The sequence below is a fragment of the Oppia nitens genome, unplaced genomic scaffold (genome assembly GCF_028296485.1).
Source record: "Oppia nitens isolate AA-2021 unplaced genomic scaffold, nextdenovo-longstitch-racon4-pilon3 scaffold7_pilon_pilon_pilon, whole genome shotgun sequence".
Taxonomy (NCBI): domain Eukaryota; kingdom Metazoa; phylum Arthropoda; class Arachnida; order Sarcoptiformes; family Oppiidae; genus Oppia; species Oppia nitens.
Genome location: NW_026533251.1, coordinates 346431 through 412037, shown reverse-complemented (window position 1 = coordinate 412037; position 65607 = coordinate 346431). Strand labels below are relative to the sequence as shown.

General features: G+C 19.4%; 5 protein-coding genes across 9 annotated transcripts; 1 reads left to right on the top strand and 4 right to left on the bottom strand.

Moving 5' to 3' along the window:
- Positions 1 to 17715: 17715 nt before the first annotated feature.
- LOC128963764 (transcription factor IIIA-like) lies at positions 17716 to 18579 on the bottom strand (the record flags this gene model as incomplete). Its single annotated transcript, XM_054310285.1, has 1 exon — positions 17716 to 18579. A coding segment is annotated over exon 1 (768 nt), but the record flags the coding sequence as incomplete, so codon positions are not given.
- A 1621-nt stretch (positions 18580 to 20200) lies between these two features.
- LOC128963236 (zinc finger protein 143-like) lies at positions 20201 to 21975 on the top strand. Its single transcript, XM_054309737.1, has 3 exons — positions 20201 to 20224; positions 21213 to 21642; positions 21962 to 21975. Exons 1-3 carry the CDS (start codon positions 20201 to 20203, stop codon positions 21973 to 21975), a joined length of 468 nt encoding a protein of 155 aa, XP_054165712.1.
- A 580-nt stretch (positions 21976 to 22555) lies between these two features.
- On the bottom strand, positions 22556 to 52401 carry LOC128963762 (uncharacterized). Of its 5 annotated transcripts, none has more exons than XM_054310281.1 (5): positions 52208 to 52401; positions 27109 to 27473; positions 23111 to 23325; positions 22822 to 22991; positions 22556 to 22757 (listed from the first exon to the last, which is right to left on the bottom strand). In XM_054310281.1, the coding sequence occupies exons 1-5, from the start codon at positions 52216 to 52218 to the stop codon at positions 22568 to 22570; spliced, it is 951 nt and encodes a 316-aa protein (XP_054166256.1). In that variant the 5' UTR covers positions 52219 to 52401; the 3' UTR covers positions 22556 to 22567. The 5 variants fall into 5 exon arrangements, with proteins under 5 accessions (XP_054166256.1, XP_054166255.1, XP_054166254.1 ...); XM_054310280.1 differs by lacking the exon at positions 52208 to 52401 and adding an exon at positions 49484 to 49526; XM_054310279.1 differs by lacking the exon at positions 52208 to 52401 and adding an exon at positions 42398 to 42447.
- Positions 52402 to 60821: 8420 nt separating this feature from the next.
- Positions 60822 to 62000, bottom strand: LOC128963235 (zinc finger protein 501-like). The gene is made up of 2 exons (XM_054309736.1): positions 61986 to 62000; positions 60822 to 61646 (listed from the first exon to the last, which is right to left on the bottom strand). The coding sequence occupies exons 1-2, from the start codon at positions 61998 to 62000 to the stop codon at positions 60822 to 60824; spliced, it is 840 nt and encodes a 279-aa protein (XP_054165711.1).
- A 1256-nt stretch (positions 62001 to 63256) lies between these two features.
- LOC128963234 (zinc finger protein 501-like) lies at positions 63257 to 64126 on the bottom strand. The gene has a single exon (XM_054309734.1). It carries the CDS (start codon positions 64124 to 64126, stop codon positions 63257 to 63259), a length of 870 nt encoding a protein of 289 aa, XP_054165709.1.
- Positions 64127 to 65607: the final 1481 nt, after the last annotated feature.

The window sequence follows — 65607 nt, the reverse complement described above, 5'->3', positions numbered from 1 at the left end:
ATGTCAGCCATAATGACTATCCCATTAGCTACCAGTCCTATGGAGACAGTCGATGATTTATTTAATGCAGTAAAAAATGGACAAATTAAATTGTTATTTAAACAAAAAACAACATTATTACAACAATCTATTGAAAATATGGTAAATTAATATACAGTATATATATATTATAAATATAACATTATTTTGTTGAAAATTTAAGATATCATTGTATTAAATAATTTTAAATTAATATCTATGATATTATCATTTTTTTATTATATTATAGTTAGATTCCAATCAAAATAATAAATATTACATTCAATATGTTTATAATAGAAGTATAGCTTTTGAAGTTTTAAAAAACTACCATGGTCATTATACTATTGTTGGAAGTATAGATTTACTTGACTATGATATACGTACTAATGGTCTAAACTATATATTACCCCCCAATCATAAAGACTCGACATTTTTCATTGATTTGTTTGGTATCGCTTTAAATAATAATTTTGAACAATATGTTCATGTGTTTAATAAACTGTAAGTTATATTATTATTATTATATTTTATATATTTTGTAATTATTTTAATAAAAAAATTATACAAAATATGTATTTTATGTTTTTTATTCAATAGGCTATCCCAAATAAATTGTGGTGGATTATTTAATTATTGGAAAAATGATTTCTATATTAAACGCAAAAATATGACAAACAATTACTATTTTCATATTAAATTTCTTAATGAATATAATAATTTTCAATCATTAAATTTGTTTCATTTAGAGTATTCATACTATTTATGTTTATTTGGTTTATGTATTGCAATAGTTATAAACTTAATTGAATATTTGTTTAATAGACTTTTGTTATGTTTAGTTTACAAATTTAACCGAACTGTAAATACATTAATCAATATCTACAAAACTGTCTAAAAGTAAAAGTCTACAAATAATTAAACCTCACCCAACCCGACCCAAATCCAGTCTAAACTAATAAAACCGGAAACGACTCAAATTGAAACCTCATTTATTAGTATAATAAATGAGAAATCAAACTAAACAAGTTATACAACTAACTAAAACAAAACTAAATCTAATTAAACACATATAAACTATTTAATTAAATTAAATAAAATATTAATATAGATTACAGTATCTAAATGTTAATAATACCCTATCTTTTTAATAAACTATTGTATTTTATTATAAAATTATTTATATTATGATTATTATATTTTAAATATTTCACTTTATTAATCTCAATTTGTTTGTAATACATTATAAATTAATATAACTATAGTATACTATGAATTTCTTTATTTTTTAAAAAATAAAACAAAAATAATAATTTGATATAAAAATTAAATTATGCATTCTATAATAATATGATTTTTATTTAAGTTTATGTAAAATATATGAAAATCAATAAAATCTACAATAAATAAAAATAATAACAATTTTTATATATAGTATTTTAATATTACGTAATGCATTTTTATATAATTTTTTACAAAACAATAAATACATTTTAAACTACAAATATAATATTGAATTGAATTATATTAACATATATTTTAGGTTTTTATAACATTAACTTAAAAACATTTTCAATTAATCAATTACTATTGGATAACACATTATTTATAATTATTTAGTTTGTGAATAGTGTTGACAAAAAAGAGAAATTTACAAAATAATAGAGAAAAGAAATTTCAATTATTGGGATCCAAATGTTAATTTTGTTTTCTCTATATATGTTATTATGTAACAATACATTGTTTTTAAAAGTAATAATTAAATATTAGTATTAATATTTTAATTATTAATTATCTTAAATTCTTATATATATAATAAAATGATTATTAAACTTTTACAAAACTGATTATTATTAAATAATTATAATTATTTTACATATAGGTATCCCATTTTTTTATAGTAGTGTATAGTTTAATGTTATATGAATGTATGTCTCGTTATTTATATATTATTACAATATATTATATACAATATAATATGGTGATCCCATAGTATAACAATAAAGTTAAATTTCTATAGAAATTTATTACTGAGAAATTTTCTAGAAACTTTCTATTTGCCCATCTCTATTTGTGAAATATTTAATATTTATTAAAATACAGAGTATAGAAAAAAATGTTTAATTAATTTTATAAATAAATAATTTATAATAAATTATATTACTTTTTTCTTAAAAATATTATTATTAAATATTAAATTCATAAAAGTACAGTATTGCATATTTATGTTTAAATAAAGATTTATATTACTATACAGAAAATAATAACATCAATATAAATAATTTGATAAATAATTTATATATTTGAAGGGATAAAAAATGTAATCATAATAATTTTAATAATTTATTTTTAATATTTAAATATGTATTTCTTTCAAACTTTTTAAATTATTTTAATCACTTATTTAAAAGATTATATATAATTACAATATAACTACAATATAATTACAATATAATTAATATAATTAATATATTATAATAAATTATATAATATTACTGTACCTAATATACATTTAGTATAATGTAGTTTAGTGTAATTTATTGTGCAATCAAGATGTCGTTATTATTTTTTTAGCAAAATATAATTTAATTAAAAAAACATTTTTATAATTATTAGTAGTTTTATAGTAATAACGTAAAGTTTATATATTTTATTACGACAAAATTAACTGTAGTTACTTTATACGCAAAATTTCGAGTCGCGTTTAGCCTTAAACATACGTTAGACACTATTAATAAATTATAGATAAATATATTTCTATTAATGTATTAGATTATTATGTTTATAATAAATGTCAATAATAGTTATTTTTAAATTATTATTACAATTATATGTATTAAAATAACATAGACTGAGTTGCAAAATCTATAAAAATATATAAATAAATTTACATAAAATATATAATTATATTATTTAATGCTTATAGAGATTTACTTATTTTCTTCATTAAAATTACTACTAATAATTGATTTTATTGTTGCATTATTGAAACAACTATTGCAAAATATAGTTAGTAATAATTTAATATTTTCTATAAATATTTAAGTTTTCCACAACAAAAAATTGTACATAAATTTCAACATAAAAAATACAATTTAAATAAATTATTAAAAATATCAATAATCAATGTTTAGGTTTAAGTGAAACTTATTTATTTCATTTAACATAAAAATTTTTATGTTAATAAATGTTTTGTTAAAAGTTTTTATCATTATTATGTCATAACAATAGATTGTAATTTAATACTATTATTTGATTTGTAAAAAAGTGATATAAAATTTTTAACTAAAAATTTTCTATATGAATAGTAATAATTTTAATCTAACTAATTTGATTGTAGCAACTAACCAAGTAACTCTATTAATTAATTAAATTTTTAAAAATATTTAATTAAATATTTATATTTTATATTGAAAGTTGATCCCCTTTACACAATATGATAATCTAAATAAATTAAATGGTTTTGATGGAAAACTATTGGATACATTAAGTAGCAAGCTAAATTTTACATACAAACTACTTGATTGCAATTATGTTTGGGGTTCATTGAAAGCTAATAAAACATGGGATGGTATTATTGGTAAAATTATTTCAGAGGTATTATATTATATTAAAAATTAGATTAATTTTTATATAAATAGCTAATTAACATTATTAAATCAAGTATAATTGTTTTTTTTAAATACTAACTAAGCAAGCACACATTGGTATAGGTGTACTAAGTATAACCACTGAGCGTCAAAAATATGTCACGTTTACATATCCATATTATGTATCCTTATTTACATTTACAGCACCGGTATTTAATATTACAAAAACGGTTTCAACATTTTATGAACCGTTTGATCGCCAAATATGGCTATTAATATTGATATCTATTATAATAATATACTTAATTAATATGTTAATCAATAGACTAAATATAACAAACTATAACTACAATTTTATAGCAATCATATTGAGTCAACCAATTAATATGTTACATATAAACTGGGAATTAATGCCTCTATTGATAACATGGATCATATCGTGTATAGTATTGAGAATACTATATTCGACAATAATGTCCTCAATAATGACTGTCCCATTAGCTAACAGTCCAATAGAGACAGTCAATGATCTACTTAACGCACAGAAAACAAATAATATTAAATTAATGTTTAATCAAGGATCAGGGTTTATAAAAAAATTTATTAATATTATGGTAAACATTTCTTTTTAATATGTATTTCAAATGTAATTTTTGTTATATTTATATTTTTGTATTTGTAAAAAATTTAGTTAGAAAAAAGTTCAAATAAAAATCAACAAATAAATTATGTTTATAACATCAGTGTAGCGTTTGATATAATAAAAAATAATCATGGTCAATTTGTTTATATTACGCAACGTGATGTTATCGACTATGAAATACGTAGATCTAATATTAACTATATTTTACCGCCCATTCATAAACATTCAACATTTTTCAATGATATGCTATGTATAGCAATAAACAATAAGTATAAAATATATGTTAAAAGTTTGAATAAAATGTAAGTTAAATTAAATAGCTAAATTAAAATAGATTATTAAATATAATTTTTTTTATTGTTTGTATGTATAAAATAGATTATCTAATATAAATGGTGCCGGATTATATAATTATTGGAAAAATGAATTTTACATTAAGCATGCTAATTTAACAAACAAATTTAATCACAATTATATCCAAGATTTAATTAATTATTCAACATTTATATCATTGACTTTAAGTCAATTGGAATATATTTTTTATATTTTACTATTAGGCTTATGTATATCATTTGTTATGTATTTTTTTGAGTATATATCATATGTTATATTTAACGGATTTTAGTTAAATATTTATTAAATTATATAGAATTATAATTTTTTAAAACTATAAATAAAGGCTTATAATAATTAAACTAATAGTTAAATAAACTATTAGTAAAATGTCAATTCTATCATATTATATACAGACAAACAGTTTAATAAAATAGATAGTAAATATTTATAATAAGTAAAAATATTTATTTTGTATACATATATCTATGGATAGTATTGATTATATACAAATTTATAAATATATTCACTACATTACTCATATTTATTTGCATGTTTTTAAAAATTTAGTATAATTAAAAAATATATTTATATATTAAAATATATGAAAATATTTTATACAGATAATATACTGTTAAATTATTTTGGTTTATTGATTTAAAGAAATTATTATATATATTAATCAAAAAATAATATTATCGAAAACAATATTTTACTACAATAATATTTGTTTTTAACTAAATAAATATTCAAAATAATAATATCAATAATTTATATTATAATAGTATAAATAAAATATACAGTATCTAAATATTTTAAATATATTAGTACTATAAGATAATATTTTAGTTTAAATAATTTTTATTTTAGATACAGGATATAATAATTACAGTATTAAGTGATAAATTAAACTGTAATTTTGTCTTTAATTATAATTTATTAAAAATAAATAATAATAATTAAATTAAATATATAATACAAAAAACAATGAATATTGTTAATTTAACACATTTGATTGTAGCAACTAATCAAGTAATTTTTATGAAAATAAATTAAAAATTGTATATTAATATAATTTTATTTTCTTAAATATTATTAGTTTTATCCATTTACTTATTTTGAAAATCAATATAAACATAAATTAAATGGATTTGAAGGAAAAATTTTGCAAACATTAAGTAGCAAGCTAAATTTTACATATAAACTAATTGATTGTAATAATCAATGGGGTTTATTGGGTGCTAATAATACATGGAATGGTGTCATCGGTAAAGTTGTCAAAAATGTATAATTTTTATAATAATATAATATTTTAATAATATATTTAATAACAATTTAATTAATAAACATAATTAGCAAGCTCACATTGGTATTGGTACACTAAGTGTGACCGACAACCGTCAAAAATATGTTAGTTTTTCATATCCCTATTATGTGTCTCCCATAACATTTGCATCGCCAGTATTTTATAAACCGAAAACAGTTTCAATAATTTATCAACTATTTGACCGATATATTTGGCTATCAATAACAATATCTATTATAGCTATATATTTAATTAACAAGATTTTTAATAATCTATATAAAACTAGTTATAGTTTTAATTTTGTACAACTCATATTAAATCAATCAATTAATATCAAACATATTCACTATGAACTGAAACCAGTATTGATAACATGGATTATATTGTGTATAATTTTGAAAATATTATATTCAACTTTTATATTATCCATAATGACTGCCCCATTAGCTACCAGTCCAATTGAGACAATACATGATCTATCTAATGCACTAAAAAATAGACAAATTAAATTGGTGTTAGTAAAAGGTTCCGAGTTATCCAAACAAATTATGAAATTAATGGTAAAATAGTAATAATTTATAGCATTATATATTATTATATAGATTTTAATATTATTAATACATCATATAACTTTATAAATTTTTAATTATAGTTAAATGAAAATAAAAATGTTAATCATCAAATACTAAGTGTCTATAATAAAAGTATAGCTATCGATAGTATGAAAAACTACCATGGTCGTTATACTTATGCTGAAAACAGAGATACTGTCAACTATAAGATACGTAAAGCTTGTTTAGACTATATTTTACCCCCCATTCATATGGATTCAAATTTTTTCGTTGATTTGTTAAGCATTGCTATAAACAATGATTACAAACAATATGTTCAGTCATTTAATAAAATGTAAGTATTTATGTTTTACTTATAGAATATATTATTAAATTTTATATCAAAACTAAAAAACAAACAATATACTCTGATTTAATAATTTAAAATATTTATTTTATTGGATAGATTATCACAAATAAATTGTGCCGGATTATATGATTACTGGAAAACTAAATTCTATAATAAACATAATAATTTAACACATAATTATAACAATCACATTAAATCTATTGAAAAATCTGAATTTTCATCATTAAATTTGCATCAATTAGAGTATTCATATTATATTTGTTTATTAGGTTTATGTATAGGATTTGTCATATATTTATTAGAATATATATACAGTAGATTGAGAAACCATTTTTATAAAGCAACTCAAATTAAAATGAAATCAATAAAACCCAAACCAATCTAAAATAAAAACTAATACAAAAAATAATTAAACTATTGTTTGCTATTGTATTATGAAATATAGACTATAGAATCTATATTCTATCTCATAATAGAATAACAAACAATAGTGTAATTATTTTTGTATAGTATATTATCTATACTATAGATTATTGTTTATTTTAGAAGTTTTATAAAAAAATTATTTACATTATGAAAAACATATTTTTATTTATAAAATATAAAAAATTTATTTTTTTTATTTATCTTTTATTTATTGAATAATTAGAAAGTCAAAAAATAATTATAAAGTAAACTATAAATATTATACAGTATTACTACAATATCAGTGTAGCGTTTGATATAATAAAAAATAATCATGGTCAATTTGTTTATTTTACACAACATAATGTTCTCGACTATAACATACGTAGATCTAATAATACATAACTATATCTTATCGCACGTTCATAAAGATTACATATTTTTTCTATACTATATTTCCACACTATATTTATTTTATACGTATACGTCTAGAAGTAGTATTGATTAAATATGCAATTTAAAAATATTATTACTTTGCCTATATTTAATTACATTTTTAAAAATTAATATGTCAAAATTTTAATTTATCAATAAATTTTATACAGATTTAATTATTTCAACTATTATTATGTAATTTACAGTATATATTAAATAATAATTGTACTCTAAAATAGTATATAAATTTAAATAATTGTTATTTTTTTAGATAAAGGTAAGTTCTAATAATTATAAATAAATGTTTTAACTAAATTTGTAATTTTTTTTCTTAAAAGTTTATAAGTTAAATAAATATAATAACAAGAAATAATGAATATTGTTAATTTTACATATTTGATAGTTGCAACTAATCAAGTAATTTTATGAAATCTTTATAAACTACTTTATATTACTTTAATTTCGGAAGTCAATAAAATTTCATTTAAATTGTCTATAATTTGTTAAATTTTAAAATTGAATTATATATATTAATATAATCTATATATAAGTGTAGAATGTTATGATTTTTATTTACTAAAAAATAATGTAAAAACAATTATTACACAATATATTAAAAATATTTGAATCTAAGAATAAAAACTTATTTGTAAATTTTCATACATTTTGTAGAAATAATTTTGAAATTTATTAGTTTATAAAATGTAATAAATAAATGTATTATATAAATGTAATATAAATTAAATAGGAAATGTTTTTAATAAAGTAAAGTAATATTTACAATAATATGAAATTTATTAATAATTAATTTCAATAAAATTTTTCTTTTATTTTTTTTTATTTACCAAATAAATAATTATATAGTTTATTACTTTTTAATTATTTATTTTATTTTACTATTGAATATTTATTATTATTATTTGTTATATTTAAATAATATTTATTAAAACTTAATAAATTTATTTTTCAATAATATCTATAACATTATATTATTAATTATTTATAAGAATATAATTAAAATCGTATAAACTATTTATTCAAGGTTTAAAAATACTTTTCAAAAAATATATAATTAAATATTCAACATACTTATTAAAACAAATTTATATTACAATAATAATTATATTTTTATAATGTAAATTCTAATTTCAAAATTAAAAATTATTATTAATTAGAAATTTTAATATGTAGTTGTGATGTTGAAATGATTATATTTTTTGGTTTATATCAAACTATTGTATTTTATATTATTAATTTGAATTTAAATATTTCAATAATATAAACTAATATATTTACTTTGAAATGAATATTATCAATTTAACACATTTGATTGTAGCAACAAATCAAGTATTTTTCTAATCAATAAATAATTAACATATTTTTTAATTATTTATATAATTTTTAGCTTTCTCCATATACATATATTGAAAATGCAAATAAATTGAATGGTTTTGATGGTAAACTATTGGAAACATTGAGTAGCAAGCTCAATTTTACATATAAATTAATTGATTGTAATAATCAATGGGGATCATTGATATCTAATAATACATGGGATGGTGTCATCGGTAAAGTAGTCAATCAAGTATTTATTATTTTAATGAATCAATTGTTTTGAATTATATATTTGTTAATTATTTTTATTAATAAACATAATTAGCAAGCTCACATTGGTATTGGTACATTAAGTGTGACCGACAATCGTCAAAAATATGTTAGTTTTACATATCCCTATCACTTGTCTTGTATAACATTTGCATCGCCAGTATTTTATAAACCAAAAACTATATCAATAATTTATCAACTATTTGACCGATATATTTGGCTATCAATAACAATATCTATTATAGCTATATATTTAATTAACAAGATTTTTAATAATCTACATAAAACTAGTTATAGTTTTAATTTTGTACAACTCATATTAAATCAATCAATTAATATCAAACATATTCACTTTGAACTGAAACCAGTATTGATAACTTGGATTATATTGTGTATAATTTTGAAAATATTATATTCAACTTTTATTTTAGCCATAATGACAGCCCCATTTAGAGATGGGTAAATAGAAAGTTTCTAATAAATTTCCGTGAGAAAGTTTCTAGAAACTTTCTCATGAATAAATTTCTATAGAAATTTAACTTTACTGTTATTCTATGGGATCCCCATATCTATAGTTATTGTAATACCAGTATTTTAATAACATATAATACTATACATATAATATCATACAGTATAGTACAGTACTATAGAAAATGGGATACCTATATATAAAATAATTATAATTATTTAATAATAATCAGTTTTGTAAAATTTTATTCATTTTATTATATAAATCATAGTTTAATTAATTAATTTTTTTATTTTAATTAATAATTAAAATAATAATAATATTTAATGTATTCTTATATGATAGCAAATATCGAGATAACAAAATTAACCATGGGGATCCCATAGATAGAAATTTCTTTTAGAAACTTTCTAGAAATTTCTCTATTATTTTATAAATTTCTCCTTTTTGCCAACACTAGCCCCATTAGCTACCAGTCCAATTGAGACAATACATGATCTATCTAATGCAATAAAAAATAGACAAATTAGTTTGGTGTTAATAAAAGGGTCCGAATTATCCAAACAAATTATGAACCTAATGGTAAAATAGTAATAATTTAGAGTATTATATATTTTTGATACAATATTTAACATAAATATTTTAATTATAGTTAAATGAGAATCAAATTGTTGACAATCAAATACGCAATGTTTATAATGAAAGTAAAGCTTTTAATTTGATGAAAACTAATCATGGTCATTATACTTATGTTGAATACATTGATGTACTTGATTATCAAATACATAAAACTGGTTTAAATTATATCCTACCGTCCATTAATACGGATATTATTTTTTTCATTGATTTATTAAGTATTGCCATAAACAATGACTACAAACAATATATTCATGTGTTTAATAAAATGTAAGTATTTTATTAAATACTATTTACAGTTATTCTACTATAATATTAATAATATTATAGTTTTAAATATATATAATTTTTTAAATCTAATAATAAAAGACTGTATAATACAATATAATTTTTGTATTAATTTATAATTATTGTATCTGAATAAATTATTAAATTTTATATCAAAACTAAAAAGCATAGACTCTGATTTAATAATTTAACATATTTATTTAATTGTCTAGATTATCACAAATAAATTGTGCTGGATTATATAATTATTGGAAAACTGAATTCTATAATAAAACTAACAAATTAACACATTATTATAACAATCATATGATATCTATTGAAAAATCTGAATTTTCATCATTAAATTTGTGTCAATTGAAATATGTATTTTATATTTATCTGTTTGGTTTATTTTTAGCATTTGTTATATATTTATTAGAATTTATATATTTTATTATTAGTTATAGACTATAAATTATTCATGTATTGTATGTTTAAGTATTTTATTTATTTATTATTCGAATATTTTATTTTCCACAAAGTGTTTAGAAATTATTATAATTCATAATTATAAATGTTTGTTAATTATCTCCTAATATAAATGGATATAACTATTATTGTAAATCATAATTTTGTTTTAATTTTTATTTGATTTATATTTGTTATATGTTGATAATTAAATATTGTATATATTTGTTTCTTTAATTAGTTTAAAAAATACATTTATTTTAAAATAAAATATTTATAAAATTTATTCCATAAACTGATTCTATCATATACTGCATATTAATAAAATATGTTAATAAAAAACTATTATATTTATAATAATACATTGTAATAATAAATATAATAATATTACATTAAATAATAAAATGTAAATAATTACATGTAAAATTTAATATAAAAATGTAATATAAATTAAATAGCAAATGTTTTTAATAAAGAAAAAGTAATATTTACTATAATATAAAATTTATTAATAATTAATTTCAATAAAATTTTTTTCATGTTTTTTTATTTACCAAATAATTTAATTATTTATTTTATTTTACTATTGAATATTTTTTTATTCTTATTTGTATAAAACATAATAAATTTATTTTTCAATAATATCCATAACATTATATTATAAATTATTCATAAGAATATAATTAAAATTGTATACACTATTTATTCATGGTTTATAAATACTTTTCAAAAAAATATAATTAAATATTCAAAATACTTTAAATTAATTTATATTACAATAATAATAATATTTTTATAATGTAACTAATAATTTCAAAATTAAAAATTATTATTAATAAGAAATTTTAACATTTAGTTGTGATGTTGAAATGATTATATTTTTTGGTTTTAATCAAACTATTAAATTTTTATAACATTTATTTTAATTGAAATATTTGAATAATATAAACTAAAAATTTATTTTGAAATGAATATTATCAATTTAACACATTTGATTATAGCAACAAATCAAGTATTTTTTCTAATCATTAAATAATTAATATTAAATAATTAACATATTTTTTAATTATTTATTTAATTGTTAGGTTCCCCCATATACACTTATTGAAAATACAAATAAATTGAATGGTTTTGATGGTAAACTATTGGAAACATTGAGTAGCAAGCTCAATTTTACATACAAACTAATTGACTGCAATTATCAATGGTTTTCTATGGGAACTAACAATACAATTAATGGTCTTATTGGAAAAGTTTTTAATAAAGTATAGTTTATATGTTTTTTTATAAAACTTATAATATAACTAAAAAATTATGAGTTTTAAAAGTTTTATTTAAATTTTAGTGCTATTAAGTAAATAATAATAAAATATATTGCAAAATACAATATAATATTAATAGTATAATAAAAGCAATATTAATTATTAAATTTTATATAAATTTATGATAAATTTTACAATAAAAAGTATATTTAATTAAAATATATAACAATTATTTATTTATTTAAACTAAAAATCATTTTAAATAAACAATATCAATGCGTAAAGGTATAACAAAAAATGAAATTTAAAAAATTTAATTAAAAATTAAAAGCAATACAAAAAATAAATATATATTTTGATTAATCTCATTTGTTTTTATCAAATAATCATGTAATTTAAATTATAAATTATTTATAATTTAAATTACTTTTATTAATGATTTTTAAATATTTTGTAATAGGATACCCCCATTTACTAATATTAAAAATAAAACTCACTTAAATGGTTTTGATTCAAAAATATCAATGATTTATTAATTATCGCTATAAATATAAACTGAGATTATATTGTCCAAAACTTTAATAAAATGTATATATTAAATATTATTTGTTAAGTAAATTTTTATTTATTTGTCAAATTTATTTTAAAATAACAATTATAAATAGCTTTATATGCATATGTACATTATAATATAATATACGGTATATTACTTATATTTAACATAATAAAATATAAAGTATATATATATAGTATATATTATATAATTAATTATGTTTACTATTTTTAATATAATACATTATCACAAATAAATTGTACCGGATTATATATTTATTTGTTAAAATGAATTCTAAATAAAAAATTACAATTTAACAAATAAATGTCATTTATTAAACTTCAAAAGTTAATGAATTACTTGTAAATTCTAGATATATGTCATTAAAGTTATTGTATATCAACTGGAATACTGTTATTATTATATTTATATATTTGAATTATTCCTATCAGTTATAAGGTTTATTTTGGGTACATTTTAGGTAATTAATTTTATTTTAGTTATATTGTTTATTAAATGTAATTTAATATAAATGATAGGTTAAATATTAAATTAATAACGAATAAAACTATTGTATTATAAATGTAATTTTTTAATAAATCTATCATTTCCATACTTAATGATTATTAGAGTGAACTTATTTTTATTAATAAATAACAGTATGTTTCAATAGTAAAATTAATAATATATAAAACAGAATTATTAATTTTTTAAATAAAAGTCAAGTTTTATAATAAATAAAATTAATTATTTTTGCTTTTATAGTTAGACAATGTTTTAAATTCATTAATAGTTAATATGACTTTTTATATAATAAAATGTCAGTTTAATAAAAATAATAAAATCAATAATATTTAATTATATAAGAAAAAGTTCTTGTATAAAAAATAAAAAAATATTTATTTGATTAAATAAATATTGTTATTTTGTTAGAATTTTTTTTAATGAATAAATTCTACAAAATTATTGTATATTTTATTAAGTTGTTTTTATTTAACAATATTAAATACATTAAATATGTTTACATATTAATTATTAAAGTAGATAAATTTATTACTTTACTATTTTTTTTAAATTGAAATTAAAAACTAAGAACTACTATTTTTAAAAACAAATGATTAATTTCAATGAAACTTATTTAAAAATTGCAACAAATCAAGTAATATAATCTTACTTTAATTTAATATATTCAATAAAATTATATTTATTTATATATTTAATTTTAAATAACCTAGCTAAAACCGTTTGCCCATTATGTTAATAAATATACGTTAAACGGTTTAGATGGGAAATTATTACAAACTTTAAGCAGTTTACTAAATATATCATATGAATTGATTGATTGTCATTATAAATGGGGCTCAAAAAGTCATAATAATACATGGAATGGCATTATTGGTAAATTAGTAGATCAGGTAAATACAGATATTAAATAATTATTTTGTATTTAAAAATAAATAACATAATATTTTAATTATAATTTTTTTAGCAAGCTCAAATTGGTATTGGTGTATTAACTATAACCTACGAGCGCTCTCAAGTGGTCAGCTATACCTATCCATATTATGTGTCTCCGCTAACATTTACGGCACCGGTATTCAGCACACGACAGTCAATATCAACATTTTATCAGCCATTTGATAGCTATATATGGATATTATTAGCATTATCTATAATAATGTTGTTTTCAATTACCGCAATAATTAACAATTTATACAAAATAATTTTTTATCTAAACAACTTAATAGCCGTTATATTGAATCAACCAATCAAATTAGCAAACAATACCCCATTGCCAGTGATGTTTATTTTGATAACCTGGATCCTATCGTGCATAATATTGCGTATATCATATTCTACACTCATGGCAGCCCTGATGACTGTCCCATTAGAGGCCAGTCCTATTGAAACAGTATATGATTTACTTGATTGGCATCAATTGGGCAAAATTAAATTGTTATTTAAACAAGGTTCCGGTTTGTTAAAACCATTTTTAAATATTATGGTAAATATTAAAGTATACATAATATAACAAATATAAATATATAATATTAATAATTAACTAAATATACCTAGATAAAATTATATTTTATAAATATAATAATTTTTAGTTGAATTAGTTTCATTTACTTATTATAAATATTTAGAAAGAGCATTATCCAAATAAACATAATATTAGCCAGGTGCTTTATTATACTATCGATAACGTTGAAGCATTTAAACTACTAAAATCTGACCATGGTCAATTTGTTTATATTACACAACGCGATGTACTCGACTATGAAATACGTAAATCTGGTGTAAATTATTTATTACCCCCACTTAGTGCTGATTCAAACTTTTTTAATAATTTGATTGGTATTGCCTTTAATAATAAGTATAAACAATATATTAAACATTTTGATAAAATGTAAGTAATAGACATTGCAAATGTCACATTGGTATCAATATTTAAATATAAATCTTTAAAAAAAAACTATACTATATTTTATAAGTTGATATGATATTTCTATCTAAAATAAATCAATAACATAATAATATAGAAATAATTAGTGAACAATTTATAACATATAATATTATAATAGTCATTAATTCAATTTAATATAATACTATTAATGTTAATAAGATTATAATATTTTTTTTGTTTAATTTAATTTATAGTATATTCAGAATAAACAGTGCTGGTTTAATTAGTTATTGGAAAAATGAATTCTACATTAAGCATGGTAAATTTGTTAAAATTGATAGCTACGAACATATTACTATATTTGAACAACAATTTAGTCCATTGAATCTTGATGAATTAGAATATACTTATTATATTTGTATTCTAGGTGCATGTTTGGCATCTATTATATGTGTCCTAGAACATTTATATAAATCTCAATATTATCGATTTAGATAATAATAATACATACAACTAAATTGTTAATATTATTATAAAAATTAATAATGTATTGTATTGTATTGAAGCAACATTTTTTGTTTGTTTCACTCATAATGTATTTATAAAAAAAAATAATATAACAAAACTAATGCATTAAAATACCTGCATTTTATTATTAAAAACAGACATTTTAAATATAGTAGACATAATTATTTTGGTATGAATACTGGTATATATAAATAATACACTGTTATAAGCACTTTATACAGTATTAATACTGCAATTAATAATTTTCAATCGATATTTTGTTGTATTTTTAAAAAGACAATAACTCTAAATAATCAATAAAATTTATATATTATCAAATGTAATAATAATAATTGACACAATTTTTAAATTTTAACTTTATTTTATTAAAATATATATTTTTTTATATGTATATACTGATTGAGGAGCTAGATTATATTTTACATGTTTTTATTAAATTAAATTTGATGACATTATTTTTATTATCGTTAGAAAATATATTGGTATTTTAGTTACCTTGATAATTTTTTTAATAGATAATTACACAGTAATTATTAAATTTTAAATTAATTTAATGATTGATCGAGACAATGATAATAATAAACTCATAGAAAATAATGTAAACTTACAATAAATTACAAATATATAATAATATTATATAATTGGATAAAGTGTTTGGTGTAAAATAGTTGACAAAAAAATAACATTGATAGTATTATGATTATTGTATAAAGAAAATGTGTAAATTAAATTAATGAAAAGTAATTATAAAAAATAAAATTATTGACAAAAAATATGACTATTTTTTCATTCATCCATTCAATCAATCAATTAGTTAATCAATATATTAATAGACAAACAAAACAATAAACTTAATATGTATGTGTGTGTATATATATATATTATGTATATACTGTATAATAATAATAATATGTTTATGATAATTTTAAAAATACAATACATTTGATTTTGTACTCAACAATAATTTTTTATATATATATATATATACAGTATATGAAAACAAACATATTATTATTATTAATATACAAAAAAAAAATTAAAAGTAAACATTTTTTATCATCAAATAATATACATAATTATATCAATTTATATCTCAATAATATTATCATTGATTTGATTTCATTGTAATTTTGTTTCTCGACAATTATAATATAAGTAAAATGTTTTTACTGTATAATAATCATAATAATATTATTAACATATATATGATATATAACACATCATCAATTTGGTGTCGACACACACACATACATATATACATTAATACAGACATACACACACGTATACACAGAAACTTAGGTATGTCCTCATCCGTCGTCATCTTCAATGTCTAAACCAAATAAACAATATCTATGTCCACTATAAACATCATGCGATCAGATTGTGTTCAGTTTTCTTATGATAGTATAGATTGAAGAATGTCTTAAAACTTTTATTACAATTCAATTCGTGGCACGTATTCAGTGACTTGTCGTCCATAGAGGACTTGTTGTTGGATGAGGTGGTGGACGAGGATGAGGACGGGTGGCAGTGGTCGGACATAACGTGCCGTTTGAGGTCATAGATACTGTCGTACGACTTGTGACAGTACTTGTAGTAGCATTTGAACCGTTTTTCGTCACCAACTTTACACAAAACACTAGTGTCCGGGCTATTCATGTTTTGATTACCCAAACAATTAATTACCGATTTATGATTATTATTTTTATTACTATTATTATAAATAATATGATTATTATTACTAATATTGTTACTAATAATAATATTATTATTACTATTATTACTAGCAGTGCTGACATTAAAAACATTAATACTATTAGCAAATGCTAAACTATTATTAAAACTATTATTATTATTAATTAAGATATTATTATTATTATTGTTATTATTAAGACTAATAATATTAAAATTATTGGCAACAATCACATCATTGCTACAACTGTTACTACTGTCGACAACAATCATATTATTAGTATTATTATTATTATTACTATTGCTGACCACACTATCATTAAAAATATTATTATTATTATTATTATTATTACTATTATTATTGATTTTACTCTTGATTTTGGCCGCTCTCTTGTGATTACCGTTTTTGGCTGTCGTTGTTGTCGTGGCTATTGTTTTGACAGTTGGTTTGATATCCATTTGCATGTGTTGTCGGCGCTTATGCTGTATTAGGTGTGTCTTCTGCGTAAACCGTTTGCCGCAGTCGTCATAATCACAGGTAAACGGTTTAAGACCTAAATGTACGGTATTTTTATGGCGTTTGAGATTCACTTTCTTGTTAAACATTTGGTCACAGTTGTCGTAATCGCATGTATAGAGTGTCTGTTTTAGGTGAACGATATACCTGTGCCTCATATACTCTGTCCGCATCGGGAAAGTCTTGTTGCAGCCGAAGTACTCGCAGGTAAATCGGGCGCCCTTTTTGTTGACACCACTGCCGCCGCCAACAACACCAACACCACTACTACTACTACTACTAACTACTCCTCCGCCGCCACTACTACTGCTGGCGTCACCAACGATGCTATCGGTGCCGCCATTTGTCTTGATAGGTGTGGCCGCAATCGGTGCCGATTTGGCCCCAATGGTGGCCCGTGACTTGTGGGCCGTAATCATTGTGAACATTGATATATTTAATGGTGTTTTTATTGTGTGGTCTTATTGTTTACTATTATATTCATACTGTATGTACAGTATAGCCGTTATTGTGTATTATATACAGTAGACTACACTTACTGTACACTCTATATACAGAGTCTACTGTATTATAATACTATAGTAAATATTGTATAACATGTGATCATTTTATATCAATAACGTCTAATATATAGTGTAACCCTTATATATGTGTTATAATTCAATTGAATGAGCTAGCTAAATAAAAATTAATAATTTTGATTGTTAATAATAATATTTTATTTTTTATATATATAAATTTACTATCAAAATGTGATTTTAATATGTTGTACTAATACAAATGTAGAAAATTTTATTTTAAAAACACCAAATTATTTTAATTTATTTTTAAAAGTTATTTTTATAACTAATGTTTATATTATACTAATACCCTTATCTATAATTCATTGACGTATTTTATACAAATTTTTGTACTAAATTGACAAATCAAACAATAAAATGTATGTTCACAAAAAGTAATGTTCCTATAAAAATAAAGCACATAATCTACCATGTTAATTATTTTATTATTATTTTAATTAATATTACCTGTCTAATTATTTAATGTGCAAATAATCAATTGTATGTTATATAGTATAGGAAAAAAAATCAATTATCTAATAGTTTTTTTAACTTAAAGTTTTGTTATAAAATAAGTTTTTTGTACTAAAAATAAATAACAACGATATTTGTGTTTTTAGGTATAAAATTGAATGCCTTTAACTATTTTTTACTTAGTTTTTTTCAAAAATTAATTAATTAGTTAATATAATGCTATTATATCGTATATCATTTTAAAATTAATAATCATTTAAAACTTATTACTGTATATTATACTGTATTTATAATCTACTTTATATACTGTACTTAATAGAAATTTATATGAATATCTAGTAAATTGCATACAAAAAGTTTTTTAAAAAAAACTTATAGACATATTTATTTATTAATGGGGTTTATTCTGTAAACTGTTATATTAAATATAATATTACAAAATTGCCATTTTAATTATATTATTGATTAAACTATTTTAAATATTGTATGCTAAATTATTTAATTAAAATATAATAAATTTTGCTTATAAAATGAAATTGTTTTTGTTTAATGAAATTGAAGTTTTTATATCTAAATTATATAAATATAACATTTAATTAATATAAAACATAACTATAGTTTATTAGATAAATGTGCCAAATTATATTTTTTTAATTTTTATAATAAAACTATAAAGTTTATAAATAAAATATTATTCTTAATTAAAATTCTATTTGTTCAGAAAAGTTTTTAAAATCAAAATAAATCAAAATAGTTTTGCATTAAATTATTTAAATAATTTTAAATGATGTCATTTCATGGAAAAATGATAATATTAATGTTGAAATATTATATAAATTACTTTAGAATAAGTTATAATAAAAAAATTATATATCATATATATATATTAACACTATAGTAAAATCTTATTTATTGTAAAATTTGAAATAATATAGGCATATATTTTGTGCAATCAAATTGCACACATAATTGTAATAAATATCTTAAAGAAATTTGATATTTTTTCTCTTTCAGTAAACTACTATTATATTTTATTACTGTAGGTTTACAATAATTTTTCAAACATATAAATTAATGAAAAATTTGTTGTTTATATTAAGTAATTTAAATTATGGGTTCAAAAATCACTTTTACCGTAAGTGTTATTCATCCGTATCACTGCTTTCTGTTAAAAATATTATATATAGAAACCTAAATAATATGTAACCGTAATATGTTATTGCAAAACATTAACCAATGGTTTGGCCATTATATTAAATAGTTGTTATTTGACACTTATTTTTAAATGTCTATAACCAGGGAGTGTCTGTGGAGATAGTACTGGAGTAAGAGAGAGAGAGAGAGAGAGAGAGAGATAGAGAGAGAGAGAGAGAAAGAAAGAGAGAGAGAGACAGAGAGACAGAAAGAGAGAGAGAGAGAAGAGAGAGAGAGAGAGAGAGAGAGAGAGTGATAATTAAAAAGATCTGTTAATTTATTGTCTACTAATTTAAACAGTTTTTTAACTATTACTTTATATACAATAAATTACTAGTTTAGGCAATAAAATTAAGCCAACAAAGTTTGTCTTAAATATCTTATACTATATAATAGTGTAAAGTATTGAAACATTACATTCAATAACAGCAACAGTAGACCAAATAAATATCATTTAAATATATTAACTCAACTGAGTTTGAAATTTGTCTTCAGTTTTCTTATTTGTGTTGTCATAGTATTTGTGTTGAAATAAATATAATAATAATAACAGAAATTATATTATTTTTGTATATATTTTTATTTTTAAAAATTATTATTTAAGTAATATTATGGAAAAATTAAATTTGTTAATTTCTAAGTTGAAGAAATTATCTTATTTGCAAAATATAACAAATAATTTGAAAACAATTACTGATAAATTTAATGAATTTAATAAAGTTTTATATAATGAAACTAATGATTGCAATGATGAAAAAAATGTTAACGAAACAGTAAATTGCGAAACAATTAAAAACATCATTAAATCAGTAAAAATTACTGAAAAATATAATGACTTTATTGACATCAATAGACAAAGTAATAATAAAAATAAAAATAATAAAAGTGTTAAACAATTCAAAGTTATTAAATATAAATGTGATGTCAAGGGTTGCCATAAAAGTTTTCAAACGAAACTGAATCTCAAAAGACATCAATCAGTTGATCACAATTCGCCTGAACGACAATTTCGATGCGATTATAAAAAATGTAAAAAAAAGTTTTCCGATATTCATGTATTCAATCGACACCGACTGGACCTGCATTTCCCGAAACTCAGGCCATATAAATGTAATGTCCGACACTGTGGCAAAAGGTTTAGTTATAAAAGTTTACTAAACTATCATAAATGCCAATCGCATGATATCGGCGAAAGACCCTACAAGTGTGATGTCGACGGTTGTCATCAATCGTTTGTACGACGATTCAGGCTAACAGTTCACAAACGGTTCATACATTCGGGACATAAACCGTTCAAATGTGGTGTCAAGGGTTGCGACAAAATGTTTGCCGACATAACACATCTGAATAGACATCAAAGTACTGTTCATTCAATGAACAGACCATTCAAATGTGATGCCAATGATTGTAATAAATCATATAAACTTAAAACACACTTAATTCGACATAAATTAAAACATTTATAAACATTAAAAAATAATTAAATGAAATAGTATTACTAAATGCTTTAAGTATTATATATGTTATATATGTTGAAACTTATATAAAACACTATTAATAAATTTGTAATACAAATAACATTAATTTTTATACAGATATTATTAATTCATAGATTAATACACAATAATTTTTTTACATTAATTATATTGTGTTTATGATTTACAATGTAATTGTTCAGAATATAAAATATAATGAATTTTGTATTATAACAATTTATATCTTTAATTTTTAGTTTATAGTTTATTTTGATAAAAATTTTATAAATATATGTATATTAATCAATACAAACAATGATATATTATATCGATAAGAAAATTTATAATTAAAAAAATGATTTATTATATTATATATATATATATATTACTCAATATAAATGCAACATTTAATTTTAAAATATAATATTGTGCCCACATTTTATGTAAATTTTAATAACATTAGTATATAATCATAATAATTAAAATCTATAATTTAAATACAAATAATTGAGATGCATTAAAGTCCCAGCAAATTATTTTAAATTTGATTAATCAAAAATTTATTTACATTTATAATATTAAATTTATGTTATTATAGTTTCAAAAAAAAATTTTAGCATCAATTGTAATATCATATAAATTTTAACTGAATATTTTAATAACACATTTTGTGTGTAAATTATGTGTTTGTGTTTCTGTGTGTACTTATGTTTAAGTGTATTGTTAAATAAATTGTAAAATCATTTAATAAAATCATTCAAAACGACAATTAAAAAAATACACCACAAATAATATAATATATATATAATTTAGTTGACACTAAAAGAGGCAACATTTCGACGTTGAGTAAAATTACGAATAATATAAGGCATTATAATGGCCAGTGCTATGAGACAGGCGCCCACCATATTGATGACCATAGAGGGGTTCAGGAAGGGGTTCATTGGGTTCATAATGCTCTTGTAGTCGTGTTTCTCCGGTTCCAATGGTGCCGGTCCACTACAATAAGATAAAATTTTTTTAGTAATTTATTTTTTAAAAGAGAGAGAAAAAATACAATTACCTCAATCTATTTAATGCCGTTTGTAATAGTCCAGTGAGACAGCCGGCAATTGCCAACATGTAGATAGTGATGCCCATTGTCTGATGGGTGGGCAGTACAGTGGCCCGGTATCCGGCGGTAGCCCTTTCACAGCACAACAGTACCAGAAACGAGACGAAACCAAACAAAAACTAAATAATAAATAAATAAATTAGTTTTAAACATAAAATATAAGTAAATATATTTTATTTAGTTTTTAAATTTATGTATAAACTTTGATATGATTGATATAATATTAATTGCTATTAACCTGTAGAGCAAAGAGACCAACAGTGGCCAAACCGATCCACGAGTGAATCGAGTAGAAGTGTTGGGTCGGTAGGTCCAGTTGGCCCATATGCTGGGCTTGAATACCAACAATCAAACCAAATGTAATCAATGAGATGGACAACAGGAAAAAGATGGTATGAGTGATCTTATTGTAGATTTTTTTGCAGCACAAAAATGTCTTATAGATGAGCATTGCTATTGAAATGAAATTAAATTAATTATTATTTATTCAAATAAAATAAAAATAAAATAAATAATTTGATAAATTGTTTGGTAAACTTTTTAAAAAAAACTAATTTGATAATTAAATATTTAATAAATATTAATCTATTTGAAATAAACCTGTTTACATTGATATGCAATTTATTAATTAAAAATATATAATTTATTAACTAATAAAAAATATATAAATATTATTGAAATATTCATATATAGAATTTTAAAGCATTTAATAAACTTTTTTATTGATTTAAGCAACAAATTTAATTAATGGTGCATTTAATTTATAATAGATATAAATTTATATAACAGTGCAACGATATCGTTACAAATAAAACTTTGAATTGATATATGGCACACATATTTGGGATTAAGTTATTTCACAAATCAATATATTAATCAATCAGCAACTGATTTATCTATTATATAATACTGTCAAAGTAAATAAATAAATATATATATATATATATATATATAACTAAATTAAATTATTATTTAAATATCACATAATTTTTAATATATTATTCAACTATTGAAATTTTTAAATACTATTATTTTAATAAAATATTATATATAATTTGTCTTTACGATTTTTTAAGAAAATTAATTTTTAAAAATAATAATAAAAATTTAAAATATCATTTAAATATTTAGGCCGCCAAAAAATTGTTGGACATATTGATGGAAAACATTTGCATATTTAATATGACAGAAATGGCCACCAAATTTAAAGTTAAGAACCGTTAGCCATGAATTAGTTTTTCTATCTACCAGTGCTGCTGCTTCATCTCCATCAATGGGACAACCGTTTTCATCAATATTAATATAATTAGTTTGATTTTCAACACAACAATCGCCACAACCACTAATCACTTCCAGTGTCTTCACTAGTTTATACTTTGACAAAAGCGCATCCTTTTCGCCCATCACATACATAGTGGGCACCCGGAGCTCACTCAGTCGTCTATATTGACCCATCAGTTGGTCCTCATAGCCGGATAGTATGGCAAAGAATGAAGCGGTAAAGAACTCGTCTTTTGTACACATTTTTAAGTATTTTTCGTTGAGTCCAAACCAAATCAATACCCGATCGGTAATCATGAAGAGAAATAGCCACCGCCGCCACCGATTGCATACCAATCGACACATACGGAGCCAATGGTTGAACTGTATCGGAGACAGCCATTGAACGCCAGGCGGTGTTATCATAATCAGCGAACCGACAGTGAGTTGGCCGTCAAACTCGCCACAGATCATAGCAGCGGCCACTGGATTGCCACCCGAATGACACACAAGTGAGTCCACATGAGTGATGTCCAATTGATTGAGAAAACTAACTACCAGTTCAACCCTTTCCTCGTTTGAGTGCCAAAAGTATCCTAATTTTCGGCTCAACTTAAAGTCCGGGAGTTTCGGTATTATTAACCGATATTTGTGGCCAAACTCGTGACAAAACTCTTGAAAATCGGTGATATAACCGGGAACTCCATGCAAAAGAACCATAACCGGCTTTTTACGACTACTGTCCTCACTGTCGACAGCACCGGTATCTATGTATCGGACACAGTAGTCGATACCTTTGGCCGGTGCATTGTCCCACAGGTCGGGTATCAGTTGCTGTAGTCTATGGTCCGGTTGTTTTAACTTTTCATAAAGTTTTGCGCCAAATGTAATATTCAATTTATTAAGTTTATAGCCCATACGATCCTCAATGACCTGGCCATTAGGTCTAACTTGATCTGGCCACAGGTGCCGTCTAACAATATAATATATACGGCTAATAGCGCACAACGATAGCAGCAATAAATACATTATTTAAAAAAATTAATACTATTGTCACAAAGTATCACAAAATTTAAAAATATTAATGAAATTGAAATTAATTAATAAAATATAAAATGTCTGACTAGATATATATTGTAGATGTAATTAAATTTAAAATAACAAATAAAATAAAATAACTATTAATATTATAAGTAAAAAATATTCAAATATATTATATTTGACATTACCTGCAAGCAAGGTAGGCAATGTTTGTTAGTTATCATCAATAATAATATAATATAATAAATTGGGTTACTTAGCAATTAAAATATTGCACAGTATATACAACATGTACTCAATAATAATTGTATATCAATTGTATTAGGCATGTTCAGTGCAATAAAATACATATAATAATAATAATAGTATATATAAAAATAATAGAGTACTAATAATTTTCTTATACCTACACTAAAATGTAGGTAAATTGAACCTTGAACATTTATAATAAGATATATATATAAATTATATATTATTGTATTAGTAAATCTTTGACATTAGCTTACTTGATAAATTAATTATTCTAGTATATATATATATATATAATAAATTTATATTATATTATATATATATTTAATGTACTAATAATTATTAATATATAAATTTACTGAACTTACTGTAGTTATTGAAAACCATTAAAAGTTATCATAAAATAATTTTTTCAAGTTTATACTAATTATTATTATTTTGTTTTTGTAAATATAATTATACTAACATTAAGATGTGTTTAAATATTCAAGATATTTATTATAAAACTAATTATTTTATTTATAGATTAATATTTAATATCTAAAAAATATATCTATATATTAAATAGTTTTATATTACCTGTCAAACATGTTTTTAATTTATTTAATCAAATAAACATATTATCTAATTAGTGCATAAAATTATATTTTGAAATATTATTCTTGATATAAATATATTTTTATATTATTTTTTGTTTTTATTTTTGTTTTTCATATTATTTAACATAAATTCAAAAATATATTATTTTTATAAACTTTCTATTAATAATGTTTAATCAATTATGATTTAGCGATAAAACACACTAAATAAAATAAAATATTTTTTTAATTGATAGCATAAATAAAATAATAAATATTTTTTGATTTAATTTAGAGTATCGGTATGCAGTATATTATTGTATTATAAAAATATAAATTATAAATATATATTTATTTTGTTTGTATTGAATATTTTATTAATAGATATTTTACATAATCTATTTAATTATCTATTGTTAAGATAAACATCTAAACTATTAATAAATATTTAAATATATAAGATTATGACAGATGTTGTTGTTATTATATCTAAAATGTTTATTTTAATAAAAATCAGATTTATTTATTTTATCAATACTATATAGTTTAATAAAATAAATTTAGTTAATAACTATTAGCAATCTAATGGATTTTTCAAAATTTATATTTATAATATAAAATAATCATAATAAGAGCAACATATAAAATATATAAATATTTATGTTTAAAATCATTAAGTAAATTAAATTTTTATATTTACAATTACTAATAGTATATAAATATACATATATTGATTTATTAGATAAATGATAAGATATAATATTTTAGATAACCAATTAAAACATTTTAATAATGATGCCTAAAAAATTTTAGTTATTTATTAATAAATAATTATATTGATAAATTATAAAATATTTAGAAAAAATAATTATTTTATAAAATATAATTTAATGATTACAGTTTTCATGCAAATAAAATGCATTACTGTATATCAATTAATTAATTGCACATTAATTTATATTATACTATAAATTATATGATAGACAACGCTAGCTTGTAAAGTCAGTCACCAAACAAAATATCAACAATAAATTTAATAGTATATAAATTATTAAATTATATCAGAGCACAGGTAGTCACCCCACTGTTGACAATAATAAACACATACCCTGTCCATTCATGAATATAAAGCCAGTTAGCATTAGAAATGCGTGCAGATTAAACATTTTTCGGCGATCGTGTTGCCAGGCAAACCCTTTATCAAACTTGAGCATCCAATAAAGTAGCAATAGTACGGCACCCCACATGCCTACCTGTGCAAAACACCACATAAGCCCGAAACAGAAACGGGCAAAACCGGACATTTCCTGTAGTTCGACGTCGCTATCGCTGCCGCTGTTCTGGTGTTTTACGTAATCCTTGGGCCGTACGCTATGGTTGGTGTGATGGGGACCGCCAACAGCTGAAGCAGCCGATTGATGGTGAGCCATGTGCTGGTGATGTTGATCCCGGTGCTGATCGTGTGATCTACGACTGTACACAAAAAAATTAATTCATTATTAACATTATATACTTTATATAATTAAATATAAAATTAAAATTAGATGTTTTAATATTTAAAAAATAATAATTTATAATATTGATATAATATACAAATAATAATACTGTTATGTATTTAGTATATTTTATATTTATAAAAATTTTCATTTATAAAAAAACAATTTTTGTTATTTATTTTAAGTTATACTGTTATGTAATATAAATCTAAAATAATATGACAAATTTTATAAAATATTTTGTATAGAAAATATTAGCAATCTTTTGAAATTTGCATTTAAAATTAAAAACATTTTTAAATAAATACAAACATAAAATAAAATATTAATATTTTAATAGTTTATTTAAATAATTTAAAAATAAATATAATAATTAAAATTAGATAAAATTTAATTTAAGTAAATAATAATTATACAACAATAAGATTATTACCTTTATAATTATTATTAATTGATATAAATTTCTTATCCAATTTATTGAAATAAAGATATAAAGTATGTATATATTAAAAAAATTCCAAATATTAGCAATTTATTAATAATAACATCTTTATTGAGAATATTGCAAAAATATACTGTATTTTAGTAAATTTTTAGAAAATATATTTTATATTTTCTGTTACATAAAATTGAAAAAATATTTTTCTAATACAAGTTTTCAATAACAAAACATTAATTATTTCACAGTTAAAAAAGTTTCACAAAAGATATTTATCACATTCTTGTTAAATATATATATATATATTCATAGAGTGAGAGATGCTATACATACTAACAACAAAAAATCTGATATCAAATCAATTATATTATTATAACATTTTCAGTCAATGTGTTATTTTTGAAAAGCAACACTATTAATAAATTTTGAAATAATTTTAAGTATTATAAATATGATGTATGTCTGTGTATGTGTGTGTGTGTGTGCGCTCAGGGATCTGGTCTTGAATTACCAGTTATCCCATGTTTTTCTTTCTCTTGAAAGATAACGACACCAAAATATAAAAAAAATAAATATATATTTAAAAAATGCTAACTGTTTTTTTTCTCTCTTTCTAGTCTAATGTCAAATATAATTAACATGATATTTGACATTCAAATGGTCATTAAATTAATAGATGCCATTTATTAATATAAATTAAATAAATACATGTAAACCACTTACACACACACACACACACACACACACACAGTTAATAGTTAGATCCTATAGATTGGGTATTATCCCTTAAAATACATTGTATATAATTAATTATACAAAATGTCTGAAATGGTTATAAATAATATTTATTAATACAGTATTTTTTTAGATTTTCTAAAAAACAGTGTTTAATATGATAATGTTATATTATTTATGTATATTTTATTTGGTATGTGTGTGTGTGTCTATGTATAACTTACTAATTAATGAGTAAATAATTAAAGTTAGTTTGATTTTACTAAATAGCATCAGATTTATGTAATATAAAAATATAAATAAAGTATACATTATTTAATCAATCCAATAGTTCAAAATAAAAATTTATGCATATTTGAACAGTAAATTAACTAAATAATTACATAGTTTATTAGCAACTTATACAGTATAAATGAAACATTTTTTTTATATATGCTATTGAATGGATAGTTGTAACATGTATTTTTATTATTATTTGAAATTGCTTATATTAGAAAAAATAAAATAAAATAAATTGTTTTGATATACTGGCGTAACCAACCACTACCTGTAGGGATTGCCCTAATCGACAGATACCTGTAAATTATTGATGAGATTCATACAGTATTTAATAATATGTATAAACATTCAAAAATATTTTCGTATTTTTTTGTGTGTGTTAGGCCATCACCACTGTTGTTGTTAATACTGTATAATAGATTATATGTTTTAGATATATAGTATATACTCAACTCTGGATACTGTAATATATATAATATATCTATCTAACAATTTATAATTGTTTCAATTTTTGGGTTCAGTGTTTTGTTTAATAAAATCACTCAAAGATTTTTTTAATACTATATTTAATATTATGAAAATATTTACTACTAATAGTTAAATGTTATATAAAAATATATGAGTAAAATATATAAATTTTGAAAATACCAAAACAGTTTTTTTTGTCAATTGAATTATTTATTTAAATAATATAAATTATTATTATTTTCAAATATGTGTAAATTTATTTGTATATGATTTTCATTTTAATTATAATTACAATATAAACAGCTTATGCTTATTATAGGTTATCTTAGTTTAACTATTCAATTTAGCCTACAGTATATTTATATTATAATATACACTATATTATAATTTATAAACAATATATTTATGTCAATAAATAGGTTTACATTAACAGAAAAAAAATTTAGATCAATAATATGTGGATTAAAACAAACTGTAATTTAAGTTTTTGTTTTATAATATTTGTTTAGTTTTGACTAAAACTGTCTAATAAGTTATATAAACTATATAAACATCATTGGCTACTATCTATACAAACAAATATTTATATAGTATTTGAATTTGAATTTTAAATTTATTGTAAATCAATTTGAATATCTAATCAACTATACTATCATATTATTTATTTTATTTAGTTTAGCATAATATATGTGGAAATATTATAAATTATATTGTATTATACAATAGTAATTCATTTGAATGCACAGTATTTTTTAATATTAGTGTCATTTTATAAATTCAAATTTTTTTAGCTAAAATAACTTTAGTATTATTTATATGTATAGTGTGTACTGTCTATGACATGTGTTTACACAATCCATCAGTGAAATGGCAATGAACTTCAAAAATAAAATTGTAATTTTGTTTTTACTTATATTACATATAGTTTTATAGTCTATTAATGGTGTTATTATAGCTGTTGTATTTAGGATAGTATAACAATTTATAACATCTAAACTTAAACATAAAATTTTTGATTTATATGTGAGTTAATGAATAATATGTTTAAGTTTTTTTTCTAATGATTTTTTTTAATATTATCCGACAAACTATAACATCAATAAATCATTTGATTGGATAAATATTATTTTTTTTATAAACAAACAAATGTTAATTTTTTTCATTATCATATTTTTAACTATTTTTATAATTTAACAATTAATGGTTAGTAGAATTAATTAATTAATTATTAAAATGTTTATTTATAGTAACAATTAAAATTATTATTTGTATTATAATAATCGGCTTATAGTATTAATATGTATTATATAGCTATATATGAATATTTATTAATTAACTATTTAAGCTGATAATATGATATTAAGATACAGTATATTATTTACTGAATAAATCTATAGATTTAAAATTAATTTATTATATAAATTGTATATTTTAAGTTTAAAATGATTTTTTTTACAATAAGCCACAAAATGTTTTGATACTAAATTATTGATGTGTGAAATATATGGCATAATATAATACAGTAATTTTAATAATAATAATAATACAAAAAATGAATCTTATAAAAACTTGTTTTTTATAATATTGTTTAAAAAATAATTAAAAAAAAAATTTTTTTGGTGAAAATCTAACTTTCAATTTGCTGTTAAACTGACTTATTTTAAAACAACATTTAAAAAATAATGTTACCTAAAATTACATTTTAAAAAAAATCACATTTAAGTAATAATATGCTTTATTATTAACTATTTAACTTTAATTTTAAACTATAAAATTTCTTATTGACTGACTAGTCATTTAGGTTTTATATATATATACAGTATTTAAAACCGGTCAATACATAGTTTATATATAACATTTTTTATATATATTAAAGTACTTTATTTTAATCTTAAATTGTCTTAATTATATAATCAATTATTAGTAATTATGGTCTAACGTTAAAAAATAACAAATCATATATTTTATATGTATTTTTTAATAAAACTTGAAAAATTTTAGCTATAATTTTCAGTGTCATATAGAGATTAACACTATATTATATATATATAATTTATGTTACAATCTTTAATGAAATTAATTTTGGTTATTAAATTAGAAAATAAAAAATATGATATAAATATGTTTATTTATTAGCATTTACTATTAATATGTTTTGAATGTATTTTATGATTTATTATAAATAAATAAATAATATTTTGATTTAATTTGAAAAATTTACTTATATTTTACATTGTTCTATATATAAATTTAATTAATTAAATCATAAAATTTAATTAAAATTCAGTGAATTATTTGTAGATAATTCATAAAGATAATAAATAGAAACAAAAATAAATATAATGATTAATATTGTAACTTAAGTCAAAAATATTTTATTTATTAGTGTATGAATAATATTATAAACATTCAATTAAATAAAATATTTTTGTATTTTATTATTTGTTATTAATTTCTATAGCATTTTAAATAACATGTGATACAAAAATGTTTTTGTTGTTGTTTTGCTTTTAAAAATAATTTCATGTTTAAATCATCATTTAAATGAGAAATCTTATAAATATTATATTGTAATTATCATTAAATTATTTTATTCCTTATATATTTATATTTAGTTTATATTATAGACTAAATAAATATATATATCTAAGAATTTATTAATATAAATATTTTTCATATGAAGGAAATATTTTAATATTTATTTTATGAGTAATACATTAAAATGCAAATATAATGCATAGAGTATACCTCATTTATAACATTAATAAATATTAATTATAATTTAAATCTATTGTTTATGGCTAAGATACCTGTATATACAATATAAAAGTATAGAAATTAAGGTTAAATAGTTTTAGCCGATAGCTTATGTATGTGAAGGACAGTAATGTCCAGCCATATAATTGTGTATTAGTGATAGTTATTTTCTGGTCTAAAAATTGCAAACAAAAAAAATATGTAAATATTTTTATTATTATTATTATTTTGTTAATTTCATTACACATTGTTGTATCAGTGCTATCAATGAAAACACCCGTTAATATTTAAACTTTATTAACAACAACAATAAAAGCATTTTTACATATAAAACATTTGCAGATATTATTGTTCAACAAAAAAAACATTTACATAAAACTCTCGTCTCAATTATCGCTAACTTTTGTTTATTATTATTATTATTACTTTCATATAATATCTAAAAGCATTTTATTTGATGGCTAAAGGATAGGGAGTTTTACTGGTAAAACATCACAAATATCTTGCTTTAAGCTCAAGGTCTTCCAGTTTTTCATATATTTATTATTATTATATTTATATGAAAATATATTTCAATATAATTTGAAAAAGACAGTGAAAAAAAGTTTTTATTTAATGCAAAAATGTTTTTCTAATATGTGTTCCGTACTTACAGTGAATTCCGTATATATTTTCACTGAATATTTAATTATATATTAAATTAAATAAAAATATTTATATATAAATAAAAGTTGTTTGCTATTGGCGTTTATTTTGTTGTTATTAGATGTCTGTCTATTATTATTATTATATTACGACATATCAAACGTTAATTTATTTCAATTTAAATCATTTTTATATAATTAAAATAAAAAACTATGTAATAGTAGTTTTAGCATTTATACTGTATTATTATTATATAAAATATTTGCAAAGAATTTAATAAAAATTAATAAAACTATAAATTCAATAAAAATAACAATATTAACCACAAAAAACAATACTTACAATAATTCAGTAGATTTTGTTTAAAAATATGTAATATATATATATTATATTATTACAGTATAATGTAATTGTATTATCAAACAATTAGCAATCAATCATAAATTGAATACACTTATGTAAGAGTGTGTACAAAATTGATACTGTTCAGTTTATTTAAAGATATTTTAGCATAAAATAAATTTATTATAAAAACATAAGCATGCACCTACACACCATCATATCAAGCACATGTAGTTATCATCAAACACACTCTATTGTTGCACTTGTATTAATGATATCTGCAATTATCATCACTTTGTAAAAATCACTTTTTTAAAGTAAAAAAACTTGTTTAAAAAATATATATATTAAATATAATGATAATGTGTTTATGAGAGTGATGTATGAGAGACCCAACTAATACATAGGCATCCCTTAATGAAAACGTTACAATTTTTTTTCTCTCTCTCTCTCTTTTACAACATAAGCACTGGTACTACTATGAGCACTGGTATCTGTCCCACCCAACAGTGTGTATATACACTAAAACCAATTGCTTGAAGACCTTGGCAATTCATTGAATATATTTAAAATAATATTTATTCAAAATTAATATATAAATGTATATACAGACAACAGTACACATTAGTTATACAATATGTTTGTATACACTGTATATACTATACAATATAATAAGCAGACATCAAGATTAAAAAGTCACTAAACATTTAACGATATATTTATAAATATAAATATTATTAACTTATATATACAGTATATATATATTTTTATTTAAACAAGTTCACTTTAATAAGCTAGGCTAATATTCAAGGTTAGAAAAAAATATTACATTATTTGCACAGTTGTGTCAAAATTATATACTGTATATATAAAAATATAATAACCACCATAAATTATATTATACAATATTTAAAGAGATAGACTACCAGTTTTTTAATATAATATAATAATAATATGACACTAAATATCTGCATGACTTTCCTTATATAGCTTTCTAAACATATTGTTTGATCAATTTATTTTTAGAAATATTATTATTACATAATATCATTAATTTTAATGTTAGTACTCTGTATCAGTACAGTCAGTAAACTTGTTGACTATTATAATTGTAAATTATTTGAACAATAAGTAATAGTAATTTAACAGTATATATAAAATATTTTTTATTTTAAATTGAAAAATTTAGTATTTTATATGTATATGTAGTTGAAGAAAATTGTTGTTAGAAAAATAATAATAATACATAAAATAGAGTTAATAATAATAATAATATGATATAACTATAATGTAGTTTTAAATACTTTCTACTTTCACAATTGAGGAATTTTAATATCAGTTTTATTATTATCTATAAAATAATGTATATATTTTTGAAGGTATTTTTAAATTACAAAATCAAACTAATGTTTATTATTATTGTTGATGTTTTTAGTTATCAAAAATAACATCTAAACTATAATAATATGTTTGAATTTTGATAGCTTAGACATTAAACATAACATTATATATACTATAAATTTGTTTTGATTTTTTTTTATCAAATAGCAAATATAAATAAATATAATTTTTTAAAAATATTTTCATCTGTTTATAACTAAGTATATAACGCTTTTATTTGAAAATTTTCATGAGAAACTCATTTTCTAAAAAAACTTGATTTAATTTTTAATTATATTTAAAGGACAATTATATATAATATATTTTTGTTGTACTGACAAACAAATAAAAAACAACAAAAAATATTAAAACGATTTACTTTTAGATATTTTGTTATTGTTGTTTAGCTTAAAAATCATTGGCTTTCAAAGTTATCATAGATATACTTATTATTTTTTATTTATTTATCCCAATCTTATAATATCTTATATAAATGATAATTATATATATATGTATCATAAGTATATGAAATAGAAAGGTTTATATCATAGATAATACAGTATTATTTATTATGTTTTATTTGTTTCATTTAATATTATATTGGTCTGTAATTTTATAAATACTATATAAAATACTATATAATTTACAATAAAAAATATAATGATAAGCAATGTTTTATTGATTATTTTTTTTTATAAAACTCAGTTTGTCATTGAATTTTAAATAAATTTCTAAATTATTTATATATAAGTACTGTATATAATATGCTTCAAAAGGACAATATTTATTTTGTTAGTTTTTTATTAACATCAATACGTTTTTACAATCTATTTAAAGTTTGATAAACTTTTAAACATTAATAATAGATTATATTGATAAGTTTTGATATAATATTTGATTAATTTATTATATCTTGCATTTTATTTTAAATATATTTTTTATTGGTTGCATTTAATCTTTATGCATATATATATAATTATTATATTGTAATTCTAATATATGAAATGTAATTAATATTTTTAAAACTAGTATATTAAATATTAATAGTTATAATAATTTTTATATAAAATTTCTATATTGCAATATATTATGCCAAAAATATTTTTTTTAAGAAACACTATTATCATCATGATTTATGACGTAATGTAAACAATAAAAATATATTTTTCAAAAAATTTAATTTTATTAATTTTAAAATTATAATTATAATTTGTTTCGAAAATTTAAATTGATAATACAAACAATATAACAATAATTATTTTCAAACAAAAAAACTTGTACACTTTCCAAAATATATTAACTAATTTATAATAATAAGAAATTTTTATAATTAACTTTTACATCATTTTCTTTTTTTTAAATATAATTAGTTTTCATACCCTATGTCTATGTATTGTTAATTACAAATAAATCATTTTATTAACTAATTTAAGTTTTTTAAAAACTACAAATGTAATCATAATAATTTAGTTTAGTATGTTTTTCCAATAAAATATAATAATAATTTCACTTAAAAATATATATATGTTGTTTAGTCTTTATATTTTTAAAAACAAATAAACGCTTTTCTAACTGAAAAAAATTAATTAGTTTTTACAACATTTAAATGATGGGAAATAGTAGAGAGAAAGTGATTAAAATTGAATGAATGAATGATAAAAATGATAGTCATATCATGATATATGTCGATAACTAAAGTAAATTAATTTTAATTGACGAGGAAATAGTCAATTATTTCTAATTGTGTGAATAAGTTATCTTTAAAAATATATATATATATATATCTACATAAATATGATCTACTAATTGAAGTCATATTTATTTAATAAAAATAATCAATTTTTTATAATTTCTATTAGATTATAAGTTAATTTTAATAAATAATATCCAAGGACTAACTAATTAATCGTGTGTTTTATAATTTTGTATTATTTGTTAAATAATATTTTATTTAATAACAAATATAATAAAAATATGTCACTTACTATATGCATTAATATGTTTGCTTTTTAAATAAATAAACATTTATAATAATTATAATAATAATAATTATTATTATTATTTTCTATGATGTAAATATAAATGAGATATTAATATTATTTATTTATCTAACATATAGTTTATATTTGATTTACTCCATTAATATTATATAAAGTTAACTAATTATTTAGTGAAAATCTAAATATATGAATATAACAGCAATTTATTTATTCAAATAAATTGTGAATTAATTTTATTTGACATCTCATACAAAATTGTAATAATAAATAATATTTTTTTACTAATAATAATATTAAAAACATTGCCAACAAATATCTATAATAATAATAATATGATTTTCTTAAATCAAGGAAATGATTTTAATAGACATAAATATAACCAAAAGTAATGCCAAAAGTAATACTAAAAATAATAAACATTATTTTAACACAACCTTATATTAAATTATTAATACAAAAATTATATATTATTATTTGTGAAGATATTTGTGAAAACAATAAATAAAATGTATGCATATTATTATTATTATTATTTACTGTATATAAAATCATAACATATTTATGATTTTTGTAAATGTATCGTACAATTAGTTAAATACAATCATCATATTATCATTATAGGAACCGTTAGACATACTATATAACTCATCCATTTCCCATAAATATAACCAAATAATAATAATAATAATAACCATTAATATTATGTTATTTCAGAAACAACCAGTTTATTATAGATCCAATAATGTACCAAAATTTTAGTATATTATTAGTATATATGTGTGTTTAAATGTCGATCCTTTAGCCTGGAGCCATTTTTAACTATAACATGCATGTTATACAGTATGAAAATAAATATTAGTTAAAAATATAAAAATTTTATCATTATTAAAATCCTAATAATATTAATGGGAAATGTTATGACAAGATTTGTTGTATTTTTATTTACTGAGTATATGACATGCAAAACATGTATTAAATTCATTTTAGTTATATATTTTAAAAAAAAACTAATAATCTAATGTTAAAAATTTAATAAAAATAATGTTATACCACTTTGTAAGTATGTTATAAAAAAAGCATAATTCTAATTTTATTTAAATTATATAAATTAACTGAAAAATATGTTATAATTGCATGTGAAATGTTTATAAATTGGTTAATATTTATATATCATTAATACAGTAATATTCATAATATAATATTTGTTTTTAATATCTCTATTTTAATTCTAAACTACAAAAAATCAAATCAAAATATAATTAGTATACAGATTAGTAGATTGATTAAGCCATAAATGTTCAAATATTAATATTCAATGACTAATATGTTATATCAACAAAAATAAAAATTAATTTCCAACAAAATGTTGATTTTTATTTTTTTTATTACAATTATGCCAATAAACTGAAACTAATAAAATTAATTATAGTGTTTATAAAACAATCAATAATTGGCTAACAATTATCTGAACCAATAAAAAATATAATGAAAACAACAATAAGGACTCTTAGAAACATAATTTTCATTTGTCTTGTAGTTTTGGAAAAAAATTAATCGTTAAAATAATAATTTTGATTTTATTGTTATAGTTATTAAGTATTAAAATTATAATAATTATTTTATTATAGATTTTTAATTTTACTTTAAGACAAAATGAAAATTGCAAATTTAATTAACAATTTAACGATCAATAGGATTGCAATACATTAGACCTATTAATCCGTGACTTAATAATTATGTTTTTTTTGTATTGGAAACAAACATTTCTGGTTTACATATTATATAAATTATAAATTATATTATAACTTATATATTTATATATATATACTTGTCTGAGAAATTTATTTTAATGAATTTTGATTATAATATCATAATTTAATAATTTAATTTTTTATGACATAAAAAAGAAGCCTATAGCAAATAATAATAATAATAATAAAATAATACTATTTTCTCCAATTTATTATCTTAAAAGTTATTATAAACCTCTCAACATATACACTGTATAACCAAAAATAACCACTTATTAATATTTTATAATTAGTTAATTTTGTCGTGAAAAATATTAATATTAAGTAAAGTTAGAAATTAATTATTTTTGCAAACTAATCTCTTAGTTTTAAAATTAATTATATTTATAGCAAATTTTGATTAAATAAATTATGAAAAAATGAATTAAATAAAATATCATAAAATGCATGAAATGACTACAACTGAAATACTAAATAAATTGGAGCTAAAAATAGATTACTTTTTTTATTGAATTACAAAAATGTATATTCTTTTAATATTACATTACTTTAAGCAAATATTTTTGTAAAACAACTATATTTATAAAAATATTTTTACATTAAACTTTACATTAAATATATTATTTAAAGGCACTTAACACCACTTTATAATACTAACATTATTTTATTGAAATAAAAAATTATTATTTTTTCAAAATGCATTAATTTTGTACACTGTTTACTGTTGACACGTTATGTGATAAAACACATTTTTAAATAACATATTAGATATAGTATTATTAATATATTATTATATTTAAAAACTGTATTATCCTTATTATATTGAATAGTTATATGTAATTTATGTAGTTTTAATAATAAATATTATACAGTATATACTGTATATATATATATATATATATATATATATTGTGTAAACTATCAATTAGGTATCATTTATCCCAATAGTAATTCTCTATAGTTTACAATTTTCTAAAACATATTAAAAATAATATATTTTTAACTAACTATTAGTATCATAAAAGAAACAAATCATTTATATGATATAAAATATATAGTTTAGTAAAGTATTTAACATTTTTATTTTAAGTATATACTGTTATCATTTGCTTGTTATTATCATCATTATTATTTAGTTTACATTTTGTGGCTTTTTATTTAGGTTAAACATTAAATATAAAAGCTATCCCCAAAAAATAGCAAAATTTCAAGTGTAGGCACACAACAGGTAGTAGTTATATAACTGAAAAGCATAAATACATACATAGAGTACATTAAAAAATTATAGTTCAATATATATATATATTATACAATATAATTGTAAACTATTATATAAAGATATATAGTGAGAGAGAGAGAGAGAGAGAGAGAGAGACACCAATAAAATGTTTAAAAACGTTTCTCTCAAAACAAATATAAGTCAAATATACAATATTTGTGATATTATTATTACTATTTAGGTTTACAACCAGTTTTTTAGCACATCATAGACAAGTTAGGACTGTGCCATCAAATGTAATAAAAAAGACTTTTTTTATTACATATATTGTATATCATATATGTTTTTTGGGGGAAATGTTTTCAAAGTGATTATATCAACACAAATACAGAAATATCACAAATTAAAAATAAAATTAACGCCAAATATTTCATTTGTATGTTTGTGGCGATATATTAATAAAAACTGATAATAAATATTTGTACAAAAACTTAAATTAATATTTAATTTTTTATATATAATATAATACATGAAATAAGAATAAAATAAATGTATTTATTATTTACATTTGAAAAATATTTCGTTGAACTCATAAATAGTTAATACGAGAATTGAATGTCAAATAAATCTTTTAAAACAAACATAACCTATAGGTATATATAAATTTAGTATTCATAGATGTGTACTGTTTTGTATATAAATAAAAACAAAATAAAAAATTATTATGTCACAAATAAAAATAGAAAATTATTATAAAAAATAATGATAAAATTTACATTAAACAGTTATTGTTAAACTTTATTGTTTGAAACAATTCAAATGATATATTTAAAAAAAATTGATGATTGATTCAGTCATGCATTTCTAATACAATAAAATTAAAAAAAAAATATTGTTAACAATAAAACGCTATTTATTTTTGATAACGTTTTATATTGTTTTTAAATATATATATAAAGTCATAGATAAATTAAGACAATTGCAAGATAATTAATAAATTATTTTTATTATACAAATTTATATAATTTAATATTATTATTTATTAAAAAATAAAAATTTAATAAAAAAATAATTTAACCACAATTTTATGATTAAATCAGTATCAATTGATTAAGTAGTTTAGTATTAATAATATTGTTTAGTACTATAAAATTGATAACGTGTTAGTTATACATTATATAGCATAACAATAATAAATATATAATAAATATTAGTAATTAACAATTTTAACTTAAGTTTTCTCGTTTATTGAATATAATTGAATTAAATAACACAACTCTTACCCAAAATCGTGAGGAAATATATACTTTTTGGTCATAAGTTTTTTGTAAAAATTGATTTTTATATATCAAATAAATACAATAAATACTTTTTCTTATATACTAAAAAATTAATAACTTATAACACAGTGTTGTAATAAAACACATATAATTTTTTTCAATTAAATTATAGGTGTATTTCACAATTTAATTATTATAATGTATTATTTTTGATGAATTTACTTAGAAATTGTTAGGGAAAAATATTTGTTTATTATTTTTTGACATTTATAAAAGGATATTTTAAATCATTAATCCAATGACATATAAAACACAACACAAAAAAACTTTAAAAACAATAAATAAAAATTAATATTAAAGAATTGGTATTATTTAATAATAAAATTTTGAAGATTAACAATATATATATATATAATTAAAATATAGACTTAATTTCAATAAAATCATTAACAAAAAATATAATATTTCATAATATCTACATTAGAAAACTTTATAATTTTAAATTTTATAAAAGTTATTTATAACTTATATTTACTGTGATTACATTTTATAAAATATTTTTCATATTTTAGATATTATTGAAAATCATAATAACTGAGTCGTCAAATGTTTAAATTCAAAATGATTTTTGTCATCAAATAATAATAATAATTTCAATTTAATCGTGAAACTCCTAACAACACACAATAATAATAATAATAATACAATTTTTTCAAAACAAAATAATATACAGTTTTTTGTTTTTTGTTTGTTTGCTTACCCCTCATATCTACCCATATATACTGTATATGAAATATGTTAATATATTTAATTATATAATATGTGATTTATATAATAAGTGCATTAATAATACTGTATTAAGAGGAAAGGCGTCCACTCAATATATATATATATACAGTTTAACAGTGCCATTGAAGAGGAGGCAACAAATGTTTACCCATAAAGTACTTTTGAATTGTATTTTATAATATATTATATTTTTTATATATATATATATTATAATCAATTGAAACAGTGATTTTTAAATGATTTTATTTGCTTTGATGTTTTTTTGTGCACATTTTATTTTTTGATAATACATTCATTCATTTAATTGAATTAAATTTTCATTTCCTTTTCATTACGCCAACTGTGTGTTCAATAGCCGTGAACTGATGGATGGATGGATGGATGGATTGTTGGTTATATATATACATACATACATACATACATAGAGAGAGAGAGAGAGAGAGAGAGAGAGAGAGAGAGAGAGAGAGAGAGAGAGAGAGAGAGAGAGAGAGAGAGAGAGAGAATATCCCTCTAACTCTCTAAAGAGAGATAAGATGGTTGAGCTCATGGAGTATATTATCCTCTAAATGGCATTTGAATATACATTGAAACCCTCAACTTATTATATATTAATATTTTAATAATATTAAATTAATAAGTTTAATTTTTTGTATAATATTCGCTAATCTAATACACTCAATAACTTTGAAAAATAGTTTAAGTTGTATACTTTCAATATTATTATTAATGATTAATGGATATTAATTTTTTTTAAATATTTTTTTTGTTAATATCAATATAAATAAATGTGTGGGCTGACTCTGCAATGTAAACTTACCCTATTTTCTCAAATTTTACCACTGATAACATATTTTAATAATTTATGATGTTTGTGAATATTGTTTAAGTGCAATGATGATTTAATTTTATTATTATTATTAAATTTATGTTACAATTTTCACTAAATTAATTATTCCATACAATATTATAATTATTATTAATTTGTTATTTGTTTCACTTATACACAAAAACACAATTAACTAAGCTATCGATAAATTTATTTTGAAAAAATTTATATCATATTAATATATGTAACTACAATATTAATATATACATTTTTTAAATGAAACAATTTGTGTGGGTTTAAGCAATTTATATGATTTAACATTTATTATTTCTCATAAAATATTAAATAATTTTTTAAGTATATTTGTTTACACATATGTATTCACAATAGATAGAAATAATTATTTAGTTAATAAAAAATGAAACATTTAACTAATAATTACTGTATTAATTATTGGTGTTATTCATGATAAATATTGAATTATTTGTTTAATTAACTTATTGTCAATTTTGATTATATTTAAGAAAACTATACTTTACTATAAATTTATATACAAATTAAAATAATGTGAAAATTTAATATTAATTCAATTTAATAATTGAAAAAAAAACAATATTAATCATATTTTTGAGAATAACATTAACAAAAATTTTAAAAACTTAATAACAAAAAAAACAAAAATATTTATTTGATTACTCATTATAATCATTTGGTAGTAACAAATAATTTGTTTTTATTTAATATATATTTAAAATGTAAAAAACATCAAACCTACACACAAAAACACACTTTACAATAGATTATAGACTTGTATGGTTAGGCTATCATACAAGTGCTAAATCTGTCAATACATTTATGAGAAATGTGAGATATATAGCACATTAAAATATTTAGCTAAAAAAATAACCGATTGTTAATAAAGTCAAATGAAATGAAAACTGTTTTATATCACACAAATGTGTTGATTGTTTGCATTCATACTTAAAAGTCATAAAGTTTATATACGGTATAATATATAATATATCATCGTTTATATTATTAAAACCTATTTAACTTTTTGTTTATTTATTTTGAATGACATAAATTGAGTAAGCATAATTATCCTAATTATTGTGTATATAATATATTACTATTTTAAAGATTACAGTAGATAAAAAAATTATAATAAAATAATTAATATATTTTAATATTGTTTTGTTTCATTTAATTTTTTACCATCATCATATTTTATTATATAATATTAGATTAAAATATTATTTATTTAAACTGTAAAATATTTAAGCATATAATAAAATTAATTAGAAATTATTATTATAGATAAATTTATCATTTATAATAATTATTATTATAACTATATTAACCTATTAATTAGTAAATTGCGTTCACAAATAGTATTAACTATAATATTCACACATATTATTAAATTTATTAAACAGTATATGTTTTTAATATAGTTTAAAAAAAACAATTACACGCTATATTGGCTATTGTTTTGCATGATAAAGTGTACGTATATATACAATATATAATTTTATTTTGTTGATTCAGTGATTAAATGTAAATATAAATATACATTAAATATAATATTAAACAAAAGTCACGTGAATATTACAGTTTAAAAAAATATTGTACAATACATATATAATTTGTTCATATTTTATGCTCCATTTAATATGCATGTAATCTTGATTTTTTTAAAAATAAAATAAATAAATAATAATAACAATAATAATACAAATAATTCAATACAATAGTTGACTAATTATTGTCATTAATTTAAATTTATTTTTTAAAAATACTAATAAATAAAAATTGTAAACAACTAAATTTAATACTGTATTTATTAATATAATGAACAAATAAATTTGCAAGGTTTAATAGGTTAAAATAAATAAAAATATAGATTAATTTATCAAAATTTTTTTTTAATTATTTATTTTATAAAATTTGTTATTTATAATATTGTTAAAAATATACAATTTTGTATCCTAATTATTCATTTTAATATAAATAATAAATGTAAACAATTTTATTTATTAAATTGTTTTTTTTCAATAATATAAAATCGCTATATATTAATAATACCAAAAATAGCTTCAATTATTGTTTAATGGGTTAATCATATTAATTAAAAGTAATGAGTATTTATCGATATTTTGATGCAAAATTTAGATAAACTTTAATAAATATAATTATTTTTTGGACACATTTTACAACTTTATTTTGGACACTAACATAAAGGTTAACCACATTTAATGTATAGTTTAGACACTATTTTTGGAAATACTAAATCAAATAATATAATACTCAAATAAAACAAACAATAAATTTACTAAAATAAATTTTTGGCAATAATTAACAATTAAAGATATTAGTAATTTTGTTCACAAATTTTTTAATTATATATATTTGACTTAAAAATAGTAAACAACAATAAACTGATTGTAAGGATCTTAAAAAATAGTTAACAAACATATATATACAGTACTAAACAATAAAAGATTTTTATTTACAATAGATATTGAATACAATAAAAAAAGGTTTATTGATTTTAGTTAAAATTATAAAAATATAAAATTATATTATATTAATATTGAATTTTTCAATAATAATAATATAATAAAACTATAATATTGTTATTGAAAATAGATTTTTAACACTAATAACAAAATTGATATTAAATTATAGTTATAATGAAATATAAAAAAGTAATAATTTTAAATATATATAAATATACACAACTGATGAATGAATAATGTATTTTTAAAAAATCAATTATTAGTTTTTAAGTTTGTTATTATGCAGATATTACAATACAGTATCTTTAAGTTAAACATTTTCAATGTTGACCTCAAAACCCTAATTTATATTTATAATGGGAGGGATATTATAGGGGTTTGATATTCAGTAATAGATGGTTAACTGTTATTGAAATGTCTCTCATGCTGTCATAACAATTATATACTCTATATATGTGTTATATTTATATATATATATATATATATATATATATATATATATATATATATAGTGATAACATAGAGAGGGCTGTATAGTTTAAAAACTAACTGTCCATTGATTATCAATTATCTTATTTTAAAATTAAAAAATAAATAAATAAAAGGCATTGCTTTTTTACTTATAATCCTTTATGTATTTTAATAATTTTATGTACGTTAATAAATAATTATTATAAAAATATTGTTGCACTTATTTTATTTAAGACATAGATATAAATATGAATTTAATATAATATATTGTTGTATTCATTGTTACTGAATTATTTTTATTGTTATTATTTTTTGTTTTTTATATAATCTCAATGGTGTTAATGAAAATAATAATAAATTTTGCGTTAATTATCAAAAACCTTATTGTTATGAAAGAGATTTTGCAAAAACAAAACAATTAGTTTTTTATGTGTAGTGAGAATTGAAATTTTTACGGTAAATATGAAACAATTTTATCAAATAATAAGGATATAATAAATAGTTGCTTTTTATTTACTTACAATACATTTATAACATATGTTATCCATTATATGAGTAGTTTTAATTAACAATATCTCAAATAAAAATCTTTTGGAAATTATATATTTAAAATTATTTATCATATAATATGTTTGTTAATTAAACAACAATGCAGTTTAATTGGTAGTTAATAAAAAAATATATATGAGAATAAAATAGTATTTTTTGCATTATTAATTGTAATCAATCAATGAAAATCATTGAAAATTAGTTTAAATTATAATAGTAATGAAATTAAAGTATCTCATATATAGTAGATTTAATTTATGATTAATTGGTATATTAAATATTTTTGTTGTTGAAAAATGTTAAATATTGGTTCTCACACTTAATATACACACATAAATAATCTAATAAATAATATATATTATATAATATAAATTTTATAATAACTTTATTTATATGTCTATTATTTATTTGTCTCAATTTAAAATTTTCAACTCATAAATAAAATTAAATACTTTCAAATATTTAACAGTAAAAGTTGATTACAAGTTAATAACTAATTAATAATTATATTATTTTCTAATTATGAATTTATTATTAGAATAACCTATTTTTATAAATAAAAACTTTATTAAATAGTTAGCAATTAAGACATTATTATAATTTATATATCTTAATATTTTTTAAGTGTAGTTTAATAATAAAAATATAAAATAAAGTTTTTCAAACATCAATTTAATCAAAGATTTGTTCAATTATTTGTATAATTTATTAAAATCGTGATTTTCTTATCGTTATAAAATTATCAATAATGTATAATAAATTATTACATTTTATAAGTAAACTAACATTATATGACTGTAATAATAAAAGATTATTGTTATAATATAATTTTATTTATTAATAATAAAAAATTATAATGTATACTACAAAAACTTTAATGATTTAAAAATATTATTTAATAGTCTAAACATAATTTCAATTTTGAATTTTATTTATTAAAAAAAATAAATTTTACAAAAAACTATACTATAAAAAACAGTAAGTTTACGTATGTTTAGCTTTGTTTATAGTTTAAAAAATATTATATATATATTTATATAAATAGAAAACTTTTATTTATTTGTTTGTATTTTAACAAAAAAAATATTTTTATTCTAAAAAAACTTTGTAACAAACAATATATATATTAACTAAAACAACTTATTATTGTTTAATCATATGTCTCACGGATACCCTATTATGTTGTTTTGTATTACACATATACACACACAATGTTCACGGATTACCTGATATTATATATAATTTTTTTGTTGCCATAAAAGTTTGTTGAACTTAAACTTTATTAGAAAAAACCATTATTGACGACAATATCGCTACAATTGATATGATATTTACGGTTATTTGGATAAACAGTAAATATGTTGTAATTTTTGTGTTTAATATATAATTAAATAGGTATTTAATATCAAATTATTTGAGCAAACAAAATATAATTGCTTTGTTTAATATCAAATAAATTAAACACTTTTTTATATTAATAAAAAAAATTAATAATGTTTATTTATATTGTATAACTGTTAAGTTACTTATATCATAATACATTATATTTTTAAAATACAGTAGTTATAACATAAAACTAAAACTTAATATATTTCTATATTTTAAAATTTTATTTAAAATTACTGAAATTATTTTATTTAATTGTATCTACATTTCTACTATAATTTAATTTAAGAAAAGTATTTTTTTGTGAATAACACTTTTAAAGCTTATAAAAATAGTTAAACAGAAAATTACATAATTTGAAATAATTTTATTTAACAATACATTTGCATTTTTTTTTGTTGTTGTTTTGTTTTTCAATAATCATAATAACAACAATAAATACTTAAGTCTTAAAAATAGATAAAACATTTTCTTTTTGTATTATTATTATTATTGCCGTTGAAAAATAAATCTGTGACTTACAGTGTGTTTACAACAATAGCAATTCACAACTCATTTATTACTATAATAACACAAGAAATTTGTGTGTTTGTGAGTGAGTGAGTGAGTGAGTGAGTGAGTGAGTGAGTGAGTCTGTGATTTTTTCTGTCTCACTCACTATAATCACAAACACAACATAAACATCACTGAGAATTAGGTCAATGAGCGTAAACACATTGAGCTTATTTGAAACACATATTGCATTTAATTTTTAATTTTAAAAATATACTGAATATAATATAAAAACCTTAAAATAAGTTTTCATTTTAACTAAACTTTTAAAAAAACTTATTATATAATCTATTCGTTGGAGATTAATAATAATAATATTTTTTTTATAACTAGCTTAACAATATAATATTAAAAAATAATAAATAGAAAATAATGTTATATATAAATATTTTTCTGGAAGTATTTTAATAATAAATCTTTTAACAATTGCTTATAAAACTTTTTATTTAAAAATATATTGTACGTCATTCAAAACTTGTAGATTATCTAAATTTGATATTAATATTTGAAATCTTAATGTATTTAATCTTAAAAATATATTTAAAAATTATATCTATATTTTTAAAAGTTTTGTATTATTATAGTTTTAATATTTTTTATTATTTATTTAAATAATAATCTATTTTACAAATCAACTACTATTATCAATTACTATATAAATATCTAACAAATTATTATGGTTAATATTTTTTTGATAATAAATTTATCTGTAAATATAGTTTAGTATTATTCTAATTATTTTTATCATAAATCTCATAAATTACTAAATATTGATTATTGTTATTTGAATTTTTTGTTGAATATTAAGGTTAGCATTGTTTCGCAAATAATCTGTTTTTATTTATTTGTTTGAAAACTATAAAAACTTACAATATATCAAACATTTAATTATTATTTACTTTGTTATACTAAACAATTAAATTAATAACAAAACAATTTATTTTATATAATATTAATCTATTAATTTATATTGCATTGCTTTATGGCCACCAATTTGCCGTAAATATTATTATTTTCATTAAAATTACAATAAAATAGTTCAATTTGTTATGATATTATATATGCATATATATATATATAATATATATATTTCCTGATTTAATAATTTATGATAAAATTAATTATAATAATAATAACTTATATAAAAAACATAATAAATAATAAAGGTTTTGTTTCATTTAAATATCAATTAATTTTTTTGTTACTTAATTTAATAAAAATAAAATCTCTTATTTGTTGCTAATTGTTATTTAATAAGCAAATATCTTTTTAAACTAAACTTTTGTTATACAAATCTATTTAACAATTATATGAATGCAATTATAACAATACAAACAAAACAATCACTTAATTTATAAAACATAAAAAACAATTAAATTAAATGTAACTATAATTGTATTTAAATTATTCAACACACAATTTAATACTAATTAAAAATGTAAATTTAATTTATTTGTAACATAATGTTTAATACTACATATTCATCACATCAATTAATGTTGAAAATGCATAAAATTATTGAAAACTATATTTCTCCAGTATATTTATATATAATTATTATGATATCATAATTTTTATTATTGTTACTATTATATAATACCTGTGCTGATATTGCATGTGTCCATACTGTGCTGATGCGTGCCGTTGGGTAGTGGTCATCGCCCGGTGCTGGCGATGGCTCATTATAATTGATTAATTATATTTTTTTGAATATATGAATATATCACCCAAAAATCAACATAAAATTGTAAATTATATAATTATATTAAAATAATATTTGTTACACAAAAAACATAACATGTAGAGTATAGTCCACACAAATATTATTTTGCATTTTTATGAAATATTTTCAAAAAAAAGGTTTTCACACAAATCTAGGAAATGCATTAACAATACTGTTTTAATAATAATGTTATTATTAGCAAAATAAAAAAAACTGACACTATTTAGGTACCCATCATATGGGAAACAATAACAATAATAACAACAACAAGAAAGTGCACAAACATCTGTAGATACCGTTCCTCTTATTGTTGTTGATTACACACAAACGTATGGGGTTTGGTATGAAAAAGTGATTCTCAAATGAGTGCTGAAATTCATATAAAAATTATATATATATTTTATTTTTTAAGAAAATTATTATTATTATTGTTATTTAATGTCTTAAAAGAGTTTTTCGTTTAAAGTTTTATTTTCAAAAAAACCAGTTGTCATCATAATTATAATATACGACATGAAAACTACATTAAGAACTAAATTAAAATAAAAATGATAATAATATAATGAAAATAATACTCTCTTTAAAATGTTTATTGCAATTAAAGTTTTATATATATAAATATATTATTGTTATAAATGTTTTATTATTATTATTATCACTATTACTATTACTATTCAGTCATTCAAATCCTGAACATGTTTTGGGTTTTGCTTTTATATATATATATTTTAAATGCAATGTAAAAAAGTTTTGAAAAAAATTATATTAATAAAACATTTTATTCTATACCTACCATTAAAACACTTTATTAAATTGATTTATATTATTATTATTTTTTGTCTTATATACAGTATATGCATCATAAATGATAATTTAATAGAGCACTGGGATGTCTATTAAGCTAAGCTAGGGTTGGCCTAATGAGAGATAATGACATTTAATTATCAATTTGTTTTTTAAATGAGGAAAAGTTGTGGTAAATTTTACTACTGTGTCACCACTTGTTTACAAACATATGATATATAATAGAATTTTATTAATATTTATTATTATTATTATTATACAGTAATACTGTAGTTTAGATAGTTATTGTATTTAATAAATAATATATTATATGTTTTACAAGTTGTTAGATATATTTTGTTAACAATTCAAAAAGTTCAATATTTTTTATAGTTTATAGATATACATATAGTTGTCATAGAAAACAGCAATTCAAAACAATATAAATATATATATTAATATAGCAAATGTTTTTATAACTATTATTATTATCATATATATATATATTGATGTTTTATTTTTTCAGATTCAAATAGTAAAAAGATTTGTAAAAATAATTATAATAATTTCACTGTCAAAATATTTTCTCTTTCGCAATAATAAACAAATTCCACAATAATATTGATATATTATATTTTACTCTAGTATTTAATAAAATATTTAGTAGTTTAATATATTTTATATATTATTATTTTTTATTAATATTTAATAGATATCATATAACACAAAAAAATATTTATTTTTTCACACATGAAAACCGTTATTATTATGATGATATTATTATATAAGTTATATATATATATATATATATATATATACTATTAATATAAATTTATATTGTATTGTAGTAATATTCAGTATATAATTTATCTATTGATTAATTTTCTAATGAATTGAGTATTTTTCAACTACTTGTCCTAAACAACAACAATAATATAGTTTTATGATTTTACAACTAATATATTATATTAAGTATTTTTGTGCAAACGATAATAAAAACAAAAAAATTTAGGGAATTTTTACTGAAATATTTTTATAATTAAATTTTCTTTAATATTATTATCATTGAAAATCTTGCCTTAAATGGTGTTTTAAACTCTAAATTATATGATAATATACAGAGATGTCATATAACAGGTTTGTTGTTTTTGTAGTGTTATGTCATCTATTCATTAATAACCACAACATTAATAAATTAATATTTAATATTTAATGTTTTATAATAGTTTAAAATAATTTAATTTACTCAATATATATATATACAGTATATATATTAGATTTTTAAAATGTAAACAATGCAATTATACTAATAATTTATAGTTTAAATAATTAGCAAAATTTTTAAAACTTCATTTCTTATATACACAAGTTTTAAGTTATAATTTAAAAAAAACATATAATATTAAAATAATAATTTATTATTATTAATATTTTAGTTAAATGTGATCACTTAGTTAAAACTTTGTTATTAATTAGATTAAAATATAATACTAACTCAATATTTTAAGTCAAGTTAAATATTAATTTAAAAGTTTAGTTTACACTTATGCTATAGATTTTTTTGTATCATTAGTATATTTTATTGAAAATTAAAAATATTGTTACTTTTAATTTAATTTCTAAATAAATATAAAAAGTTTTATACTAAATAACATCGTGAAAAGTTTGTAAATTAAAAAATATATTATTATTATTATTATATCTTATAATTAAACAAAATTTTAAAACTCGCTAATGTATTATCATGAAAGTGTAATAAAAAAATTTTAATTATATAAATTATAAACAAATAAATAAAATAAATAAATTTTTACATACCTACTACTCATTTTATTTGAAAATTTATCTTGATCTTCAATCAATTGTAATTTTTGATTGTAATTTAATATTCAAATAATTTTTTTATCGGAGTTATTGTTTTGTGTAGATTTCAATCAAGTGATTTGGTGTATAATAACAATAATAATAAACTAATTGTAATTATTATTATTTGCTTCAATTGTAAGTTTTTTGTTGTTTTCTTGTGAATAAATTTATAGAATACTTGAATTCAATGTTAAATTTAATAATAATATTATTTTATTTTTGATATAATAGTTGATCAAAACAATTGTTGTTGTAGTTTGCCAAAGTTTTTAATTAAATTAACATAAATTTTAATATTTTTGCCAATTATTATTATTATATTATTAGTATTGTTGTTGTAATAATTTACTATAAAGATAAACAAAAAATAACTTTTAATTATAATTGTTGAATAAATAATGTATCATATAATAGATTTAAGATTTTGTATGATTAAATTAATTTATATACAATTTTACTCTTAAATAATAACACTTATTAAAAAATATTCACTAAAATATAATAATAAAAATCTATTATTTTATAAATTTGCAGCAAATCAAACAATTAATTAAATCTATTTTTTATTAATTTAATAATAATTAGACTTTTGTTAAATAAAAATATTACTTGTTATTATGAAATATAAAAATTATTTCAATGTTAGTCCACTCAATGAAACACAAAATTTTGTATTGAATGCAAATTGTTATTTCAATATTAAAAAACAAAACAAAACTTTTTTTAAAAAAATATTTATTGCTTATTGATTTGTAAAACTTTGATTATAGATAACTAATAGCAGATAATAAAAGTAATAATAAAAAAATAATTTAAAGAATTTCGCGGAAGTATTACTTTTATGTTAAAATAATGTTAAGTATACTTTTTATTGGTTAGATGTTATATAATATATATACATATATATTATATTAGTAGAAAGCATAGTTGAGATGAGTTATGTGAAGAGCACCGGTAGGTTTAGGGCGCCGTTTTGAATGGCAATATCGATAACCACTAGAAAGGATGCAATTGATTATCATCAGTAGTATTAGTAATATTAGTAATAGAGTGAAATGTTATATACGGTATATAAATATAGTATATTTTATAATTATTTATTAATAATAATTAAATAATTTCTATTCAATATATATATATATAGTTTATTTTAAATATAAGCATCACATCAGACACATCCAATAAAAAACTTGTTTATAATGTCTATAATAATAATAATGACTATTATTAAATTAAAAAAAAATAAATGAGAAAAAAATCAAATTATGTTTTACTTGAAGCTATGAATTGCCCGGAAAAGCAGTCTGTGTTCAATGAATTAATATTTTATGTACTAATAATAATAATAAATTTGAAGATATAAAATATTTCACAATTACTTTATGAATCTATATATATATAAAAAGTTTTTTTTTTGAATTCAAATAAAATCCATAAGAAATCAATCACAATACGAATAGTAACACTTGAAATAATTTTTTTTATTAATATTTATGTTTGCACACAATTGATATAAAATATACTACAATAACACAAGTTTTTTCAGAGAAAAATACAAACTTTTTTTTAATGAACAAAAAAAATTCACAATTTTTGTACAAAACTTTTTTTTCGACTTTTCTATGAAAACTTGTCTCTATTTCTTGAAGTTTTCCAATGCTTTTGGGTTTTTGGTATGTATTTTATCAAATGATAGCTAAGTTATAACAAATGATGTGAAAGAAAAAACTGGATATACTATCTATACTATTGAGTTGTATTGCTATAACTATTGAGCAGTGAAATCATTTACCAATGAGAGTATTACTTGAGTAGTGGGAAAAAATAATAATAATAATAAAAGGTAACTGTGCTGCCAATTGTGTCAATTGCGGGGATATACAGGTTTTCCTAATATATTATATATTAGTGGTGTAAAAAATTACAGGTGCAGACACTGCACTCTTTGATCATTTTTAATAAATATTTAATCGATTTAAATGTAGTCAAAATATTATGGATTTTTTTTCTTAATCAATTAACAAATATATATTTAATAAATTTTTTTAATAAATTTCAATATAATTAAAAATTTTAAGTTTAAACAAATAATAATTTTTTGTTCATTTTAATTTAGATAAGGAATAAATATATTAAACTAAATTAATAAAATACTAATTGTTTGATTTAACTATTTTGCTAAATTTGTAAATATTACTTATCATAATATATTTTTCAATTGAATTAATTTTAATAATATTAAGAATTTAGTATTTAATAATCTAAAACTTATTATCAATTATTAATATAATTATTAGTACTGAGTATTGATTATTTGTTTTTTTTATTATCATTACTAATATTAATGTGACTTATAATGACTATTCTAAAAACTGAAGTTTTTTATTTATTTATTTCACATTTTATATTATAGTCAAAATGTAATTTTTTTAATAATAAAGTTTTTTATTAATATATTATTTTTCTAAATTTTTATGTGCGAAACATTCATTAATATAAATATTTTTTAGGTTATTTTTTTCATTTCAATAAATAAAATTAATTATTATTGTTTTACATGATAATGTACATTAAATTCAGTTATAATTTTATGAATAAAAATATTAATTTTTGTATTAATTTAAAAGTTGTAGTTCAAAGTTATTATTATTATTATTATTATTATTATTATTAATGAGATGGTGACCATTAAATCATTGCAGTCTAAACAACAAAATTGTAAATTAAATTTGTTGTTTTTGAATCAATTGTTATACAAGTTTGGTATAAATAATCGCAAATATGGATCAACAAAAAGATCCATATTTTAAAACAATTATATAGTAATTAGTTTTCAAGTTTTATGGTTTTTGCAACAATTATTGTCGATAGTGTTTAATAAATCCGAGTATTCACTTATATTATGTGATTTTGCATTCAAATGGCGATCACGGGTTACGTTGAATGTATTGCAGTTATATTTGTCGATAACTTTACTGTCCATACGTTTGCTAATTCATGTTTACAATAGTTATTATTATGAATATAAAAAACAAAATAAAATTAATGATTATCTAATTAGAAAATCAAATGATAATAATAAATTCAACGACATTTTACTAAACAGTTTGAACAGAAAAACAAAATTTACACTAAAATCTATATACATATATAATACATGTCTGGGTCCGGGAGTCATATTTCCAGTAGCTTTCCTATCGTATCTATTGTATGCATCGCTGGCCGAGACACTGACCTACGGTGTAATCAGTTCAGTGTTTATTGCCATCAATTTTCAACATTCAACTAACACTTATTACTATAATTATCTATACTTTATATATTTGAGTCAATATTTTAAATATGATTTTCAAATAATCAATAAACGCATTAAATTTTTTATTAAAAATGTTAAATTAAATGTTAAAAATTGTGATTTAAATAACAATATCAAAATGTTTTTGAATATTATTAACGAAAAACATAGATTTTTTTTCAATATATCACAGTTTTGGTCTAAATTTGTTTGTTTGATATGGATTGCCGTATCGATGGTCATTACATTAATGATATATCAATCAATTTATGGGGAACAGGAGATTATAATTAGACTGTTTTTTATATCCTTAACTTCAGTCACTGGACTGATAAGCCTAGTGTTCTGTATTTCGGTAACAATCGTTTACCGGGAAACTAACCGTACGTACAGTATAGTCAACTCATTGATGACATCTATTGTTTCTAAATTTATTGACAATAATAATGACATTTTATTAACTAATAAATTAAAGGTGATAATATTTAATTTTATTTTATTATTAATATAACATTTAATTTATAAATTAAAATATATTTATACATTAATCGTAGAAAAATCTAATTAAATTGATGTCAATGATTGAAAAATGCGGTAAAAATACAATTGGATTCTATTGTTGGCAACTATTTATTATTAGTAGTCGTAGAGTTCAAGAGGTAATTGATTTTCAAAATTAAAATAATATATTTTTAAAGTAATTAATTAACAATTGTTTCGAAAATTATATCAAATGTCGTTTTAAGGAAATTAATTTATTTTTATATTTAGGTAATTATATTTGGATTCACATTATTTGTAAAAATAATAGAACTAACGAGTGATAATAATTAGTAAAAGTTATTAATAAAAAATTACATAATAAGTCAATAGTTGTATTTATTTGTTGTTATTATTATTTAAAAATTAAAAAAAAATAATTTTAATGTTTTTAGCATTGAATTTTGTTATGAAAATTTTATTAATCTTAGTATATAATGAAATTTTAGTTAATAATTCATGAATACTTTATTTTTATTTTTTATAAAAATTAGTATTCGTTAAATAACATATATAATATAAATTATTTATATTAATAATTATAACTTTTGTTATAAATACAAGTTGTCTAAATAAAAATTAATTATGTGTCTGCACCATTATAATTGTATAGTTCAATACAAATGTAAAAATCTAGAAAATATTATTTTAATTAAAAAATTTAAATTATTATATAAAGAAATAATACCGCAATTAATGTGTGTTTATTAAGTGTCGCAAAACCAGCGATAGTAAAGCCAATGTTTGTCAATGTATTAGTCGTTATATTTCTAAATATATGCCATTCATTGCTAACAATACTATCAGTGGACAGACCGGTGGCGGCCATCGATTCCAATACTGTATTTAAATTGAGTACCGATTGACCAACAGATCCGCACATAAAACACGATATAACAAACTCAACGGCAAATCTAAAGAAAGCAATACTCAATATTATAAAATGATCATGTATAAATTTATAAACATTGATCCTCGATAGAAAAAATAAGCCAATCATAGTCATAAATATTGAAATAATTGCGTTTAACATTATCAAATAGTTTAGATTGTTATCTAGATAATTTATCGTATGTTTAATTTTCATAAATTTTTTTAGATGTTTTCTTAAATTAATAGCCAAATTAACATTAGATGATTCACTAACTATAATAATAATAATAATATAATAATGTTAATGATATATATAAATAATTTTTTAAATAAACTATTTACCATATGTATTATGTATATCGTGATAAACTTGTCTCGTAATAGTATCGATAAGTGCTGATATACATAGCGATAATATCCATGTCATTAATGCAAATGTATATAAATATGTATAGACTAGACTAAAGTAGATGCTTGATATAAGATGATAAATATCGATAATATATATTATGTTAGTGAAAATTATTGACAATACGCCAATTTCATGAATGATCCAGGCCACTATAGCTATAATAAACTTTTTATTACATTTTATCTTGTTAATATTATTATTGCTATTGATTAAATCAATAAATGTTTCAATCAGTCGATATGAGTGAAAGTTACCATGATAAACTGTTATAACTGACATTATTGCTGTACTAATACTTATAGTTAATGCCAAATATATAAATTGTGTGGACAATAGATCAAGCATTTGATTACCATTTTGAAATGTATAAAATAATTGTAAGATTGTTATCACTGTTAACATTAATGTTGTTGTATAGCCATAGTATTGCCAACGTTTGTTTGTTGAGACAACTAGTTTAGTATTATTATTGATCAGATTAATGGTTAGACCACCAAATGTTATGCCACACAAACGATTAAAATAAATAAATGATTTAATAAATATTTTATGATATTTTGATATTTTATATCTTGAAAAGTTAGATTGATTTATTTGATCAATCATAATTGTTAAGTTTATTTCGGAAATTTTCTATTTTATTTATTAATTCACTCAACAAAAATTTTAATTTTAAAAATACAAAATTATTTATAATTTAAATATACTTTTAATTAAATGTAACAGCTAGAATTTAAATTAGAAATTATACAATAATATTACATTTAGTATAACATTAAGATTAAGGATAATTATTTTATTTTTAAAACCATAATATATTGAAAATATATATTACAATAAATAGTAATTTACAACTTGAAACATTGTTTATTGTAATTTAAGGATTAAAATAAAACACAATCAATAAAAATGTTTATTGTTTACTAACTAAATGCTATTCATTGTTTGTTTGTGTCAAACATAATATTCAATATTTTATAATATTTTTTATTTAAGAAATATTCTGATCTTTTAATCTTTTGGAAACTTTTCATTTTTAATATTTATAGAAAAAATATAATAATAATAATCAATCAACTAAATGATTAAAAAATAAGATAAAAATAAATCAATAATATAATATTTTGTAATTATTTGAAAAATATTAAAAATTTTATCAATAAATTTGATTAAACTTAAAATATATTATTATTTATCAAATATAATAATCAATATAGTATTTAATGTTATTTTCTATATAAAAAAATTCATAACCTTTTAATCTTTTGCAACTCTTTGTTAAATATTTATTTTAAAAAAATAAAAAATTTAATTATCTTAAATACTTAAAAAATAAAATAGAGGAAAATTAATATTATAGTATCTATAATATAGTATTATAGTATTATAGTATTCTAGTATCATTTACATATTGCAATTCGCATTATTTGTCATAATGATTTTTTAAAACTTTTATATATTAATATTTTAATAATTATAGCTTTTATAAATGATTTTTCAAAATAAATATTAATTTTGTGTCTGCACCATTATAATTGTGTAGTTCAATACAAATGTAAAAACCTAAATAAAATTATAAATTACCGGTAATAAATAAATATATATATATAATAATTTATAATAAAATAATACCGCAATCAGTGTATGTTTATTAAGTGTCGCAAAGCCAGCGATAGTAAAGCCAATGTTTGTCAATGTATTAGTCGTTATATTTCTAAATATATGCCATTCATTGCTAACAATACTATCAGTGGACAGACCGGTGGCGGCCATCGACTCCAACACTGTATTCAATTTAACTACCGATTGACCAACAGATCCGCACATCAAACACGATATGACAAACTCAATGGCAAATCTCAAAAACGATATACACATAACTAGAAAGTTATCTCTAATAAATTTATTAACATTTAATCTTGATAAAAAATATATGCCAATCATAGTCATAAATATTGAAACAATTGTGTTTAACATTATTAAATAGTTTAGATTGTTATCTAGATAATTTATCGTATGCTTAATTTTCATAAAAACTTTTAGATGTTTTCTTAAATTTATAGACATATTGTGATTTGATGATTTATTAGCTATAACAATAACAACAACAATAATAATAATAAATATACTAGTAAATATTATAAATTAATAATAATAACATTATAATTGAATAATATTCATTAATAATTTTTTTTTTAAATTTTTACCTTGTTTATTATGTGTATCAATATTCACGGCATTTCGATCAAGTTTCTGAGAAATATTATCGATAAGTGTTGATATACATAGCGATAATATCCATGTCATTAATGCAAATGTATATAAATATGTATAGACTAGACTAAAATAGATGCCTGTTATTTGATGATAAACATTAATATCATTTAACACGTTTATAGATATCATTAACAATAGGCCTATTTCATGAATGATCCAGGTCACTATTGATATAATAAACCATTTATTACAATGTATTTTTTGGATATTGTTATCGATATTTATTAGACCAATAAATGTTTCAAACAGTCGATATGAGTGAAAATTACCATGATAAAATGTTATCAATGATACTATATCAGTGCTAACGTTTAAGGCTATAGTCATTAGTAGAAAATTTTTGGACAACGATTCATACAATGGATTACCCGGTAGTATTGCAATATATAACTGTATAATAGTGGCCACTGTTAACAATAATGTTGTTGTATAGCCATAGTATTGCCAACGTTTGTTTGATGAGACAACTAGTTTAGTATTATTATTGATCAGATTAATGGTTAGACCACCAAATGTTATGCCACACAAACGATTAAAATAAATAAATGATTTAATAAATATAAATTGATATTTTGATATCTTAGATCTTAAATTATCTTGATTACTTTGTTTAATCATTATAATCAAGTTAATAGATTTTGTTTATTATTATATTTTTAAAACAGATTTATTTATTTATTTATTTTTTAATTTACAAAGTAATTTATTATTTAAATTTTACAAAAAAAATCTAATAATAACAATGAGACTAATAATGTATATAAATTGCAAAAGTAACTTTTATTACAAAATAATTTGAAACATAAAACACTATAAACTGCAATTTAATTATTAAATTACAATCAATAAAATATTAATGTTTACTTATAAATGCAAATATTTTTTGTTTGTTTGTCACACATAATAATTAATATTATTTTATATTTAAGAAAAGTTAATAACACTTATCGGTAATATAATAATAAAGTGTTTGTTTAAAGTAATGAAAAAAATTAATATATAAACTATATTATATAATTATCTTATAAATTTAGAAAATAAATAATCTAGTAGTCTAATAACTATTTAAAATTATATTAAGTTAATTAAATTTTAAAGATTGTTAATTAATTAATAATATGTAAATGTAATATATTTTTAAATTATTTTTAAAGTATTTTTAATAAAATCTATTTGAAAATAACTGATGTCTTAGCGTATGTGTGATCCATACAATTACCGATAACTGAGTTTTTATTTAAATGCCAACAATTGTGTTGATATAAACCAAACGTTTTATGACAGTCATCGACATTGCATTTGTAATTCATTGGCTTTTCATAGATATGACTTCGTTTGTGTTGATCTAATCCGGACTGTTGTCGATAACTTTTAGTACAGTTAACGACATCACAAATATAAGGCTTTTCGTCGCAATGAATGCGATAGTGTTGAATCAAATGAGTCATTTGCCGAAATTTTTTGTCGCAATTTTCGACATCACATTTAAATGGTCTCTCATCTGAATGTATGCGTCTGTGTTGATATAAACCAGTACTTTGGCGAAACGTTTTATGACAGCCATCGACATCACATTTAAATGGTCTATCAGTTGAATGGATGCGTTTGTGTTCATCTAAACGACAGTTTTGTTGAATCAGTTCATCACCACAACCATCGACGACATTACAATTGTACGGCCATTGACCACAATGTATACGTTTGTGTCGATCTAAACCAGTCTGATATTGAAATCTTCGGTCACAACCATCGATATTACACATCAGATATGTCTTATGATTAAAATGTATGCATTTGTGTTCAATTAATTTAGATTTTTGCCAAAATATTTTATCACAATCATTGACATCACATTTAAATGGTTTCTTATCTAAATGTATTAGTCTGTGTTGATTCAAATTTTGTTTGCATGTAAAACGTTTGTCACAATAAATGACATCACATTTAAATGATTTATCGTCAAAATGTATGCGTTTGTGTTGAATTAAACTAGACTTTAATTGATATAATTTATTACAATTATTGACATCGCATTTGTAATGTTTTAAATGTATCCATTTGTGTTGATTTAAAATACGATTAGATTTAAAACATTTATTACAAACATTGCATTTAAATTGTTTATCCAATGAATTGTTGTCTAATATAATATTATTGATGTTATCATCGATCATATAATCACTGATATTACTATTTATTATGACATTAATACTGTTAATATTAGTATTGCACTGATTAAACAAAACACAATTAGTTTTATTGAAATCCATTGTTAAATGATTTCAATTGATTTGATTTTAATTTAGTTTAGTCTTAAGTTCATTCAATCGCACTCTTAATGAATACATTTTTTAACACTAATTATTGTTTAAATATTTTATCGTAATTTTTGACAATAAAAACAATCGTTTGATTAATAAAGTTTGTGTTTATAAATGACAAAACATAACAATTAGTTTTTTTTAAATTATGATAAATATAATAATAATATCATAAACTAAGTGATTGCTATTGTTTGTTAAGCACATGTATGCTAAAGTGTGGCAATTTTTTTTAAATGGTTAAACTAAGGTTATACTGTATATAAATTACACTGTATAAGTTATACACATATAAGCTATAGATCATAGATTTACCCCTAACTTATACATACTTAATACATATATACATACACTTTAGCTATCCTATTGCCTGCATAACAATCTATAGATTTTACTATAAAAATTAGTTTCACTATAAAGTATTAAATATTCTGTATATTTTATAACTTTATATAATGTATTTTTTTAAAAACAAATATTACTAATTACTAATTTATTTATTTTTTTTAAATCCAATTTAATATTGAGAATAAATTATATAAATATTTATTTCAATATAAAAACAATAGGCATAATAAAATTACTTATAAATAATTTTTAAAAATAAAATATTAATATTATGTCTGGACAATTATAATTGTATGATATAATGCAATGCAATGATTATAAATCTAGAAATAAATTGAAAACTATTAATTGTTTTTTTCATAAATTAATTGATTATTTCTAATGAAATAATACTGCAATAAGTTTTTTGTTTATTTAGTGATATTAGTCGTTATATTTCTGTAATCATTAATGTAATCATTACTTGAATTATTAAAATGTTATCAATCATGACATAAATAAATTTAAATATAATTAATATATGAATATAATTTAATCTTTTCTGAACATTAATAAAGATATACAAATAGATTTATTTCATTAAAAATAATAATAATTGAAATTACATAAAATAAGTGTATTATCTTAGAAAAAATTAATACTTTATTTAAAAATGCATTTTATATAAATATCAAATAAGACAAAATCTAATATTTATTTATAATATTAAAATAAAATTTTTTTGAACACTATTACAAAAATATTTTACAATAAAAATATAATTTACAAAATTTATAAAAAAAATATTGTATTTAATTTTTTCTATAATTAACTATAAAAATCAAAACAATTTGTTTAGTTTTTATTTTGTTTATTTAAGTATACTAATTATTTTGCAAATAACTAAATAGTATTTAAATTGATTGTACATTAAAAACTAACCAGTGTAAATTTATTTAATTAACATATTTTAAGTGTTTTTCGCCGTAATGAATGAGTTTATTTTCATTTGCATCTAATATTACAAATTTAATGTCGCAATTGTTGTCATCACATTCAACAGACAATTTACTCAGTTGTTTGTTTCGTGAATCAGATTGTTTTCCAAACAGTTGAATGCAAGCATTGACATCACATTTGCTTATCTTTTCACCGAAATGTCTGCGTTTGTGTTGATCTAATCCCGATTGTTGTCTAAATGTTTTGTCGCAGTCATCGATATCACACTTGAATGGCTTTTCACCGAAATGTCTGCGTTTGTGTTGATCTAATCCCGACTGTTGTCTAAATGTTTTGTCGCAGTCATCGATATCACACTTGAATGGCTTTTCACCGAAATGTCTGCGTTTGTGTTGATCTAATCCCGATTGTTGTCTAAATGTTTTATCGCAGTCATCGATATCACACTTGAATGGCTTTTCACCGAAATGTCTGCGTTTGTGTTGATCTAATCCCGACTGTTGTCTAAATGTTTTGTCGCAGTCATCGATATCACACTTGAATGGCTTTTCACCGAAATGTCTGCGTTTGTGTTGATCTAATCCCGATTGTTGTCTAAATGTTTTATCGCAGTCATCGATATCACATTTGAATGGCTTTTCATCGAAATGTCTGCGTTTGTGTTGATCTAATCCCGACTGTTGTCTAAATCTTTTAGTACAGTTATCGACATCACAAATGTAAGGCTTTTCGCTGTAATGGATGCGATAGTGTTGAATTAAATGAGACATTTGCCTAAATTTTTTATCGCAATCATCGACATCACAATTAAAGGGTCTCTTATTTGAGTTATTGGTCGGTTTGCTTTGATTTAAGTTACGCTTCATTTTATTACACAAAAAATTATTTCAAATTTACAATTGTTTATCACTTTAAATTATAATTTATTGTTTTATTCACTTGTGTCTTAATTTACTACTACATAAAACATAGTTTATTTTATTTTGTTTTGTTTATTGCATTATATTTAATGCTTAAAATTGATATAATTCAATTGCTTTAAACACTGTAGAGTATATCACAAACATTGTAAAAGCATTTTAATTCAATTTGTTTTTATTTTTGATAAATTGTGTAAACCATTTTATATTCATAATATTGATAATAAATGTACTGTTGTTGTTGTAAGTTATAAGTTGTAACATTTTAATTGATTGCTAAGTCAGACATTGTTTATAATAAATAAAAATAAAAATTTGTATTTTCAGAGTATTAACCACACATTCAATCTAAATAATCAACATTTGATATAATTTTAATGATAACAACTTATTACAAAACTTAAAGTAAAAATCCCTGTTTAGTGAAAGTCTAGTAAATGTATGACAGGTTTTAATACCTGTATATAACGCATGTATACTGAGCATAGTATCATATGAGTTAAACTGGTTAGACATGATTTTTTTTATTTTTTAAAAAGTTTTATAAAAATAAAGTATAAATTTGTTTATTATTACTATTTTTGCACAGCTGTTCTAAATTAAGGCTTATAATAGTTTTAAATGAGTTATTGATTAAATCTATAATTTTTAAAATTTTTTAAATATTATTTATCATCTAGGTGGTTTTCATGTTAAAGACATTTAAATACTTTATATCATATATATATATATATATATATATATATATATATTGAATATATATAAGTAATTTTATAATATTTTGAAACATTTATTTAACAATATTAATAGTAAACATTTTCACAAATTCCTGAAAGGAATAAGTATATGAAATCTATAAGTCGGTCTGTCTGTCGGTCTGTCTGTCTGTTCCACAAGGACATAGGTTCGAATCCAGGCTCAGCTACGCTTTTTTTGTTTTTTTATTTTTTAAGTTTATTTTTAAGCAAAAAAAAACAAAATGGTGTCCAATAATTAATAAAAAAAAAAAATTTTTTTATTTTTTTTTGTTTTTTTTCTTATTTAAGTTTATTTTTTAGGAAATTGAAGAAAATGGTGTCCAAAAATTAATTTAAAAAATTTTGAAGTTTTTTTTGAATTTTTTTTTAAAATTTTTTTGAATATTGATTTTTTATTTTTTTCGTTTTTAAGTTTATTTTTTAGGAAAATAGTAGTTTATTTTGTAATACTGAATCATTTGATACCCCACATGACTATAGTTGTTTATTTTGTCATACTAAATCGTTTGATACCCTACATAACTATAGTTGATTTTATTTTATCATACTGAATTTAATTTTTAATTATGATTAGGAATTCGTGTGGAAATGCTTTCTAGTTTAGATTAAGATATTTATATTGAATATTTTGCCAAATTTTTGAAATATTTGCTTTTAAAAATGTTTTAA

Coding starts and splice junctions, on each gene's coding strand:
- LOC128963236 (XM_054309737.1), top strand. CDS start 20,201: ATGGGTTCAAAAATCACTTTTACC. Junction 20,225..21,212: donor GTTCAAAAATCACTTTTACC/GTAAGTGTTATT, acceptor TGTGATGTCAAG/GGTTGCCATAAAAGTTTTCA.
- LOC128963762 (XM_054310279.1), bottom strand. CDS start 42,429: ATGTTATCAGTGGTAAAATTTGAGAAAATAGG. Junction 23,326..27,108: donor TATATTCATGAATGGACAGG/GTATGTGTTTAT, acceptor TCATTTCAATAG/CAATGCTCATCTATAAGACA. Junction 22,992..23,110: donor TTGGTCTCTTTGCTCTACAG/GTTAATAGCAAT, acceptor TTTATTATTTAG/TTTTTGTTTGGTTTCGTCTC.
- LOC128963234 (XM_054309734.1), bottom strand. CDS start 64,126: ATGAAGCGTAACTTAAATCAAAGCAAACCGACCAATAACTCAAATAAG.